General features: G+C 40.7%; 1 protein-coding gene across 1 annotated transcript; it reads right to left on the bottom strand.

Annotated features, from left to right (window-relative positions):
- Positions 1–14,878: 14,878 nt before the first annotated feature.
- Positions 14,879–50,311, bottom strand: LOC124055670 (E3 ubiquitin-protein ligase Midline-1-like). Its single transcript, XM_046382702.1, has 10 exons — positions 50,051–50,311; positions 37,759–38,552; positions 28,710–28,805; positions 24,917–25,024; positions 23,005–23,153; positions 22,350–22,477; positions 21,085–21,228; positions 17,792–17,953; positions 17,379–17,586; positions 14,879–17,184 (listed from the first exon to the last, which is right to left on the bottom strand). Exons 2-10 carry the CDS (start codon positions 38,482–38,484, stop codon positions 16,836–16,838), a joined length of 2,070 nt encoding a protein of 689 aa, XP_046238658.1. The 5' UTR covers positions 38,485–38,552; positions 50,051–50,311; the 3' UTR covers positions 14,879–16,835.
- Positions 50,312–60,948: the final 10,637 nt, after the last annotated feature.

A 60,948-nucleotide genomic window follows, 5' to 3' on the forward strand; every position in this document is an offset into this window, starting at 1 on the left:
GTTGCTTTTATGTTTTTATCTCTTCTTTTTTTAATGCTGCAACCCTAAGAGTGATGACTCACTGGCATTATTATGAATATTATTCATAAGTTAAGGCTTTGTGTTGCTACAAAAGAAAATCCTTGAATTGTATTCCATATTTTTTTTTCTCCAGCCAACATTTCTAGTATTTTTTAAGTCCTGTCTGTTCCCTGTTCCAGTAGTCTTCAGGAGGAAAAAAAAACAACAAAACTTCATTTTCTTGCACTTTTCCACATTCTTCTGAGTCAAGTTTTAGAGGTAGAAAAGCAAATATATCAGGGGAGATATAAAAAGCAGGATGGATGATCTACACCAACAAGAAATGGATTCCATAACATCACTTCTAAGGCTTTCAAACTCATAGGAGTCTGTGTTTGGAGAATAACCAAGACTAGAGGCTACCTGCCTCTCTTCAAAGGCATTAAAGCAAAGGGGGGAGACGGTGAATAAACTCACAGTTAAGCCAAGTTTTTGGGCATGAAGTTTTTTTCTGCGATCATTTCCTTAAATTATTACCTTCTGTGCTTATCATGCTTCATAGGTATTCTGAAGGTAGCTAACTGTGGCAGGTTTTACAAGCTGCAAGGTATCCATGAGGGGCTGAAATCCCTTTATTTTTTTGGCTCAGTCGAGTGGAATATAGCAGGGCTCACGAGCTGTGTCTTCCCATCCACCAGGTTGATTGGTGTAGAGAAGTTGACCCCCCCCCCCCCCCCCCCCCCCCATTTCACTCTCAGCCTGACTAGTTCTCATATCGCTTTGAAGTACTTCACCCAGAGCTCTGGCAGTCTGCAGGAGGCAGATCTCCAGACATGCAGAGGTGGAGTCGCAAAACTGAGACGCACGTTTGGCACGCGTTCACACTCATATGCAGCTGTGAGCACATGCAAACATACTTTGCCATGCGTTATTATATGAACTGATCGACATGTGAACACACTTTCACACCTTTTTACACGCGAATCCTTCTTTGAACCTGAATCCTGAATGGACATCTTTAACACTAGTAGGGATGTACAGAGACCCCAGTATTTGTATTTTTACTCATCAAGGGCACAAAATTAATTGTATTGGTATTCAAACATAATATATGTATGTATGTGTGTGTGTGTGATGTGGAAGAGCGACTTGCAATGATAGGATATTTGTGTTGTTGATGTGGTAGTTATGGGGAGTATGGTGGATACAAGGGCAGGAAGATTGAGAACTGACTGTGCATTGCAGATGTTGACAGATGTTTAGCATGTTTGCCTCAGTTGGATCTGCAATGACTGTGAAACGCTGCCAGAAAACCTTTTTTTTTACGGCTGTGGGGAGCACGGAAGTACACTCAGCAGCTCGCACCTTTTCCTCTAGAGCTTAGTGAACAGCAAGTGAGTGATCAAAAACTCAACGCTAACAAGGAAGGTAACTAGTCGATATTGACAAAGCAATCATGCAAAAGACCTGCTTTTACACTGCCAGTTATCAAGGCTAAGTCTCAGGGCTAACAGGTGAAAGCTACGCAAATCTTGTCAAACAAGCTCCACTGCGTCTTCTAATTTGAAATAGTGGCACCCTAACTTTGCCAGAATAGATCTTAATAGCTTTACAGTTTCTCCAGTGTGATATCTGTATCCGTGTGACACAGACTGACTGAGCAGTGAGCAGAGCATGCTGGTCAACTAGTTATTGACCACTCTGCCACAGCTAATGAAGGCTAATCTCCTCCTCTTGGTCAAACAAATTCTGCTTCACATATTGCAGGTCCAACAGGAAAAAAAAAAAGAGGAACAAAGGAATCATAATAATTAAACCATTAAAGCATAGCACAAATACCCACTGTGCTCATAGTTACGAGGTACGCCAGCTAATTGACCAGATAATGTGTTTTTTGGTTTTTTTTTCCTTCCTGAAAACAAATCATTCTTAAAAGATTTTTTCAAAATTAATATTTGTTTGAAAACTCATTACATGTGCACTTGCACCCTCAAGTACAAATTTGGGTGGAGCTCACAGTTCATTATGATTATAGTCATTGTAATAATTCACTGTTGCACAGTTCAACTTATTCAGAATTTTAAAAGTTCCTGAATTGCCTGAAATGACTTTAAATTGACTCCAATATCCTGCTGCACTACAAAATCTACCCTGATACTCTGGGTTGAGTTTCACTTTAAGTCGGCCTGGCTGCAATTTAGCTTCGTTCCCCACAGTAATAATATTACCATCATTACACAGATGACTATTCCTTCCACTTCTCAGCCTCAAATGCTCCTAAAATCCCCAAATCTCTACCTTGAAATGCACTTGCACAGTGCTGTGAGCTGTATGCCCCGAGCTACAATCCATCGAGGCAATAATTCCATTACTATACAGAGCATGGCATATAAGGGCATTGCTTCTGCCTCAAAACACACTGACTCACCGGATTGAAATGTGCCTTCGGTCCACATTTCTTCCACAGAATTCATCTCCATAGCAGCATCTCGAAGGATAGGCACACATGCACACCTTGAGGAAACTTCTGAGATTAGCGTTTCAATTTTTCAGGGCAAAAATAATAAATAAATGAGAAAATGTATTAAGGGAGGGAGCTGAACTTCAGCAAGAGGTTTATGGTAGAATCATGTGCATGTTAGATGGCTTTCCCCTGTTTATGAATTGGGACACTTAACGTTCTTCCTAGTTGGAACTGCAGCAATGCACAATACACGTGTTGTTTCTTCATGGTGTTGTTCTCAACATGTTGTTCTTAATATAGTAATTTTGTATTACATAGTATTACATTAAGCTTAGACATTTTATTTAATAGTATATTAATATACTCATTTACACTCATGATTCATCCATGTTAGTGGACAGATATGTGTATGTGACCGCTGGGTGGTTTCAGGCTATAATGTAGCCAAGAACATTTAATTAATTAACTGAGAACGTATAGACTGCAAAATTAATTGTGATTGTAAGTTGTTGAACTCAAAGCATTTCAATGAAGAAAAACAAAGCTCTTTGGGGTAAAAATGGAGTACACTTCTGCAAATGTGGTAGTGCGTGAACAATGTTAATAAACCATTATAGCAGAAATGCTGTTATAACAGTTTACCACAGCTATTTCTAGATGTGTAAGTACTGCGTAGGTGTTCTTTGTTGAAAGAACATTTTTATCACTGGTTTGTTTAAACTGTTGGAGATTACAATTCCTCACTGTGGGTGTATTGGGCAGCAGCACTGCCTTAAAGCCATACAGTTTAAATGCTGAAATTTGAATACCACCAGGGATTGTGTTGGGGGGGGGTGAAATAAGGCCCTGGTTGAAAACTACTAGAATTCTGCTTTATCATGCTCAGTGACACAGCAAATCTAATTAGAGTTGGAAGCAATTATTCAAACTCACCAGTCAACCGTTGTACTGTCAGCACAGATTTGCTCACAGCTTTGTGGAAATGAACTGGAAGACTTCTAACCTTGAGTATACCACTGTCTGTCTCACTTTGAGCAGCAATTCCACCTCAAAATTACACTATCACCACAAATAAGCATCCGCCTTGCTCTTTTGCCTCCAAATATATTGTGACTCACCCAAGTGAAACTCCAACGCGTGTTTTCCGGAACAGCTTTAAATCTCGTGTGGCAGTATATCAAAAGTTTCGTGGACAGATTGTTTGCCGATACAAATACGCTCACACATAAACACACACGCACCCACATGAATACATACATGAACACCAACTGTTAGAGGGATGCTGAGGGAGCATTACTATTCAAGGTGTTGCCAGAGTATTTATGCCCTTCCTCTGGTGTGCAGTTGACCCATAAAATTACTGAGCCAAATGGATGTTTGACTCCAGCAACACCCTCAGGATGTTTATGCTACACTGCAAAATGCAGTCAGCTTGGAATTGCCCTGGAGTAATTGCAGGGCTTTCCAAAAAAGCCCTGATTGCTCTTACAAGCTCCAGCGTTAACATGTCTGATCTGGAGCTGAGATATAAAGGTGTTTTGAGTGTGTGATGATTTGGTTAAATGGTGGCTGGAAAGAGATCTGCGTGGTTCCATAAATCTACACCTAGGGCAATGTCTTGTGTTGGAGCTGGCAGAGGGGGTGGGTGGAGGAAGCAAAAAGCTTTGCAAACTGTTGCGCACAGAAACAGGGAAATGATCCCAGGCATCTTGTTTGCATTGTTTTGCTCGGCCATTGTTTGTGAATGTCAGAGATCTTCCAGGTCTCTGGAGAGGGTTGAAGCTGAGTACTGTGACAGATACACACATGTATGAGCATACACACACACACACACACACACACACACACACGCTCACACAATTTGAACTCCTCTCCATTGCAGATGGTTGGAGGGTAGCTTACAGCTTTCCCCCAAAGCCGCAGTCTGGAAGAGCTCCATTAGAGTGTGTGTATCGCTCCCTGCTGGCCGACTATATGAACTGCACTAACACAGCTTCACTAACTGATCCCTGTTGGGTCATTCCAAATCTACATTGCACATTTTTCTCATAATTGCCTGTTGGAATCATCAACAGTTCTTCTTTCTTTTTTTTGATCCTAAATTAGTCTGTTTGGGGTCCTAGGGAGCTCACATGTCCTATTTAGATACATAAAAAGCCCCTGATACTTCAAGACTTCATGTGACATTGGGATGTAAATGACCCCAAGAAGAAATAACATCACTATGTAAGATAATGGCACATTCATTTGTCTATTAAAAACAAATGTGTATTTGTATAGTCCACAAGTCATGATAAATGATGTATTTCTTCATTTGGTGTTATATATTTTGTCACTTTCACCAAATGTGCAGGATAAGCTTGTGGCAGAAGAAAGGGTCACTAATTGTTGAGTTCTATTGGGTTTAAATGAGTCACAATAAAGGGACAAATATATTCAACTTGAAAGAAATTGTCTCTGCAATCATTAACATTATTGTTGCACCTCAAACAACGTGGCCAGTAATAATTCTCCTAAAAAGTGACTGGAGGGTAGGGTGGCACGGTGGTGCAGTGGTTAGCACTGAGCAAGAGGGTTCCAGGTTTGAATCCCAGTCTGGCCTCTTCTGTGTGCAGTTTGCATGTTCTCCCTGGGTCCGTGGGTTTTCTGCGGGTTCTCCGGCTTCCACTCACAATCCAGAAACGTGCACATTAGGTTAATCGGCTACTCTACATTGTCTAGGTATGTGAGTGTGTAGTTGTCTGTCTTTGTGTGTCGGCCTTGCGATTAACTGACGACCAGTCCAGGGTGAACCCCGCCTCTCACCTTTAGTCAGCTGGGATAGGCTCCAGCCACCCTGCGACCCTGACGGATAAGCGGTATAGAAAATGAATGAATGACTGAAGGGTATGGAGTTCCTGCAAGATACTGAAGATGAGAGTCTTTCTCTTTAATCAGTAATTCAGGGAGCATCTGTGTAGTGGTAATCCTGGATCAGCTCTCCTGCTGTGCACTGGAAAATCGTTGATTCTCTGAGGGTCAGTCAAGATGTTTCAGGGGTCCTAAGCAAAATAAGGCATTTAAGGAATCATTGAGAAATTCAGCATTATCTCTTCTCCCTTATAAAGAGAGACATTTACAAACCTGAATCTCACATTTGAATCCTCTAAAGACGGATACAATACAGAGAGTTCTGCAGTCTCAGGCCTTGTTTCCGTAACATTAGCCCACACTGTTGGCACAGACCGCTGCATCAATCACACAACCATAGGGTGGTTCTGTCCTAGTAAAAGTACAAGGACCACTAAGTTTTGAGCTTATCCCTGTCACCCCTCATCTACTTCCAGGCCCACCACAGTTCAATACACACTGTGTGTACAGAAGTATGTAATTGAATGTTACCTATACCTTTCACTGCTCACAGGATCCCAGTGAGACTGAAACTCTATCAAATGCCCTATACTCACAAACAGCCTCTTTGAGTCTCGAGGCATCCAGCAATGTTGCTTCATTTATATCAGCTGTGGTTTCTTGATTTTATCTTTGATAGCTGGCAGCATAAAATATGAGCAGATAATACAGCTTGCATTGGAGATGATAGCTGAGTTACTTCCTTTTTCCCCTAAGAAACGCAACTTATTTTCTGAAACTGCATCCTGCATCTTCTATCCTCCGTCGTTCAAAGCTCAAAGCTCATTTGGCTGCAAATTAGATCAACAAAGCTACTGTTATAGTTGATAAAAATGACGATAGGTTTGAAATAATTCTGGAGTTTTAGACATGTGGCCTTAATGTGATTGCTTAAAGTTCACTGAGTGATGTTTCTGTGTTGGAAAGTATTTTAAGATTATTTTCTTCCTGTCAGATGGCCCTTAGGAGAGTATTTCTGCCAGTGTGCTTTGGCTTTTAGGTGCCAGTAAAACATTTCTTGCAGAATTTCTTCTTTCTTTAATGGTTACAATGAGCCAAGAATGCCCTGCAATTATATTCAAGCAAAATTAAAGGTGGTTTTTAATTCAATGTGTGAACTCCAGGACAACCTCACTAACAATTACGCATTGTCATTCACGTCCCTGTCTCACCTTGCAGTTGAGGAGCATTTGTTTAAGTCCAGTCAATTATAAGGAAGGTACTTGCAAGAGGACATAGTTCACTGTCAAATCAATAAATGTTCCAAGAAAAAGACCTCCACTGTTGGCTTATATATATTTGTCATTATTGCAAAAAAAAGGTGTTATAACAAAGAAAACTAACAGTTTGAGTAACCAGCTCCAGACCGATGGATCTCTGGATACCTGTGGATCCATGAGGAGACACAGGATGGATTAGCATCTTAACAAACCCAACAACATTTTATTTCTGCAAAACATCACTCTTAATCTTACTTTGCCAAATAACAGCAAAATGAAAGTGAATTTTGTGCCAACTAAAATATAAATAATTTGAATAAACTGAGTTTGTTCCATTACTGAAATATAAATCCACAGCAGACACAACACATCTGGCCATTACAGTGTCAAGATCCTTAGGCACACAATGGATTTGAGTCTTTATGTAAGCATTTCTGTCTGCAGGTCCACAATACCACAGGACATGCCTAATGCGTGACACACCCTCCAAGCGGCTGCAGTTTAGTTAGATTTAGGCACTAAGGTTCAGGAAAAGTTTTGCAAGTTTTGTAAGCAAGAAGACAATCTAACTGATCATGTGAAACGTGTTCGTGATCACTCTGAATAGTTCCTGTGACCGACTGTGTCACCCAACACATGCAATCACCACTGTCTGTGAATTTTAAAGGCAGGCCACATATATGAGCTCTGTTGTGTGTATTTGTCAGGCAGAGAAACACTGATCCTCAAGCTTAGATTCTGTGACATGCGGACTCTGTTGGAAAAGATCTTTGGCCAAGAAAATGTGTCAGTGAGTGGAGTGGCAGTGAAGTAGTTCTCATTTTAATGGAGGGCACAAACCACCTGGATCTACTGTCTGTCAAAACAATTAGCACCAGAATGTTCTTGTAATAAATCTGTCAACTGTTACCACATGAAATTGAACTGAGTCAATAGATTTGGAGGAAGTATGTGTTTCATGTGTCTGTGTATGCATCCTCAACGCGTACATGCATCTGTGTGTGTGTGTGTGTGTGTGTGTGTGTGTGTGTGTGTGTGTGTGTGTGTGTGTGCACTAAACAGCTGTGACATCTTAGGATTTTACTTGTGTGCCAGTCAGTAAGATGGAGGAGGCAACATATCTGCTTGGATCTACAAACACTCACACACAAGCACAAGCTCAGACACACACACTCACACAGGGACGAATACAAGGGTACGCACACCATCAGGCACAACAAAATCAAACTCTCTCGCTCAGACCGGATATGAACATGATTCAAGGAGTCACCTGGGAGTGTCATTTCTAAGTATCTCCAGTGGGACTCGCCTCAGGTAATCCATAAGCAATTATTCTGGGGAGACAACAGACAGGTCTGTCATATCCGTTCTCCTCTGTGCAAATGCACTCAGGCAAGAGCAAATGCTGCCACGACTGTGCACACACACACACACATACACACACGCTTGCACACATTTGCACATCCATACACAAATGTGCACTCACCTTTTCTTCCTCTTCCTCTCTCCTTCACACACAACTGCACCTAATCTCACACATATACTATCTTTGCTCTTCTTCTTGCTCACACAAACACAACAGACTCATGCTCATTTCTTGTTTTTCATTCTGTTTCCTTCACATCCTCACCTTCCTTCAAACACCTGCAGACACACACACACACACACACAATCAATCAGGACTTAGATTTCAGTCCTAGCGAGAGCTGTCCAGGGACCAAACTAATTCTTTCTTGATAAAAACTCAACTGACTTCACATACAAGGTTCAGTTTTCTTTACTCAACAGACAGCACATAGACAGTTACAGATTTGAAGCACAGAGCTACGTGGGCTTTTGCATTACCACCTGATATTAATAAGCAAGATCTTGCGTTTGTCTGCACTGTAATGGACTTTGTGAAAGGATGCACTGCTGATGTACAGTATGTGCTGTACTTATTTTTCCTTTGTTGAAGAAGAAGAAGAAGAAAGAGTCATGTTAAGCTCTAACAGGAGACTACACTGGAAGATAGAGTGAGTGAAGGGGAGACATTCTCTTGTGAAAGGCAGTCACAGTGTAGCACCTGGTTGTAAACATGAAAAGTGACAGAAATGGAACATAAATCCTTTCTCACCTCCGCACACCTGGCCAATCACAGTGTGGTATGGGTGTAAATGTCCTATTGTTGGTTTTTGGAAAGTTGCAGAAACAGTTCCAGTCATTTGAACCTTGGAACTGACAACACAGACCAGACCAGATCAGTGAATATTGTTGAATGTAGCTGTTCATACTGAAGTTGATGTCCTTATTGCATTACTGGTTGGTGTGCTCCACTTTTCATAATTAATTTTACTTCTGGGGTCTGGCTGATCCTCATCCAGATAAGATATACTGATAACAGATCATGCGATAATAGCATCTATAAATTTCTTATTTTTAAGGAATTTGGTTGCACTAATTCTGGATGATTAACAATAACATGTCAAAGGGTGGAATTTTCTCTGAATCCTATACTCTAAAAGTGAACCAACCCCCTTCTTCAAGCTAATTAATTGAATGATCCTACACCGAGGACCAAACAAATTCAGGTCACATCTCAGAATTGTTGTCACTGCAAAGATCTAAAACTCAATTTGTTTCTTGAACAAAAGTACAAGAATACACAAAGACACGCACAGCCTTGTTTGTTCTTCCACCTTGACAGGTTAGAGACCCTCTCTAGTACTTTCTTTTAAAAAGGAAAGAAAGGCAATGTGTTGCTGATGTGTTGTCCTCCCCTGAATTTTAAGAGCAGATATGAAAGGACACCGAAGTCCTGAGACAACCTGCATTACATGCTGCCCCGCTGGGAAAAACATCTGACTCTTAGTTTGGACTTAGCAAAGAGAGAAATGAGCACAAAACACCTAGCTAACACCCTGCCTGCTTCTTCTACCTTTTAATTCTCGTCTTTATCGTTTCTAGTCACTTGGTTGCTCCCCTCTCTTGTCTCCCTTATATATTTTTTTCCAATTACTTGAGCGCACAAAAGCTATTGCCCATTTGGAGTGCAATAAATTACTGTCTCTTAATTAGCCAGTGAGGCGGTAAAAGTATGTCTGTCCAAGTTTGTTTCAACCTGACTGAAGATTTTATGATTGAGAGGTGCAGACTAATTGGATTCTTGACTGGCTGTCTGGATAAAATTGCTACACTATCAAAGAGGGATTTGAGTGAGTGATTGAGAAGGTGGAAGAGAAATGCAGTGTGTGAGTGAGTTTTAAGAAAAGGAACCTAAGCAAGGCAGAAATGTTTAGAGATACAGACTGTCAAAAGAAAGAAGGAGATGGCAAAAGATGAAGGGCATTGGGAAGCAAGAAAGGCAAAGACACAAACGGCGAAATACAGTATTTAGACACAGACATAAAGCATAGCTAGAGGACACGACTCACAATCAAAAATTCAGTTAACAGAAGTAATCTCTAATATGTAAAACCACTGTTACAGAGAGTATACTTGTATTTTTTTGGATGATTAATTTTATAGCTCTTGAACTGAGATCAACTTTCTATTTCCTAGCTAAACTTTCCGAAACCCTCTCATTAGTAAAATGATCATTCCTTCCTTTGGCCTTAATTGCAGCACAGGCCTTCTCTGATCAATAGACTAAATTGTTCATCACTGGTGCACCTTATCTAATGCAACAGATTAGAATGTGAGGCTGGCACATACAAGGCTGTGATTAAGATTACACGCTGTAAGGTAGAAATGAAAATCAGAAATGATACAAAATAGGTCAAGAATGGGTATGATTGAATGTTATTTAGGATGTAGTGAAAAGCAAAGGCAGAGTCCTGATAAGAAGCTGTGCAGGACCTGATTCTCAATAACCACCCTATATATCTGTCTGCTCTCTTTTCAGGGTATTGGTAAGTTTGAGAACGAGTTGTTCCAGGAGCTGGTGTTGCTATTAAATCACAAGCTCCAGATCTGAAGGGAATACGAATTTGTTGTTAGAAGCATTGCACTGAGCAGTAACAAGACTTAATGGTACTGAAAGCCAGGATGAACAGGCAACAAATTAAAATACCTACTACTGTCTCCAAATCCCCCAACAGCTGGCACAGACTATGCAAAGGCTAATTGCAAGCTAAAAAAGTGGGCTACCCTCTTTTTTTAGCTTTCTAACCCCATCCTTTTTAGAGTTAAACCAGGCAAGGAGCTCTGGGCTGTCCTGGAGTGTGACCGGCCAAACAGGCCTGGGGCTCTTGTGGCTACTCCACCTCCTCAGTGGTGTGGCCCAGCCACCAGCCAAACCTTATAGGCTCCATCCTAAAGGTAATTAAAAGCCAAGTTGTGGTGGTCATCAGACTGACTGAGCAGAAGTTGGAAACAGCATATCAAAGGAGATAGTTGACTGCCTTCAGAGGCAAATCTCTGCCACTGAGCGAACAGAAGACCACAGAACTTTCCACGTTCACTATCAGAGTGATTATCAGAACCCACAGAGAGGCCTGCAGCTGCTCTCTTCACCTCTTGGTAAATGACTGACCTGAAACCTGTTAGCAACAATAGCTAATAAGTTCCCCATAATCATGGTAATTTTATCTTCACACTAGCAATTATTTTGTCAGAGTGGGTGTGAGATTTCTCAAATAGTGGCTATGAGCACGTAATGTTTAATAATACTATGACAGTGAAATGATCCCCCTTAGAATAAAAGGCACAAACCACAAAACAGCATCCCTGCAGGTGGTTGGGATTCAGTGTCTTGCTCAAGGACACCTCAGTAGGGCAGGATCCCTGCTGGCACGAGACACAGCATTGTTTGTTTCTGGCTAAAGGATGGTCTTTCAGACATCTCAAATCCTTGAGAAAATGCTGCTGCTCCAGGAATCTGCTCTCCTATAGCTTAAAAATACAGAAAAGCTCAGTTGTGCTCAATTTTATTTTCTAATGTTGGAGCAAAGACTTTAGCAATATTAAAATAAATGAATTTAATACCCATGAATTGCTTCATACGTTATCATGGATGGCAATCAGTTTTGTCTCCTTGCAAATACTTGTTTCTTTGACTCATTCTTTGACACAAACACACACTCTCTTTCATACACACACAGACACATACCATATCTATGTATTTGAATGTTCAGACGTCTTTCTGTTGCCAATTATTGCCCATAATCCAGTGGCATACTGTGGCGTGCCTCGTTGCTAATTTTCCAAAATCATAACAGTGACATCTGCTGGACATTATGAGGATTGATTTTCCATATTCTTCAAGGCAGAAAACACATGAAGAATTGGTAAGAAACAAAAAACGTTTTTCCAATTACAAATATGTTTAGTAAGAAATAAGCCTTATTTTTACCACCACATAGTTTATTTCACATTAGTTCTTTGCCATATGAATTATTCAGATGTGGTATAGCTGAACAGAATTTCATATTCTCAGAACTGCTGTTTTGAAAGAACATTTCCATCAAGGACAGATGAGTAAGACTCAGTAATGCAATAGTTTGTTGTTACTGTGCTTCTGTGCCATCTGTCCCATTTTATAGATGTACTCCTGAGGGATTCACAATTATTGCCCCTGTGCTCTTATCTCAAAATGCTGTCTTTGTCTGTTTGCTCGAAATGCCAAATTGTCAGCAAGTAGTTACTGATACATTCCTGAGTCCTCTAAACACATACACACACAAACAAATTAACACACATTTGTCAGAATAGCAAGACCCACAGAATACATGCACAGCTCCCCCAGGAGCACAAAGGCTGTGTCTTGTCTCTATCTCTGTGCTGTTTCTTGGCTGTAAAATCCTCTAGGGAATGGAGATGCTCCAGAGTGGCCATACAAGTGTGATTGCAGTGGTAGCAGCACAAACAGCAACACACTGAACTAGCTCTGGCTTGATGTTATGCATAAAAGTGGGACAGTGTTTGCCTAAAGGAAAGTGAAGTAGTCTTGTGAAGGAAGGTCAGTGGTTCAAATTTCAAGACCCATGGGAAAAATTGAATGAGTAACAGTTTTTGCTTCTTGCTAAAGTATATTTGGGGTGCCCTTGAGGCACAAAAAAAAAAAAAGGTCTGAGCTCTTAAAGCTGCTGGACCTTCACACTAGTTCTCAAGGGTGACTATAGCGGCGCACCACCGTATGTGAACCAAGGTTACGTAGCAAAAAACAACACAAAAGATCTGCAAAGCCTTCCCTTGATAGAGGTTAATAAAATAGTTGGTCCCCAACCTTTGTGGTACATTTCAGCCAAACAGCAAAATCCCAAAACACGTTAAGTTACAATATCGATTGTTTGAAATGTCACGCAAAGTCTTGAGTGGGAGCACAAGCAGGTCAGTAAGCACATTTATCTGCTGAAGGTGACTCAGATTGTATTACCTTGGAGGAAAATGTCAGTATTTTGAGGCCGGCAAATTATGTATATGTAAATGAAATTGTTTGACAGTGACTTCAGAAAATCTATCTATTGGAGTCAGCCAACAAAAAATCTTTCATGTCATGTGTTTCAAGTAGACATGTCACCAAAGAACAGCACCGTGGTGTATGATATACTGTATATGGAATGCAGAATCAGAGGCAAGTCTTCGGAAGATAATTGCTCTCTGTGGACACTGCACATCAAGAAATGACACAATTTTTGCTTGCTTTACTCCTTTTGAAAGAGGCACAGATGGCCTCATATTGTGACTGACGATTTTATATGTGTAATTATTTATCACTGTGATTTAACACTGAAATTGGTAGTGATGACTCATTCTACTAATTATAGAGTCAGTAAATAAATTTCTGAGGCAAGTTGACATGTTTAATAATTTTTTATCTCTGGAGTTCTGTGTTAAGATATTTACAGGCATGCTTTACATGCCAATAACAGTGTGTATTTACACTGTGTATCTCATATAGGAGCAGCTGTGGAAAGTAGCCCTATTAAGGGGTATCAGTCCTTTTGACAACAACAGAGAGAAATATAGCCATGCTATCTTCAACATATCCTCTGTATTACAGGTTAAATTACAGACAAACAAGCCCACACCTCCATTATTTGTGGATGGCAACCTATAAATTGCCTTTGTGCCCTTTCATTGTTTGCTCAGTGGAGCACTAGGTAAACTCATTTTTCCCACTCATGCTGCTGAACCGTGTGAACAGCACACTCAAAGCTTCAGCTAATACTAGCCGTTCAACGGTAAAACCCCACTGCCACAAGTCTGCTGTCTTAAGAACAATTGCTACTGGAAAATCAGGAAGAGCCCCTGATGTCCACGGGAAATTCACATGATAAACTCAATAACTTCCTCTTCCACGGGAAATTCATAAACTCGAGTTAACTTGGTAAGATGGGGTCTGGCATCTACTCGGATGAAACAAGTGGAAGAAAAAGTACAGGTGTTGAGCTCTTTGATGTGTTGTGTAGCATCTGTTTCCATAGCAGCTGAATAATAATATTACATTACATTGTTTAGCCAAGTTGATTAGACCCCATGTTGCTAGATATAGCTGTATAGATCTAGCCACTGCAACTGGCCACTGATTCAATTTTAACTCATGGGCAAAGTGGTTTTGTGACCAAGCCAACAGGAGAGAGATAAGATGGAACAACTCATTTCTGCACACAGAATTAGGCTTACTGGTTTGTAATTATAATCACACAGGTCTGCCTGTGTACAATAAATTAAGGCAAAGCACTCGACGAAGGAAGATTCACTGTTAAATTAAATTGGTCATTGTAGAGTGGGCTGGTTTTTAACCCACCAGAAAACCTTGGGAGCCAACAGTTCTCAGGATGACTGAGAGGCTTATCATGTCTGTCTGGGAAAAACATGGTGGATTTGGCTCAAATTTGAATTAGGAAAAAGTAAACAAAATATGACATAATTAAAGGGACTGCATCACAAGCACAGCTTCTTATGCTCCAGATGTGTTTCCTTTTCTAAACACATAAAATCAATGCTGAGCTGATTGAATCTGCAGAGTTAGGTGATGATTATCTGTGGGTAGTCATGTATCCACATTGTCAGATGTGAGAATAGTGACGTCATGTCTGACCTGAACTGGGTTTCTTAACCACGCAACTAAGACGTAAAACATATTCATGATTATAGCAATGACTGCAGTGGCTTCCTGAAGGGCACCAGTAACTCTACCCAGACCAAAATGCCACAGTCTAAACTTATTGAATTTGGAATTGGAAACAAAGAAATGGCTCCTGGCATTTCAACCCATACCACTTTATGAGACTTGCTCTTGACATTCTCTTCTTCTTATTCTCACTTCTGTTCTTCAACTGACTAAAAAAAAAAACAAAACAAAACAAAGCACCCTTTAATGTGAAAAGGAACAGCGTTTATTTTTGACCTTCTCATAGACTCATATCTCACATGACAGTGAATGCAAGCACTCATATCCAGTTTTCCATAAAAATGTCCACACAGTGAGAACATATAACACCCTGGCCATAAAGTTCAAATGGAAACATTAAATTAAGCAGTACGTATTTGTATCAGATACAATGAAAACATACAGTTTGTTTAATCGCCAAGGAAACACAGAATTAAAGACAGATCATCATTCGTCATCATACTTTAAAGGTACTGAAACGAAGCAACATTGAGAAATGCAACCCAATCACTGTATTTACACTAAGGAGTGCCATTTTTGTTACTGATTAATACCGTTACATACAGAACGAAACTGAAATATTGGAAATAAGTATTTCCCAGTTGAAGTTTTTGTTTCAGTTTCTTGATCTTTAAGATTCAAATGTTTAAATCATATTTAGGCTGTTTGGGCCATTTTTGAAAAAGCAAGCAATGGGTAAAATTCAAATCAATTCAGCCAATGAGTGACGAGTGCTGTGCACCTTATGTGCAATAAGTGTGAGGACAGCTCCCTGTGCATGGCTCTGTTGTCTCAGTAAAGTGTAGGTGTTATTGTTGTTTTTGTAAACAAAATGTTGCCTGTAGATTTGATTAAATGAGACCTTGGAAACTGTAATGCTACAGAAAAGGATAAAATGGGAAGACACTCTTTGCTGACAGCAAATGAATAGCTCTGGAGTATTGTTACACCAGCACAAATCGGTTTCTCTGAACACCCTTATTTTCTTTTTTATAAAAATGAGAAAAAAAATACACCCATTTACCCCTCAGCTCCGATAATAACTTGGGGCTACAACTGTAACACAACTCACACATTATGCATCACATAAAATCCTAATGGCACTGCTTATCGGGCTGCCAAAAGACAAAATCAAACAGAACCAATATGAATGCTTGTTAATTTCACCAAAATGAATTAGACTTTTAGGTTACAAAACTATGAATAAAGTATGAACAATGTGCAAAAACAAGATCTACCTTTAAGTGAATCCTGCATTTAACAGTGGCATCTATCTCCCCTCTGTCACTTTTCAAAAATAATTCAGCATTTGTCAACGTACGTAAAATTTATGTAAAGTCATCTGAACAGACAATAAATGACTACTTTGGTTCATTTTGAATGAGTAAGGGAAAGGGAGGGCGGTGAGGTGAATTTACAAAATATACATTATTCTGCTCTTCTCAGCAATTATGATAGATTAAAGTTTGTATGTAAGTATTCACTCTTGTTTTTGTATAGAGTGTAGAGGCAGCATATGTGTGTTTACTTTCAGGGATTTTCAAAGTGCTATATCCAATAAGGTGAAAATTTATTTGTGGCTTATTTCCTAGATGCAATGGTAAAAAAATACCCCCAAAGTGCCTTTAGAGAAGGAAATTATAGCTCCACTCTTTGTCCATTTGTCCGGTTCTATTCTGGATCCACCCCAGTATCCTGACTCCAGAATAGATTTTCACTAGCTTTTAACAGTCAAAGACGACAAGAATCTGCATTATATTGCCTCTTATGAATCATGGTAAACAACCAAAAATCGCATTTGGAGTAAAATAAAATAACACCATGGGACATCTCTTCTATTTTCTTTGCATGTTAAAGCTGCAACAGGTAATTCAGCACAAATGGCAGCAATCATGCACCGTGAAGTCCAGATTTTTTAGGACAGGCTGTGTGCTGGCGGCTGTTTAAGAGCATTATATTTTACTCATTGTTTTTAAACTGCCTTTAGATGAAATAGTGCACAGGACCAAAATTTAATTTGGTTAAATGAAGCAGATCTGTGTGAATTAAAAAGGATGAAACAATTTTAAATTATCTATCCAAAGATGATTATTTTCACAAATCTTGCCCAGTGCAGCTTTAAGAAATTTTAGAGCAGTTCATGCTGTTGTATTCTTGCTTTTAGTTTTCAGCCTTGGGGTTCCATTCCCTCCAGATGATCAGGGATGGGTAGACCGGTGAGAATTGTCAGACACTTGTTCCACACGTTGAACACAGGACACACAGGTTGGACAAAGGAGACGTGAAATGTGTGCAGGTGCTGGGAGCCCACAGCATCGTAGAAGGTCAGGTACCCGGCGTCGTAGTCTAACAGGACCCCAACACGTCGCAGGTGGGGCGAGGGCTCAATGGCCAGCTCTTTGCTGTTGTGACGAACCACCCAGGAGTTGTTGCAGCGGCAGAGCACCCAGGACGCTGAGTTCTTGCCGATCCACTCGTGCTTGGGGGCTGATTTGTAGGCAATGCCCACAGCGTACCTGAGGAGCAGTGGGATATTCTCAAATCACATGTGAAATCAGCAAACTCAAACAGCTGACCAATTCTATCTAAAATGGGAAAAATCTCTGTCTGTCTGTTATGCGCCCTGCAGCAGTTGAATGCAATCACTCTGTTCCAAACAGACACATTTTGAGCACTAGTGACTTTGAAATCTGTATGCCAATAAACTCACCATGTGCTCCCGCCTATTAATGCCTCCCAGTAGTGACGGCCGCTGTCGATGAAAACATTTCCCACCACGCCATAGCTGCTCTGGCTGGAGAAACGTTCCTGGCTGTGGCCTTTCTTGGACGTGGTCTCGTCCCGCTCAACTGTCAGATTATCGTGGGACACCTTCAGTTTCTTGTGGGCAGATTTGGGATCCAGCTTGAACGGCTGGCCTGGCAGAGGAGAAGGAGGAGGAAAATGGAAAAACAAATTGATTCTGAAATGTTCTTTAAAGAACAGCTAATTTATTTTCAGTTAATTGAATTTCATATTTGCCAAAGGGGGAAGAAAAAGCAAAAATCCAATAAGCAACTTCTGCGTGGGTGGTTTCAGTAAAGGTTGATAGGACATGTTCATTTTCAGTCATCTTGTGCTTACTGTTGGTCTTCAGAGTCCCTGGTTCGCTGCTCCTGCTTCCCGCTTGGTTAATGGCCTTGACAACAAAGATATACTTGGTGCCGCTCTGCAGACCGTGCACTGTGTAGTGGTTCTGCTTGATGTTGGGAACAATCATCCAGCTCTCCAGTGAGTTACACAGACCTGAGGGTGAAATGCGGATGCACAGATGAGAGGGAGGGATGGTACAATGTGCAGTCAGTTAATCCAGTTAGAATTCATGTTTTCACTTGATTGTGATGATAAAAACAAAATGGATTTCAGCAGTTGTAACAAACAGTTTGGGTTTTATTGAAAGGACAAAGTATGAGATGAATAAGAAATCTGCAGAAAACATTCAGTTACATTCAGTTATAACTGCAGGCACGAGGAAAACAACACCCACAGGAGGAGAACTATTTACCGTAAAGTTTCCTGAAGAGGAGTGATGTGCAGCTGTGTGAAAGGACAGTGCATTAAATGATTGGTTGTGTGTGAGCTTGTGGCTGTGAGAACAGGTGAGAGGGTGTGAAAAGGCACAAGAGGAAACCATTCACACCTCGCTGGCTTCATAGCTGCACTATGCTCTCTCTCTCTCTCTCTCTCTCTCTACTGTGTGTGTGTGTGTGTGTGTGTGTTTTACTCAATGGCACTTGACCACTGCAGCACCACCTCCTAAGGCGAGAGTGTGTGTATTTTTTTCTTCCATGCCATGGCTTTGTTCGCCTGAGGAATTTACACAGGAAGTTACCACTGTGCTGCTGCTCTTTGTTGGCCTCGCAGGGGTGAAAACAATTTTACACAATCAGCATCCCAAGTTCTCCTTTTAATGCCACATTAAGATGTGTTATCACCATGTTCACTTCCTTCTTCTGAAGGCCCTCCTTTGTAACCAAAAACCAATTAAAGGAAAAATAAATAAATAAATAAATAGGAAATTCCTTGGCTTGACTAATCCTACGTAGATCATCTCTTAACGTGTATTTCTTATCATGTATCACATCACTTCCTGAGATCCTTGCCACATTGAGAGGCATAACTCATGCCAACAAGGATATATATAAAATATATCGCATCTGGAAGTGAAATCGTACACTTGCCCTTATTGAATTGTTAGGCATACTTTATAAAACATCTCATTTTAGTATGGGATTTTGGACATGGCACCTGTCTGATAAGAACTCATGTATTGAAATGTAAAGTGAATTACTCCTTAATTTATTGCATGAACAGTAATGTACTGTAAATGTATAAGCAAACAACTGGTAAAACAGAAATTTCTGATCAAAATAATTGTTTTTAAACAAACTAATTAAGAGACCGAGAAGCAAGAAAAGTAGAATAATGCATGTTGTTAGTAAAAACTGCATTTCATCCTTCCTATTCCTCTGTGAAGGCTGAGCAGTACTCCTTTTTTATGGCATTTTTTGGGGAAATCAGAAAGCAAATTTCATTATTGTTATGAAAATCTCCTAAATTCTAACTTTAGAAAATATAAAAATCTGCTAAATGCTATTTTTTTTAATGTTCTAACCAGCCAAAACACGAACCAAAAGTGAGATTAAGACAAATGAGGACATTATGATTAAGGTGTTGCTCTGTACATGTAATGGTAAATGGTCGTGCCTGCTATTCTTCCTGCGGGCGTACGCTTTCAGACTCAAAGTAAATTGCCCACATTCATTAAAATCAAACACAATGCAAATTTATTTGATGAAGCTTGTAGCTCCTTGCATATCAAACAAAAATGGCCCATAAGTCTGACACTATCATGTTAACACAAATTTCCCACAGGAAATTTAACTCAGAGGGCTGTACTGAGCAATTATGCACAGGAGTTAAGGATGTTGTTTTTATATTTTTATTACTTTAACATTAGAGGGCTTCCACTTCTTGAGCAGTGATTCATCTGAATTGCTCCAGGGGGAATTTTCTGGCTTAGACGTGACTTAGATGCCAACAGCAACACCCTTTTTGACGTTATTGAATGTGAAAGCAGGAGGTGAGAAAGCTCGCAGCATCTTAGTGAACAGAAGGAGACAGCAATGTGAGGGGAGGGGAAAAAAGAGAAAAGAAATCTCACGTTAGTTGAATGGCGGCTGGTTCTAAACACGCTTTAAACCGTCAGGTAATGAGGAAGCAATGACAAAAGCGTAACATCGAGAAGATGGGAAAAGATATAAAAGAAGGAAGGAATCCCTTAACATGCACAGAATGAAACGGAAAAGAAAAAGGAGGCAGAAAGGGAAGCAGGAAAAGGAGCAAAGGATTTTTTGCTGTGAGGTAAATCTGAGAGATAAGGCAGTTTGATGGAAAGGGAGCAGGGGAGCTCGTCTTCAGATGTCCTGACCCCTTTTTCTTCCTTGTAGCTGTTGCTCACTCGGGTGTGCTCTTGATTTTTTTTCTTGGTCTTAAGTGTCTGGGAGTGCGTGTGTGTGTGTATGTGAGCATATACAGTATGTCTTTTGTTGTTCTACAAGACATTATGTCACTGTGTGTGTGTGTGTCAGGGATACTGATTCATTTTACAGCTGTCATCTCTGTACAACATCCCGAACCTAAACGTCTAGCAGTGTACAGACCTATGAACTCGGTACATCCACTGAAGTCTCGTCTTTTTACTAAGTGCTCTATGCGCGGTGTGAATTCTCCGCTGCGTCAAATCATATTCCCCTTTCATCCTTAACAAGCTCCAGTTGTTTGATGGGAGGCTGATAGTAACATGAATGCTGGAGGCTTCACTTCAGGAGGTCCTATTTCCACTACTATCTTCAGTCTTTAGGAAAAACACTTTAACTCCCAGCTGCCTTTGGGGAGGTAGTGGCCACAGTAGAGCACCATGACTGTGCTGTGCAGAGCTTTAAAAAAAACCTCAGAAAGCCACTGCAAATCCCAACGTGCAGGATGTTAAAATGTATTTGATAAAATTTTATAAACATCAAGTCATGATCCACGTCACCTCTTCCATCAGATGGACTTATTTTTACATTTTTAGTATTTTCATAAGTTATTTATTAGGTCAGCTGTGACCATATTCATTTTGTTTGCCATGATCTAAATGCTGTTTACTTCTTCAGCTGCCCGACATTCATTTTCATCATTTAGCCACTTTCATCTGGGAGGGTTGGTGATTCTGTCAGTAGTATTATCAGTCATTAACATCTGCAGCAGAGCTTTCTGGATGTAGTTAACATGTTTTGCACTGATCAAAGGAATATGCAGATTGAAGACTTGTTATTTTCTGACGCTGACTTCCAATGTGATCCGAATGTTCCATTTCAACCACGCACACTTACTGGCAATGTTGGACTGTCCGGTGAAGATGGCGTACTGGAGCTCATATGACACCACTGTGAACTCGTCATCAGACGTCCAGTGGACAGCGATGGTGTCATAGGAAGCCGTGCACAACTCTTCCCTTATGCATGGAGAGTTTGGAGCTGCAGAGGGTGAAAGGAGGAAAGTCAACCAACAAGATCTCAGTTTCTAACACTTTCTTCCAAGTGATTGTAGTTGCATATCACAACAGTAATAGTCCAAAAATGATAAGACGCTCAAAGGCTGTCAGTTGTTATCACAGACAGTTCCCCAATTAGCTTTGTACATATTCATTTGGTTCAATTTAAGAGTGTAAAAGCTTCATCACACACAGGATTGAAGATGTTCTTTCCAGTAGAGTGGTAGGTTGAGCATTAAAAACAATGTGGAAGAGAAATAATAAAATATTCAGAAAAACACATTAACACAGAGTAAATAACCCAGTCCTTTTAGTTGTCGGATCGTTACGTAACCACCAGAGATACTAAATTGGCTTTCTTACACTCGTGTTTTGAGTCCCATGCACTTTATTACATTAGTTTTATTTATGTTCTATAGGAAATAACTCAGATGAATCATTTTTGTATTCAAATCACGAGGCCTCCAGTTGAAAGAGAGTGGACTGAGGTAGGAAACAAAGACACGAAGGCACAGCTTAAATTGATTGTAAAGCCACTTCCTATCTCTTTCTGTGTCTGTCATTCTCTCCCTCTCCCGAGCCTTCTGTCATGAGAGGCTGCACATAGTGGAGTGATTCAGACTGATTCACTTAGCCCTCCAGCGAAGCCGTCATGCATCACAGAGAATAAATACGAGCCAGCCATGTTCACAGGCCTTCAAATCCTCCAAACATGATGCCTTGTTTTCGTCCCCAGCATGTTCATAATTCATGCGGTGACATTTTGATGGGTCCTTGCAAATGGGACATCAGAAATTAATGTTGAAAATTAATTTTGGAGTTAATCAACTGCGGCCCATCCCTTCAAACACAGCGCTTGAAGACAGAAGAGACTTCAAAAGAATAAAAAAAAACTAACTTAAAACTTTAATAGAATCATAATTCGAGGCCATTTTAGGTTTCATGGTCAGCGAGGAGCAGAACTGAAGGACTAGACTATAGATCTGACAAAACACAGTCGTTTTGACTAACCACAGAGAAAATAGAACATTAAGTGATTATGGTGCATATGATGTTCCAGATGTATCATAAACAAAAATAAAACAATAAAACATGAATGTTTACCTGTAAGGTAATCAAGATTTTCCAGCATCTTCTTCTCTCTGGCAAAGTCCAGAGCAAAATTGTCGAAGGTGTCTGTTAGGTGTATCTCAGGGATCAGCACTTGGGTTGAGGCAGTTGCCATGGAAACCCTACATCAACAGCAGTCAGAATGGAACAGGTTTTCATATTTTATTTGTGCAAGTGTTTATTATAGCAACTCCAAGAGGAAAGAACTTTTAGCATTATTTAGGTGATGGAATAAAGCAGATAAACTGTATTAACTACTCAACAGTTTCTTAACTAAAAATACTGAACCTGAATAAAATCAGTCCCTTAATTATTGTGACTGTGTGGATTAGAATCTGATTGAAACACTACTTTTGTTTGAAGGACTAAAGGATAATGACTTCTTTTTATATCACTCAGCTTTGTTTCTCTTGAGGATGCCCATAATGGACATGAAGCTCTTACTCTCAATTGCCAAATCAATTAGTCAGAAAGTTTAAACAGGGAGTGGAATAAGATTAAGACACATAAAACATTAATTCCCACTCCACTTGTCTTTGCTGGTGGGGAAGTCAAGTGTTCAAAGTTCTCATAATTGTTTCTCGGTCACCCAGAGGTAGTCCTTAGCACGCTAAGGTGAATAATTCCAACAAGTGTGGGTCTGTCTGACCTCTCATTGATGCTCTTGGCAGTCTGCAGGAAGCGAGCGTGGTCGGTCTCTTTCAGCGTCTGATCTGCCTGTGTGATGAGGGCCGAGGACCTCTCGATGCACTGCTTGCAGTTGGCGATCTGCTGAGCCAGCTTCCGAAGCCTTTGCGCCTGGAAGGAATGGCAAATGCATAGAGAAATGTGAGAACAGCGAATGAAATAATCAAACCAAGGATGCGTGAAAATGTCCTCATCCAGGTTAAGATGATACAGATCATTAGGGATGGGAACATTGGAGCTGACAAGATGATGAAAAGGTCAAATCCAGAGTTGACTGAATCACATAGTCATCTATTTCTTAATGTTTTTTCAGCATCAAAGACAGTGAATTATAGCAAAAGGAATAAACACATCCATCTTGCTAAGCTGAAGTTACAGCAGGCTGATTTGTTTTGACTTCCCTACTTGCTTGCTCTATGAGGTTTTATTTACAAGCCCTGGTTCTCTTGTAACTGTGAAGATAAAGGAACCAAACACTTGAAGGTTAACATACTGTGAGTCACAGACCGAATGAAGCAAAACGTGGGATTGTAAGTAATTAAGTTCAACACAATAACTGATTACTATTGGAAAAGAGAGAAACCAAGGAACTGATAAAAAAAATGGCTTGACAGAAATGTCTGAAGTCCACGAGTTGACCTTCTCTGTCTCTATTAATGCTAAATTTGTTCAGAATGTCAATGGTTCTGTTGCACGCAAACCTGGGATTTCATTTTCCCTCATTTGCCCCTCAGCTTCATTTCCTCTTCTTAGAGTATCAGCAGAGATTTTAAGAGACAGATTGAGGTCAGCGGCTGAATTGAGGTCAAAGGACATTTTATCAGCAGTTTGGCTGGTAAAGGACACAGTACTCTGTAATCTCAGCCCAAATCCATTGAAATTTGGAAAATCATTATTATCTTAAAAAAAAAGAGAACATAAGGCAGATGAACAACAGAAACCTGGTCTCAGAAAAGAGCATTTTCAGTTGTTATCATTATTATCATTATCTAACACTCCATCCAGAAAAGCAATTCGGAGAAATCTGTTGGCCTAAAAACAAATAACTCATCTCTGTATCTTCCCTGGTGCAATCCTAAAAGCTAAAAACCTACGTTACACAGTGAAAAAGAATTCCATTGTGGGCTCCAAGTCTCATTAGATAACTGGGAGAAAAAAAAAACTCATCTGGGTTTAGAGTACAAATAAATGCAACCTTCATCCCATATGCTCTGGGATCTTCTCTTGGCCAGTCAAACTGCTTTCACCGTCTGTTCAGAACATGTTGAAGGGTTTGCATTTTAGGCAGCTGAACAGTTTGCCGTCTGTTAGCCATGAAAGGATCAGGTCAAAGTGTTGTCAGTGCATGCATGTGTTTCAGAAGTGATGAATAAAGGGGGTGACATCAGTAGCAAAATCAATTTTTGCAATCCAAACCTTTGGATTTTAAATGCTTGTCATCCATTTACTGAATTGGACCACATTTGCACGTTACATTTTGCAGATGGAAAAAGGGAGCTGTTTATTTTTATGCATATGACTGTGGAATATCACATCTACAGGCAGCCTCTTGATGATTATTATACCTGCTGGAATGGTTCACTGATGGAAGAAAATATCATTTTTAGTGATTAAAAAATGATGCAAACTTGCAGCTAGAACAACATGACTTGTTCAACTAAGCATCAGTACACAGGTGGAAAAACAGAATGAAAAGCAGCTCCATGAGTAGCATTAAAATGGGCAACAAATTATAGTTTATTCAGTCTTTGAGAGACAGTTTATTTTTCTAGAGCAGAGATAAGAAAAAGTCGGAGGGTATGAAGTGTAGTATGAAAAAGTATAAAAAACAGAAAATAAACGGTATCTGCTGTCAAACTGAGCGTTCACCTCACCTTCCCCTCCTTGATCTTGTTGCCTATGATCTCCCTCCTCTGCTGAATTATGTCAATCAGGACATCACACTCCTCCAAGAGCTTGCCCTCCTGACGGGATGCGTTCACCTAAGAACCAGTTCACAAAGAGTATTAGATAAAAGAAAGAGAGTGATGGATCCTGGGGGTGGGGGATATAGAGGGATATGTTTAGTGGCTCCACATCACGTCAATGGAGGGACAGGATGTCATTTTCATCCATCATCTGGCCCTCCTGTCTGGAAGCGAGCACTTGAGGAAGATGAAGGATATTCAGCCATTTTGCCTCCCACTGGCTTGAGTGCTGAGTGACAAGTAAAATAAGCAGGAAGCCCAGTGGATGTTGGAGTGCAAACATGATACTCAGCAATATGGTGAAGAATCAGACACAAGGGCTGTGTCCAAAGTTATCCCTGTTATACATTACAGACTATTACACCACATATAGTGCTCTTAAAAATTTTTCAAAATAGAATTCATTGCACTGAAGTTTAAAAATGTTAAAATTACTGTTGAGAGACTAATGGTTCATGTCCTGTTATCGGCCTGCAGGTCCTAACATAATGTGTAATTGCTCATTGTGGTCATTTCCTAGCGGCCCCTTTCAACACCTTGTGAAGTGTTTTCTTGCTGCTGCAAAGCGATAGCATAGGGAGCAATGAAAGGGAAGTGCTGCCAAGCCAACGAGAGATTGCACAGTTCTCCACACCCACACACACACACATTGACAGGTGTTTTAATAATGACATCATGGGGAGTCATTTGCTTTTCCTCCACCAGAGCCAAACAATGCTGGAAAGGACCTTCTCATCTCCAGCGTGTCCTCTAAAACAGCATTTATGTGATTTTCTGGGATCGTGGTGCCAACAGAAACAATTTGCCACCTGGATTACATCTCAGTGCTTACGCTATGTGAAACTGTCTTAGCTCTGCTGCACGGAGTACAGGCAATGCCAGTGCGTTTCAACACTGCTAATTGGTTTCTTAGACATCACTGTGACAGCTCTAGGGAAGCTTGAGATTTCAAAGTGCTTGGTCTGTGAAAAGCTTGTATATATGTTATCTCTTTGTGGAATTTTGTCCACCAATTAGCAGACATATAGATCTAAAAACAGGGCTTTGGGGGGTAGAAGTTTCTCTGAATATACACTGCAGAAACTGAAGTTCATCTGTTTTTGAGAAGTCAGCACTTTTGGTCTCCTGCCGATTCTGTTTATTTTGCCGGGGGATTCTTTTTTTATGCTCCGCTGGGTCAGGAATAATTTCCAGCAACTAATAAATAACAATTAAAGTAAAACTGAAGTGTAATGGAAGTTTGGGTTTTTCCTCTTGGCTGAGGTTGTTGTTTAGTTTCCACTGGAGCTTTGATTCACTCTGTCTAACATACACATACACTGCAGTCATTTCGCCTCTAAATTTAAGCATCATTTAAGGATCCTGTAAGAAAGTTTGAAAATTCAAAGGAAGAAACTTAATGGCTGAATTGTGATCAAGCAGACAGTGTGTGACCAGATTAAGTCATGTGCTATATAAAAATGTGGAGCATTTAATGGCTGTGGGCAGAACCCTCTGGAGCAAATGATCAGTCTGACAGATTGTATCCTGGCAGCGACATTAAAGTGATTCATTTAACCACACATGCAAAAATGACTCATTCCTCGAGGGGATCTAAACTTTTGTCAAGAACCAAACTCTCTGCAAGGGGAGGATGACGTTGAGCTTTCAGTGCCCAACGCATTAATTGACACTGTGTGGCATTACTTCTGTGGTTTTTTTGCTCCAATAATCTGTATTCATTTTCCAAGCAAAATCAATAAACCTATTATCTCCATCAAGTGGTATGGAATAATTTTCTTTACTGAACATTGAGGACAAATTAACTGCCTAAAATTACCCCTCTTTGGGCAAAATTATACTTGGATACAAACATGATACCTCACCTCCCTATTTTCCAGCAAGCATGAGGCAGCAAAGAATGGCGTAAATAATGTGGCAGCATCTTGATCGTATTAGTCAACATGGTGGCAGCTGAAAAAAAGAAAGCTGGGATTTGATAATGTGACGCAGGAGCATGAAATTGTGGGTGAAGCCACAGCAAAGACAGAGACTCTGGGAGCAAGTCATTTTTTGAGACCAGTTGCCTCCTTTTTAACACCTCCCATCACCCCTGGTACTGGAGGAAGGACATAAATCATAAATCATATGTGAAGGGAGGTTACCATTCATGCAATTTTGAATTCTTCTCAAAGACGCCAGAGAATCTCAGCAGCAATCTCCAAATGCGATGTGAAATATTCAAAAAGCTGCCCGTGCAGTGCTTTACCCGCCGTTACATTCACACCTTTCACATTTTCTTTTTTCATGAAGTTCCATGTCCTACTTGTGCAGTCTTCTCACCTAAAAACAATGAACCATCACTGTACACTCCACAAGCTATTTTAGGATTTTAGAGTGTGTTACTGTGTGTGACTGTCATGCAACCGAGGAGAAAAAAATACAACAAAAAAAAAAAGAAAAACAGGTCAAGCACTTTTTGCCTCTTCATGTATGCATCATTTATTTATTTCTCATTCTTAAAGTGGAGTGATTTCTTTTCTGGTACTTCTGTGAAAGGAAAGTAACACCCTCTCTGATCCTTTGCTATTTAAAATTCCTACATCATCAAAACTTGTCCTCAGGCTTTGCTCACAGAAAACATCTTTGCGTGATGGTGACACAAAAACATACTCACCAAATATGCACACAGCACTTTAGGGGGAAAAAAAATTAAATCTCCTTAATAAATCACAATCCTCTTTCCTTGCTGTTTGTAAAGGCCTTGCCAGGCAGAAAGGCTGTTCTCCATTATTTTCAAACTGAGATGTTACTGCCTTTTAACCCTGTGGCATTGCTTTATTTAAAGCTTCTTAGTGGGCCAGCGTAACATGAACGGGCAGGCTTAGCACACAATTGCCCTCAGTAGAGCTAAATACACACAGACATTCGCACACGTTGCTATTATCCTAAAAATAAATATATGAGAGGAAACCAGATGTTAAGTAATTGCAAAGAACAAAGTAATGTCAGAAATGCAGCTGTTGGTGAAAAGACTGTTTTAAAGTTGGAATACATGATGCTAAAGCTGCTAAAGTCCATCCAAATACTACTTTCTTTATCTGTGTAGTATATGAATTTTCAGAAAGTGCAAGGACAAGTTCCAAAAGCCAGAGAGAATTTCTTAACGTGAAATAAAATTGCTTTTTTGTCCGACAAACACTCCAAAACCAACAAATATTCCATTTCAGTATTGAAAACAAACAAACAAAAAAAGCAGCAAAACCTTAAATTTGAGAAGCAGGAACTCAGAGGATTTTTGGCTTTTTTTCCTTGTTAAAGGATAGTAGATAATAGATCAAAATGTTGCCATTTAATTAACTGATTAATTTACAAATCCTTTCAGCTCTAAAACAATACTTTTTTGAAATTTTAGAATCATTTCATACATTCTCTCTATTGTTAGATTAACTACTAACATGCTACATGCTAAGCTAAAGGATACAAGTCACAGTCTTAAGATGTGATACTCATAAGAGATTAAATGAAACTTTTTCTCAGTAAATGAAAATATCAAATAAGTTGCACAATCGTCACAACATGAGGAAACCTTCTATATCTATTCAGTATCATTAAACATACGCAGATATGCCGATAGGCATCAGCGGTGTAGATTCTGAACAGAAATGGCATATCGTCTAGTAACAAACAATACAGGTCAGTGGTGACCACTGGGACTGACCTCGACATGTTGACAAGTCTGGATCAGTTTCCCCATGAGCGACTCCAGCTCGTTGTTCCTCTTGATCAAATTGCTCAGGTTGGAGTCCAGGGCTTGCTGCAGAAAACATAAGATAAAAGACAACACAGAGATTGAGAAATGGAAAAAGAAAAAAGAAGTGGCTGGTCCCACGATGTGAAGAAACAGATGTGAATTGCAGAGCCGTAAATCAAAAGGAGGACACAAATGGCAACTGCAAGCAATACCTCACAAAGCAAAATGAAGTTGTAAAACAAGTGGAAAAACGGCTACATTCTTGAGAATACAACACACGAGCAAAAACATTTGATTCCGCAGTGTTAAGATTCAGCAAAGAACAGCAATGAGAAGCAATGTCTTTCCAACTCTTTACAAGCTCCCCTAGAAGTTAGACTTTTCTTCTTTTTAAACAGGTTAATTTAGTGTCCACATACCTCCTTGCGCGGGTGATACCCCTCGTCCCTGTATTGCCTCCTCATCCTGCCCCGACTGAGCCTCTGACAGAGGATCCTACTCTAGCAGGGGATGTGACTGGGACAGCCACTCCACTGAGCACCAAGCCATGCGCAAACTCGGCCAAGCAGCAAATTAGGCATCAAAAGCTTTCCCTGCAAGAGCACGCAGCAGCGCTCTCGGTTAACGAACCGGCAAACAGGTGACGGCACGTCAGCTTTCTGTCCCTTAATGCTCCTCCCCACATTTTTTCTTCCCGCCCCCCTTTTTTCCCCTCTCTTTTGCTGCTTTTCATCCGCTCTGGAACAAGCTGTCTCCTTTACATCCAAAGCCATCATATTATTGCCAAACGGAGCGTGCTTAAGCCGCTCTGATGCCTCGACTCCACTGTCCCGTTCAAAACTGCTTTTCCAGATGAGTTTAAGCTCAGGCCCTGCGAATTCTGAGATTTCCTGCATGTCTAAAACAATGGCGTGAAGGTGCATCGGAGCAGCAAGGCCCTAACTGCAACTGCCAAAGATAGATTTGCTGGGAAAGCACATGTGTGCCTCAAAACTGTAAATTGCTCGATTTCAAACTAGCTAAATCTGCTACATTTCAATTAACTAACCACTTTAACAGTGCTGTGTAAACACAGCCAGGTTGTGATGCTATGCTGAGGATTAAAAAGGAGTTAACCCTGAGGGAATATTGAATAAACAGTAAACACAGATAGAGATGGTGGGATTTGTGTGTTTTTCTACGTGTGCACTGTAGCGAAACTAGGGGCTTAATGGATGTCCTTAATACGGCAATGACACACAAAAGCAGCATAAAGGTCTCCTCTGAGAGGAATATGACGCTATCATCATCCGCAGAGATAAAAATAAACTAAACCTCTTGAAGGGTGATGAGGAGGATGTGAATCTCAGCAATAAATCAGTGGCTACGTCACGTGCAGGTCGGCGTATGCAGCAAAATTCATGCATGCATATTTAAAGGCAAACAGGGAAACACATTTGTAATTATGTCGACATGGCAGCGTACTGTTCTAATGTAAACTGTCGAAACTGTCTGCATGCACAAACACAGCCTTCAGTACATGAAATGCACTGTGACATGGACATAAGGTAGCAACATACACAGCTTCTGAGGGATTTAAAAAGATGAAACCTGCTAGTCAGTCTTCCTGTGTCTGTGTGTGGTTGCATGCCTGTTTGTTGAATGTGTAGATACAAAGTAAAAGGCAAATGCACTTTCACTCTTGTGTGTGTGTTTGTTCACGGTAAGAATTGGGCGTGAGGGGGTTGTTGCCAAATGCTATTAATCTCTTGGAACTGAATTTCTCGCCTGCCCTTCAGGTTGATCACCTGTCAATCATCCTGCTTGTTTATCCACAGTATCTCTCTTTCTCTCTCTCTCTCTCTCTCTCTCTCTCTCTCTTTCTCTGTGTCTGTCTGTTCATCCTTCTTTTTCCCTGCCAGTCCTAGTTGGATTTTCACTCCCCCCTCCCCCCCAAACCAGCATCTATGGAAAGTTAATCTGTGCTCTGTACCAACTGGGCTAAGCCGTGTTGATTTGATGAGTTTTTAGATATACAGCAAGCCAATGCATTCAGATTAACTCAGCATTGAGCAGCATGGATGCAAAATCATGTCACAAACTAAAACCAGTGGCAGAAAGTAGTTAAGTAAATGTAAATATAGTACTTTTAATTATAATTGTGAAGTTTGCTTGAGTACTTTCATTTTATCCTTCACTATATGCTTTACTCCATACTGTGTTTATGCAAGATTTTATATGCATATATGCAAGCATCATTTAAGCGTTAAAACAAAAATCAAAGTACAATGAGGTTTTGTTAAGACAGAAAAGACAAGCAAACCAGACTTAAGAGTCCACAGCCTGCTAGCAGCTCTGTGAGGTATAGTATATTAGTATAACATCTGAATTGTAGTGAAGGGGAAGTATAAAGAAAGTAAATTAGGTTGCCTGAAAAACCCTAGGATAATCTTTCTCAATACCAATTTAATACTGGCGGTGCATACCTGATCAAGCAGCTCTTCTCTGAGCTTTGAACTTTTGCATATCCTTACTCGTATTTTTACCTTCTTGGTGTTGCAACAATAGTCAGAAGAGTGGTGTTTTACTGAGAACATCTTTGATGCATTCATTGCACATGTAACCACAATCCACAGTACTGCCACATAGCGCTGACACACCCTTTGGTAAGCTTGTATATTACTGTAACAAGGTGACAAGACCACTGGAGGTCACCAAAAACAACAAGTTTTGTTGGTGTCAAGTTGCTGCTGAAGTGTTGGATCTGAATAATTCTTCCACTCTTAACCTTGAGTGAAACATGTACCAAATATATTTCTCATATGTCGGTTGTCCGTTCCTTATCTTAAAAAAAAAAAAAAAAATCCTAATAATGGTCAGTCTCTAACCTTCATGGAGGTTCAATCACTTAGCAGTAGATAAAAAAAAAAGCTTGGGTAATTCAATTGTGGAGGATGAGATGAGCAGTGAAATCCAAATCCTTTAAAAGTAAATACACATCTTAAAAAAAAGATTTACTTTTGGCCTGCTGACAGACTAAGGAAAGCCGATTCCTTCCAGACTCAGATCCTCTCACAGTAATAAGAATCCACACTCTGACACCGAGACAAACTTTTCATATGTTTCATCACCTAAAGACTCCCTGTTGGCTTAAAAATAAAAGTTGTTCAGCTTTTTATTCTACTCTGCATCACTTTTTCATTTCTATCTAAACGTGTAAACCCCATTGTCATTGCCGTATGTGCTGTTCCATGCAAGAGTGGCTGTGGGTGTTAGCTTTGAGCGAGCTAAGTCACCCTGAAGCAGTACTGATAAGCTAAGAGTGTATGCAGGGGGATCACACACACAGCCTCAACCATGGATAGCGACAGGTAGGCAACCGAACTGAAAACTTAAGAGGAGCTACATCTTTTCAAGATTTACTGTGACACTGAGCAGGATTGTGTTCTCAGGAATCCTCACCGAACTGCCAGAATTTCCCTTCTTTTCCTTGTTGCTTGTGTGTGTGTGTGTGTGTGTGTGTGTGTGTGTGTGTGTGTGTGAGGGAAAGAGAGAGATCACAGAGCCCTTAGTCACAGATGAAAACAGAGACACAGAGGCAAGTAAAGAGAGAACAAAGGCAAATGTTTGAACAGTAAGACAGAAATTAAAGAGGAAGTAGGCAGAGGACACGCAGCGACAGTGAGACAGGAGCTGAACGCTCTAATCATAGGATTCATTCGTGTACTGTTGTGTGTTACCACCTTTACAGAAATCCAAACTGTATTTATCTCCAGTTGCTAAGTCATCACCAAACTGACTTCTCTTTGTGTGACGGAGGGCCCCATTGTGTTTGCTCGACACCCAGTTTTCTAGCAGCGAGCTCCTCCGTAAACTGGAAACAATATGTTTGTGCATCAGTCTGAGAGAAACAGAGATGACTCAAAGCACAAAGCCCAACAGAGAATAAAGAAAACTCAGCAAGCAAGGAACACGGAGAGCATGTTGCTGTGAGTGTGCGTCAGACTGGGAGATGAGAAGGCCTCGAGCAGGAACACTGAGTACAGAAGGACAGAAAGCAGACCGTGCTGCAGAATGAGAAGAGAACATCAGGTCTTTCTTTAAGACAGGCTTCTATTATAGACAGACGGCTGAAGCTGATGAGTCTTTCTGGGAAATGGATACATTTCATGATCATAGAAAATGTACCAGGATTGATTGCTAATAAGAGCAAACATTTGATTTTTTTGCAACATTGAGGGAAAAGCTTCAAGTCTGTCAGAGAAATTTAGTTCAATTTATTCATATGGAGCCAAGTCACAACAAAAATTTAGAATTTTTAAATTAAAGCGGGTCTAGACCAAACTCTTTTTAACTCCAATCAGAAATGTTGACTTACCTCCTAAGATGTGAACATACAACTAAAACTACAATCCACTGAAACATCACCTTTCACTGCCAGCACTTCTGAAAATGTCAGAAAACTTACAAATATATTGAATTCTGATCTGCCAGTCTAAGAAATTATCCCATCCAGCAGACAACAGAAACACTAGAAAAGCAAGAGTTCTTTTGCTTCTTGTGAATTCAAAGTGAGTGTAGTGACACACCCGAAAGTACACTTCAGCGCCGCTGCAGCTGACTGTGACGTTAAACCACTGGAGGTCAGACAATCAAGAATTTTAGCAGATTTTCCTCTTTCACGTTTTACTTTAAGGTGAATTTATCAAAGACAAGGTGAAAATTTAAGGTGGAAATTCTGAGCATCATACAGCAAGGACTATATTAAGGGAGTAAGTAAGGGTGTTTTCATGATATAAACATGCATGAGACAGCTGGAGGGCATAAAGGTAAATATTGTGCTTATCAACAAGTCTAAATCAAATGCGTGTCTGTTCTGATTTTGCATTTGGCACTTGACACCCCTAAGTCTGCTGTTTCAGCACTAAAGGGCAGCTGATTAAACCAAATGGATTACTTCGTAAACACAACAAACCTATGATTTGAGACTAAAGCTGCTTGCAGACGCACACTCAGTGGCACCTATCCTTTATCCTCAAGGTTCTCTCTCCTCAGACCCAGAGCCAAGGACTTTATAAGCTATTTCCAGCTGCCTTCTCAGTCAATTTCCTGTGACGGGGGTAATTTTATCTCTGAAAAAGGATGGGTGTTCCCACAGTAACCTCCACAGCTCTTATCAGACACACTACCACTGCCACTGTAAAAAGGAAACTATTCCAATCATCTGATACTCGTCTTTTTCCTGTGCCGAGTGGGGGATATCTCCAGTTCCAGCAGATCAGGGCAAAAACTGATATGCATGAAATGGTCCGGAAAATATGACCAAAATAGTTTCAACTTGTCAGACTCCAAAATGAAAAGAAAAAAAACATATCTGGGTGAAAGGGAGGGAGACTGAATGTAACATCTTAAGCATTTCAAGTTTCAACTATGTGGGTTACCTGACAAACAGAGGCTTTTGTGCATGTGCTGCGCCGTCACTTTTAAGAAGTTCTCGCAGTCTATTCTAACTTTATAAATTGAAAATCAAATGTGTTGTTCAGCGTGAATATTGCGTGGCAGCCGGATTGTTTCTCGTGGCGTTTAGCTTTGTTTCCTGCCCTTTCTGTGTCACTATAGTTTAAAACTCTAACTCTTTGCCACAAAACCTTTTCAGCTTCAGCTCGGTTCAGTATAGCTAGCAGAAAATCGGAAGTAGCACATGCTGTTAAATGAATATAGTTGAGGAATTATGTTAATTAACTGTTAATATTTGCTTGAGTTACATAATCATAATTGAAGATGAGATCACTGCTTCTGTCGAGATTTGTTTGCTTGTGTGGGTTTACTACATGGTGTTACTGTGTGTGTGTGCCACGAAATGCTGCCACGCACAGATTAAAGACATCAAGAAGAAAAAAAAAACTGTTTACTAAAATGAATAAAGTTTAAGTGACCTGACATGTACAGAAGTCGGCTTTCTGCTTTCAAACAGAATTTAGCCCGAGGCTGAGGTATATTCAAAGCCTCGCTGTTATTGAAGAAGCAGCAAAAACAAGTCAGACAGTGATAAGGGAAAAAAGGTGGAGATATTAATTTTGTTTACGTCTATTTTGCTTTATCTAAACTGTTAGTGTATATTTTGTCCTCTGTTAAATACAGCTGTTGCAATAAAATTGAACTCTTGTGTGTCTTTAAAATCAGTAGCTCCAAGGTAATTTGTGACTTTGACAAAGGTTCTAAAACTCTGCAGTGCAGATAAAACTCAACTACAAATAAAAGGAAAAAAACTGACTGAAAGGAGGATTAAAATAGTGTCAGATGATCACATCCCGAATGCATCATGATGCCCTAATTTCCATTTAAGAGAGACAATTATAAATGCTATGCCTGGATTCTGTGAAGGTGAGCTCAGGGCTAACAGGCTTTGTATCAAACTCACATCGTGTGCCAGCTGGCTGTCGTGAGGGTTTCCAGGGCTTAACAGGTGGTCAGATCCCCTCTAACTTCTGGCAGATAGGTCACATTTGTTTGCCATGTGTGCGAGAGAAGAGGGGGCTGCCTGCGTCTGTCTTTACATTAGTGTAGGCCTGATAGGAGTGGGCGGACAGTGGGTCTCTAGTGTATGTGTGGGCAGACGTGCATGCCTGAATGTGCATTTGTTTGTTTGTGAGAGATGGCGAGCAACAGCTCGAGGGCTATGAGGCGGCCATACGTGCTTTGCTTTCCCCTCTGTCCTCTCAAGCTCGAATACGTTTGGTCAAAGTGATTTATTTATTTGAGCATAGTTGATAAAGCAGAGGGCTGTACCAACAATTTCACCTATTCAGTAAGTCCTTCAAAGCACAAATTAGTGGCAGTAACTACAAGTTGAGAAGTTTTAGTGCTGGTTAACACCTAAAAGATGAAGATACATTTGACTGAAAGTGTTTCAATTACTACAGCATTGATTGTAAAAGCACTGGATGACTGTTAGAGCATGGGTTCACATTACCTACATAAAAACTGTATCCAAATAGTCAAGGAGTTTTGGAATAAAGACACCAAGACCAAAAACTGTTACGATTGTTAACTCCCCAAAAAAACTGCGACCTGTAAAGGGGACCACCAGGGACCATCATGTCCTCAGGCAGTTCATTTAAATGCAAACTTGCAGAGTTAAACAAAGGGTGAATGACATGCTACTTGCACCTGTGCTTCGCATGTGTTCCTCACCATGCTTCAGGGGGACTAATACACTTGTACTGCACATGTAGTCCATCAGAGATCCCTCGGTATGTCACATGATGCTTGTTGTAATAAGCGTAGTCTTCTTTCGCTAACTGGGGTTCTATTTGAAACTTGTGAGTACATCAGAGCAAGGAGAAATCTGCTATTGCTTTGTTTGTGTGTGTGTGTGTGTGTGTGTGTGTGTGTGTGTGTGTGTGTGTGTGTGTGTGTGTGTGTGTGTGTTATAGCAGATAATTAGCCTGCATGATAACTGCTGGGTGCGCTGACCTGTGATGTGCTACATCCTCTCTCCGGATGAATTGTGGGAGAAAGAGAAGGATGATTATTAGATGATGCACTGACCTGTAGCTTTCCCACTAATTATTCTTCTCTGCTTAAATTTGCTGAAACATGCAAGATGAGAAGGTGCAGGAAAATGCAGCAGCTGTGATGACTAAGGGCATCAAGCCCATCATTGGAGGCAGAATGGCTTGTACAGGGCCCATAATAATAGACAAGCCAGTGCATTAGCGGCTTCATGCAGGGAAATAATGATCAATGTGAGAATTTTATTGCAGAGCTGGTATTTTTTTTATTGAGCTCTAATGTTTCAGTAATTATTGAGAATCAGTACCTTTTCTTTTATGGGTACCTCAGCTTGGAATCAGTTGTCGTTATTCAGTTTGTTCCATTATATCACAAAAGGCATGCCTCCTCTCTGAGGACATATTACAAACCACTTCACACTCGAACAAGGAAAAACCTGTTCCTCACAGGAGCAACACCACAGCATTTCGTTTAAAGACGCTTAGAAAGTCTGAATAAACACTTTCAGAGTGAGCATGCAATACCTAAGGTGTTGTAGAATATGTTCCCTGGGTAAATGACACATTGCAAAAGTTGAGATGTATTTTCTAACTCATTGTTCAGTGAGAAAATCTGTAAAGTGGGAATAAATGGCACAGTTCGAGAAATGTTTTTGTTGGATTAGTTAATCGACGTTGTGTGTGAGCCCAAAGAAAACTTTTGACTTTGTTTTCATCCAAATGCTAATGATTGACCCTAATTAAACTGCATCTGATGTTAGGGGTTACGTAACTCATAAGAGATGTCCTCTGAGTGTATTCTGTGCCAGGAAACTTACAACAAGTCACACTCATGGGTGAATAAAGCAGCTCTCATTGAGGGTGCAGGGTAGTTATAAGCTTCAGGACGGCCTTCCCTCTCTCGTTTTTAGAAGAAGAAGAGCATCCAGTGGATAATCTAATTGACGTTACCTTCTGCATGAGCTCTGGTGTAACACACACAACTCAACTATGCACACACACACACACACACACACACACACTGGATCTATGGCCATTACCAGCCCACTCTAATAGCCATGCTCAATTAAGCACACCTACACCCAGCAGGCATTTGGCTCTTGTTAACCTGCAACCTCATGAAGACACCGTGCCTCGTCACTAATGGCACATACTCACTCCATGCGCATGCTTCTGAATACCCTCCTGGCACACAGGCATGGTGTAGTGATTATGCTAATTGTATAATTATTCAACAGAGATAATAAGTCAGCAGGAGATGATACCATCTCTCTTGATAATTGAGTTAGATACCTGGGTAAGGATAATAGGGAATTTCATACTGCAGTATAGCATAAAAAATGAATGTTTAAAAGTCATTATGTGTTAAGATGCGTAATAGAGGGACTCTGTAACCTCGACCTGTCGTTTAGGGCTGCAGGTTAATTAGTGCTCTCTTCTGGAAAAATGTGGCATATTCCACGAAACATATAATATTGAGATAGAGGAAATTGCAAATAAAATTAACCAGATTCTGTGCTTACCCTAAGTTTTTCGTAGCGGTCACTAAGTGCTGCCACCTGGTGGTCTCTGTGCCTTCCGACAAGTTTGCACAGCGAGCAGATCAGCTGATCATCAGTGACACAGTACATGTTCACCTTCTCCTCTTCGTGCTCCAGGCACTGTAGCCCTCTAAGGTGGGAGTCTGGCATGGGCTCAATGAGCCGGTGACCAGTGAACGGCTTCTTGTTTGGGTGAGTTGCTCGGAGGCACTCCTCGCAGTACGACACCTCGCACGTCACGCAAGTTTTGACAGCATCCTGTGGCGGGTCCTGCTCACAGAACTGGCACTGGACCGGTTCAGGAGGCGTACCTGGGCTGGACATGGCGGCGCTTACGGGGACCAGTGCCAATCGGTTGCTCCCTTCCTCGCTGGGAGAGTTGGGCCCGCTGTGTGGTGCCGGCAGTGGCAGAGGTAGAGGCAGCCCAGCTGAAGATGAAGCTCGCTGAACTCTATCGATAATGTTTTGCAAGGTCACGTTTCTCTTGAGTCCCTCTAGTCCACGCTCTGGACTCAGGGAAATGACATATCTACAGGTGGGGCACTGGAAGGCACCGATGCTCTGAACAGATTCGTTGGTAGCACAGTGGGAGATGAGTATGCGGTGGGCGCAGCCGAAGCACAGGCTGTGGGCGCAGGGGAGCAGTAGTGGGTCTTCAAAGAGCTCCAGGCAGATTGGGCAGGTCAGCTCTGACTCCAGACTGTCCATGCTGCTCAGAAGAGGCCAGGCGGGACCAGGCGCAGTGTCAGCGAAATCCTGAAGAGCCGCTCAGCTGTCTGCAGGCCAGAGACAGAGAGATAGATGGAGGAAAGCACAAAAAGAGGGAAAGAAAAGGAAGGAGAAAGCACAGGGATTTGTGATTAAATGGTGTGAAATGGCTTACTTCGTCCTGCTTTCTTGGGAGGGCTTATATCTCAGTGGAGCAGACCACTGTGTGGACTTAAAGAATGGCAGAGTGTTAAGTGCTGGATTTTCTAAGTCTGTGTGGAAACTGAAAATGATGGAAAATTGAAATCTTCAAGGACTAGACTAATGGAATGCTTTTAAAAGCTCAATATGTTTCATCATCAGATATTTGATCTTTAAAACCAACAATAATTATGTATAGATTCCAGAGACTTACAAAGAAAGACAGACAGAAACACACCACAAATAACCACTGGTGAGTGGACTACTTAAGCTGGTACCATGGCAATAAATCTCTTAAAGAAGAAAGATTCAAGATCTTCTTCATTATGGTATGACATTTTCTGTGGAGTACACAGAAACACAAACTCAGCTGCACACTGAAAATACACACACTATCATCATTCTCTTTGTTTGCCGAATCAGATAAAGAATACGTATTTGGAAAATCAGAAGTGGTGCAGAAAAAAACAACTGAACTGAACAACTGAAAGAAGAGGGGAAAAGTACTGACTACAAAGAGAAAATGGAACATGAGCCATGCTGACAGCCAAACATACAGTTACACTGCAATTATCATGTGGCTGTTGTTTCAGCCGCATGTTACACATGTGCTGTTGACCCACTTAAGTCTCTTAAGCTTAGACTGAGCTTGGACTGACGAGATCGGTGCTTCCGAGCAGATCTTAAAATGTCAAACGCCATGTTTCTTATTCATGGAGGATGAATAAAGTACGTGTGTCATGGAAATGGTGAAACGCATGTTGACCAGTGGCCACTGGCAAGGAGCTTCTTCTTTTAATGGTGCATCCCCTGTGTCACTGACTGTTTCTGCTTATTGTGCATTGTTGACTGCCTGTGTTTGTATCATTACAGTTGTTAATTAGCAAGGTAACTGTGTAGTACGTCACTAAATGAGCACTCAGCATAGGTGTGGGTTTTTTCACATTTGGTGCAGCAGTGGCAGCTACTGGCACAGCTGCACTCAGTTGTTAATTAGTGCGCATGTCTACCTGTGGAAGAAATAAGTGTGTGTACTTGTAACTCATGACAGTTCAACTGCACTGGATATTCTAAACTCAAAAAATAGTTCTATAGCTTGTCAGTGGCAATACTTTTCATAGGTTTTACACTGAAATCATACCTACCTTAATCCTCATATTGACAGAGGTATACCTTTCGTTTATCTAAAAGAACACCAAGTAGTCAGTATCTCACAGAGTTTCCTGCTTATCAGATATGGTCAGGTTAGAAGGGGCAGCTGTGTCCAGATGTTAATCGTTTCTTTAATTAAAAACTGTCTCGAAATATTAACATTTAGTGCGACAAGTACATCAGTAAGCTGATAAATAAGTGTGGCTGAGATCTTGATTACTTCATTTCCTTAAAAGTCATCGGTTTTATCAGTCTGTCCAAAACTTTAAGCCTCTGTCCGTTTTTGTTCCGCTTTCTTTGTTTCTTCTTCATTTATGAACTTAGCCAGAGGGCTGTTAATAAAAAAAAAGTCAGTCAGTTTGTGGCAGCAAATTGTGATTTCACAGCAGACACACACACACACACACAAAACTTTTCAAGATTAGATGAAACCCCGCACAAGCCCTTTGGGGACAAGGATCTATGTAAGCTGAAGAAAATGGATCACTGCAAAGAAAACAATATAGATAAGACAAGCTCAAACAGAATCTATTCAACCTATAATTAAAATAAAACAATGCACTGAAGTCTTCTGTGTGAATGCACTGCAGAAAAACAGTAGATTAAAATCTTAATCATAGTGGACTTGCAAATGAATGCTCTAATTAATGCTAAATCTGGTAAAAACCTCTACAAATAATAATAATAATGACAATGGCAAAAAGATACAGTGCTTCTTGAATCGCATGCATGCATTTCCAAAGCAGGAAAAGCATCCACTGTATACCCTACAGTGTGGTATTTTCAGCAGATGTCACTGTTCACTGAGCTTAAGGCTTGTGTGCGTCTGAGGGGACTACGAGGCTCACAAAATCCCTCCTGTTCGTTCTATAGCTATCTTTATGCATGGTTTCATTTTGTCCTCAAACAAGTGCTGCAGATAAGTCGCCTGTGATGTCTGAGAGCAGATAACATCCATTTAGAGCACAGATGAGCTGCGGGACCAAAGGAAAACTATTGTGCACAAAGGGCATTTTTTTTAGATTTGTTATATACAAAAATAAACTGATACAAGTCAAGCAACTCTTTTCTTATATCTCCAAATAAGAGAGGCAGATCCCAAGTTTGAAATGGAAGAAAATAAAGGGAGAAGAGGACAGTGGAGAAAGTGATTGAGCAGTCACATGAAATAAAATGGGAATGTGTTTCAGACTGGAAGCAAGAGTGTGTGTTGAGTTCAGTATATTGCAATGTTCTCATCCTTTTGGACAATTTCCTTGTTAAATCTTCTACAGCAGCTCTAAATCAAAACTACAAACCGACCAGCTTTCTTTGACATGACAGTGACTGAATGTCATGTAGGACACTGCATATAAAATGTTATTATATTGCCGATTAATTTCCAATCAAGATTATTATTTACAAGCATAATTGTTAAAAACACACACAGCAAACCGAACACTGGGACCTTCTCCTGTGGGATGACAACAACAAAAAAAGCCCTCATTCAGCCCGAATTACTCACTGCCCAGGAACAAATCAGGAACAAATCTGTCTCACTAATTTTTCTACCCAGGCTCTCAGGAAATGCAAACACAGGAGCAAACAACACACATCCACAAAAAAAGTTTCCACTGCAAAGATGATAAATGGGATAAAACCGTTTCTGCACTAATTTCTGCACTAACTTCTGCTGCACTAATCAATACTTCTATATAAACAACTGATCATAGTGCAATGTATGATGTCAAATGAGTTGCAGCTTGGTACAAACACAGAGAATTATTACCCAACTATGCACGTTCCCTCAAGTTAATCAGCTAAAAAGCTTCATAATTCATTCAGGAGAAGGTCCAGACAAACACAGCTGAAGGAGAGGGAGTATTGGACTTTATATAAAGGTGAACGCTACTTTGCGCCTGCTGTAAATAGTCACTGTTTGCAAACACATTTTACAAAATTGTCAGTCTTGTGTTTTCAAGCTGTTGCCAAAGCAGCCAAAAAAAACCCCCAAAAAGATGGTGAAGCTGATATGAATATACTGGAGGCCAGCTCTATAAACTGCAATAGCATTGGTTCATTAAATCACACCAGTAATAAAATTCATGTTGCTCAGTGAACCTGGGTGTAATATGGCTCACATCATTATCTCACATCTGCAAAGATTCAGCTCCAAACTCAGTGTTTCCAGGTAAAATCTCCTTTTTTAGGCCATGTCTATCACCTGAACATCAAAATGAGAACATTTAAGGACATGTGTTTGAAGCCCTTACTAAAACCAGAAAAGGGCTGTGCGGGATAGTGAGCGAAAGGTGGCAAATTTGACTCAAGGCATTTCATTTGGTCCCACTCTGTGTACAGTTTTCAGCCAAGTAAACAGCAGACAGAATTTTACAGAAGCAGAAAGTAAAATAATAATAATAATAACAATAATAATAAAAAAATTCCTGACAAATCCAGTAAAGTTCGACATTGATAGAGCTCTGACAAGTAACTGCTTGACTGGAGGGAAACCTGGAGGCAGTAGAGGATAAAGAGAATATTAAATTCCTCTCATTCTGACAAAGATACCCGCAAACCTAAATCTGTGTACAACATACATCATCAGACAAACTCAAATTGGCAGGTGAGACAGGGTGAAATGCCTCTCAGCACTCCATAGGTGACACTGTTGAACCGTGCGTCGCAGTGACACAGCACAAAACAAGGAGGAAAGAGGAGTGTGGACTCAGGGAGGAAATCATTAATCCGGGCCAAGCTGTTTAATTTCCCCCCCTCACCATTACTGCTTCGTGTTTCATGAGTGTCAGAGCTGTCAGCTGCCACTGTGTGTGTGTGAACAGCTCGACTTTTGTGCCGGCACCGCTGAAACGTCAATACCAATACTCTTCATTGGGGGGCAATACAAAGCCGACAGAGTGGTGAAAGAATCCTCCGCCCTCTTATTCCTCCTCCTTTCCCCTGCAGCATCAGATTAGTATGTTTTTCACTGAGCAGAAATGAGTTTCATTCACTTTCCATGTATTCATGTACTATATACATATGTTTTGTGCATGACAGTGTAGGAGGAGGTGCAAGCAGATTTTATGCTCCTTTTTATCCCTCCTTCTTTCCAATTCACACCTTTTATTCCAAGGAGATACGAACCCTCGAAGGCCGCGGTTTTTATATTAAAGCCACTTAACAAATTCAATATACTGATTCAAAAGCATGCCATAACATTTATAGCAGTCTTTATGCAACTCCAAAATAGGTAATGTCACAGTGCTTGATGGCGACATCATGTTTCTGTCATTTCAGAAACTGTCACTCTTCATCATTCAGACTATTTTCCACTTGTAAGAGGTCACAAAGGTCACCATTCACAACTAGTGTGTGTAGTATGCCTGTGTGGGTGCACAGGGTTTAGACTAGACCTGCTCTTTAATTGATTTAAGTCAGCAGCCTGAGCCGGTGTTACCTGAGATAGTGCTTGCCCTCATCCTTTAAAGCTTTCTCTTTTTATAAGGTTAAAAGTGGAAAAACATACTGTTTTTTGGACGAGCTGCCTTAGTTTTAGTCTTTTAGCATGATTATAGAGCCGTAAAGTGCATATCTCAGATGCCTTCTACAGGGGTCTTGCTTGGAAAAGAGCTGGCTGGAAAGATAAAAGACAATTTGAGAAAAGTATATGGCTGCTCCTGTGTTTGACCATCCAGTGGGGTAACTTCATCGCTCACTGAGTAAGTGAGAGACACTTACTCCACTTTGCTGAGGTTCAGCCAGAGAGACAAATTATCGAAAGCCTGTTTGGGTCATTTCTTAAGTTGAGTCTCACGGTGTACTGGCATGAAGTGTAACTAGTAGAAAAATCCCACTTTTAGTTTCTTTCCAAATTATTTTTCACATTTCTGTAGACTAATTGTGAATATGAGGGAGCACTATTGCTTCCCATATTCAAAAGAAAATGCTTCAAAGATGCTTGAGTCTGTATCATCATCTTCTTTCTGTTCCTGACATTTTCTTTTCTCTCCCTCTCTTCCGTCACAGGACTGTGTAACAAAAGTCCAAAATGCTATTTTGAGAAGAACAAAGGTCACTGCCCTGATGCTACTCTCAAATGTTATTTTTTTATTTTGTCTTAAAACAAAACCGGCCTCCGATCCATAAACGTCAGCAAGTAACCTTTAGTGTGCAGTCAGTTTAAAATGAAACTTATATTATAATATTTTGGTGTCCACCGGCTCCTTGGAAGACAAATAAGCATCTATGAGAACATGTAATGAAGCATTTCACAAATTAAACCAATTCTGCTCTTTCTTCCTGTTTATATTTGGGCAGACCCACCCATTAGTCCGCGCTCGACTTCTAAATCTTTCATCAACTTCGGTTCCAAGGAGGTTGTGGCTTTCTCTTCCACTCATAGTTTAAGCTGTTAAAATTTTCATAGGAGCTCTTTCTGTCCATTTTCTAAAAACTGATGCGACAACAGCACAATGCCGACAGAGAGAGAGTGAGTGTTTTTCAAATGGGAAAAGAATGTGAGTGGTTAATAATTGTGGTCTTCCTCTCCCAGTCTTTTAACAATACAAGCTTCTGATTTTATATATTCTCATCTTTATAAAATCTGCCTGTGAGGAGGGGATTTTATTTCACTTTCGTTTAAGCTTTTCAGCAAAATGAATATTTTAAATTCACTATCACTTGACAAATTGAGCTGAAAAAGTTGGACTCCTCCTCAAAAAATTTCAACAAACAGCCAAAAGCTCTCTAAACCCTCATCCACACCCCCACCCCAAAAAGACAAATTTGGGTGGATGGATGGGTCCGTTTGGTGACGTGAGCGGCTGTGGCAGTCCACGGAGCAGAACTGAGAAGTAGGTCATACCCATTGACCTGACTCACACAATCAGAGTGTGCGTGTGTCCCTGTATGATTTTGCTGTTCTAATTCTCTCTTAACTCACAGGAGGCAGAAAATAACGAACACACAAAATGTTGGAGCCAAGCGAAAGAGATCAAACCATTCGAAGCCCAGTGTAAACATGATGATGATCTCTGCCAGTTAACCTTTTTATAATGCCACATTTTCGGACAAAATAACCCTGCCTGGTCAACATTTGGCAATTCTTTGTGTTCCTGCTGGACCTAAAACTAAATGTCACCATGAAAATCTGCAGAATTTAGCAATAAAATTTAAGGTCATTACAGCTTCTTGAGTACCAGATTTAAGCTTGCCTGCCCACACACACACACACACACAGAAGAGTTGTTCAGTTATTCAAATTTGAAACTAGAATATGAAACTAAATTATTGCACATTTTGTGAATTATAAAGCACAACTTTTGTGCCTTTAATAGGTTTTTTCCCCTTTAAAACCTTCCCTCCTCTCCACATTTAACAACATTTAAACCTTTTGACACTTTGTTCGCCTCAATCTGTCGAAGAATTTTAAAAGATCTCCCAACTGCTTATGGGATTTACGATTCAGAAGGAGAATAATCTGCTTTCATAGCATCAGTGCATAGCGCGCAATGAGAGCTTAACCCTCGACCTCACGGAGTTTTCGAGAACAGGTTGTCTTTTCAGGGTCATGCGATCAGTGCCAAGGTCGAAGCAAATAGATTTTACTTTAATGAAAGTCATCCATGCGTTTTAGGAAAGAGTGCTGATAGGCCCCACCATGTAGAGTAAAGTCAAAATATTTTTCTACAGTGTTTCCTTGTTAAATATTTGTCTTTGGCACTGGTTATAGGAAGCACGTGACAAATATTACAGTGCAAGTGCTGGGAGAAATTCATTCTCTGCGGCCCACAGCATATTGGCTTGCAGGTGTGGGTACTGAGAGTCTAATTAGGACAGAGGAAGAAAAAGTACACTTAGGGGATGAACATGCCAAGATCTAAAGCTACAGAAGTGTAAACTCCACTTTTCATCTAGTGATGAAATGCTTTTTAGAAGTTTAATTCAAAGAGAAGATGTTTCTTTTTCATCTCTTCACAACTCTAGTCGCATCTCCCCTCCTGGACTTCTCAACTTCCCCTGCTCTCCTCTGTATAGTATGAGGCTGCATTGTCTGGGTTGTTAACAAGTTAACAACGTTGACTGTTGCCACACATGCACACACCAACGCACAGTCTTTGTCTGATTCCAGACACCATGCCGTGTTGATCCCTAATCCGCTTCCTACCACAATAGCCTTGACCAATCACGGCCTTTCATGTTCCAACGCAGTCAGTCACACCTAATAGGATTGGCTGATCGTAGTCTGGGATGCCAGGGTTATTAGTGATTATAAAAGGGTGATGTGTGTGTGTTTGTGTGTGGCAGGGTCCGTCTGCTTCTGTGACCCAGATTGGGTACAGTGCCGCATGGGAAATTAGATGTGATGCCAGAGATTATAAGGGACAAAAACAAGTATGATGTTGTCAAGGACAAATTTCATCAGGGTGGATGATTTTCATCCCTGTGACACACACACATTTGCATCTCTTCCTCCACTTTACAGTAAACTCCCACTCAAGTATTTCACCTCCCACTTACTCTCATGTCTTCATTTAATCTTCCATTAGCAGACTAGGAAAACAGGTACGCTGTTACCTGGGGATTCCCAATTAGGATGAGGGAGTGTTAACTGATGAGCACACATGCACTACATTTCCATCTAAGACACCCGCAAATTTACTTAATACCTCCATCTGTGATCACAATTGCTCTATAACGCAACAGTGTTGCCTCAAAATATGTGCTTAGAATTCCCTAGCGGATATGAAAGTGATTAAGTAGTGGTTATTCCCCAGAGTACTAAGTTATCATTGCAACTCTGATTGGATAATGGAGTGTTTTCAACATGAAAGCGGCCCCAGAGAGCTGGCAAAGAGGAGGTAAGCTAGTTTATGCATGTATGAACAGAGCACTAGTGGGATAATTTTAACGCGTACAGCATCTGTGAGGCTCATACAGTACAGCTGCAAGGGAGTCATATGGCCGCGACAGGTTTGTTCATTTCAAGTGAACTCTTCAGATGTAGAAGATAAGCATACGTCAAATTGTTTTTTGTACGGTATTTGGATCTTTTAAGTCTTGCTATAATAAACTAGTCAAGTCTACCAGTGCAGTTAGAATATTTCAACTTGTTTCCATTATTTCCAACATCAGGTTTCACTTTTGTTCTCAGTGTAGCTTCTGGATTGCACTTGTTTTGAGGCTGCCCACTTATGTTAACAAAGTTTCTACTTCGCTGTCACATTCTTTCATGTGTTTGAAGAAAATAAAGATGTTAGATATCATCATAGACCCAAATAACTTGGTAAGATGAGAATGTTTATACAATGTGGGCAAGGAGCTGTAGCTTGGAGTTCAGTTCCCTCATGAAACCCGTTTCTTTGCACATGTGACCTCAGTTTAACCCGAGCATGCCTAACATGACCCTGCTCCATAGAGCGCAGTGTTTGTCATAAACGTCTAACATATGGGCAGCTTTGGTATATGCTTACAATGACACATTTCTGAACTGTCCTACATTTTGAGTAGGAACGATGAGAGCGAATTGGGACTTGACATGATCTGAAGGGAAGGAATGTCAGAAAACATCACGGTATTGAAATGGGGAGGCCGTTGAAATAGCAAATATTCCAGAATGATGTATTGTGACTTTTTAACATCTGCCCGTCTGCAGCAGATTAACCAAAACAGTTGATATACGTCAAATGGCGGCAATATTTTCAGACTCTGGAGAGAACTAAAACCAAGGCATGTCTGATTTCTGTTCTTTGGCTTTATTTTACTTCTGATAGAAAAATTATTCATCAAAAATAACATCATAAAGAAAAACCAGTATTGGAGCCCTCCCAGCATGCACTAAGTGAGGCAAAATCTTCTAAAGTAATTACTAAAATTACTTGGACAGAAAAGCAGAGGGAGCCTGTGGTGCAAAATGGGCAACGATGGTATAGTTATAGTTCAAATGTTAGGATCTGGGTGAATACCACGCTTGAAATTTGCAAAGGGGTCTACTGTAAAGACTCCTGACAAATGTGAAAAGTTTGAGGACCCACTTATCCTCTCCACAGGACTGCGCAATCTGCCAAGTCTCACTGAACTGACTGTGCTCATTGTCACAAGTTTCCATGGCAACGTTGCACTCATCTTATTCGGTTGGTGATTAAAGAACGCACTGGTGTGAATAAAATGAACTGAACTGGAGTGGAAATAGGGAGGAGGATGGGTGTGTGGGGGGGGAGTACTCCAGTCTGCCTTTGTCCTTTTTGTAGGATGTTTAGATAGCAATTAGTGGTTTGCCCCTTCAGCGTCTGAAGTAGGAGAATGCTGAAGCTTTGAAGATCAAATTAACCAATTAGGGAGTCTCATGAGTTATACCTCCCCACTCTATCACATAAGCTACACGCGGGTGAGATAACAGGATATTCTGGGGGCAAAGTAGGTGGTTAATGCTGTCACCAGCCAGCAATGAAGTTTTTCTGGAAATGTTTCCCCCCCACACACACACTCAAGCCACTCCAAAAAAAAAAAAAGAAAAAGAAAAATGCACCTTTCTCTCCTACCAACTTAAAACAAGGAAAAGAAATGCAAAAACTTTATTTGTCCACATGGTTCCCACAGTCAGTCTTGCAGGCTGAAAGAAAATGACAGATCTGAGAGCCAAGATGCTTTTCTCAAGAATCCCGACCAGGCTGACAATGCCACTGAAATGTGTCAAGGGAAACAGGAAAAGAAATGGCAACAATGCTATTGTTGCTATATTGGTCGGTAAACAAACTGCAGACAAAGACTTCCTCGCCACTGTTTGTCAAGGTAAATATGTCAAACTACAAACTTATATGTATATAAAGTAAACTTTTTGGGGGTGAATTTTAGAACAAAGAACTACATGATTCCCAGTCACTTAAAATAAATAAATAAAGCCTTTTCAAAAACTTAGTTAAGTATTAAAATGCAGTCACAGTACAGAGGCATCCCTTCTTTGAGTTTCCCTTTGCCTCACTGATCAAACACTGAACCTGGATTTCCTTGATCCCCTGTGACCTGCAGCAGGTGAGAAGGATCAGTAGTAGTACTGAGCTTGTGGCGGCCAGCTGTCGCACACACGCTTACACTCACACACACATGCGCTGATATGAACTAGGCACACACCTCAGCACACAGGAGATGCTGTGGAATCCGAATGTCCTGACCCCTGGGAGGCTCATAAGAAGCGTTTTGCAAACATGAGTAGATGAGGAATAACGTGCAGAGTGCATAGCACACACTCATGTGGATGTATAAGTGTGTTGCGTTCACATACACACACAAAAGCATGGGAAAAAAGTACCACCCAGTTAAATGTGTCCCCTCTCCTCTAGCTGTTAAATTACAACATCCTCCCTTTTCAGAAAGGACAAAATGTTTGGGACTTTTAAATCCACTCACACTGACAAACACTTAAAGCACTCAAGTATACACACTAACATGCACGCACACATTTTTTATGCATCCCTCAAGGCACTGTCTCCCGTCTTTATGTGTCTTGGGCTTCAAGCAACCACCAAAACACACACAGTGGCTCTTTGAAATTGGGTCATACAAAACAGACTCTCACATGCGACTTAACACCCCAACCCCACCCCCTCCCCACTCACACATAAAATTTAAAATGCTCTTTTTGGTCAACATTCAAAAGTGTCACATTCAATACCTCATTATCAGATCCAAAATTTCACACACACACACACATACAAAACATTCTGCAAAATTCACGACAACCAAATCAATGCAGTCTTATGCAAACAAACATTTGAGGGGATAAGCATTGAGAATAAATCACTAAATTAAAAGTTTCTGTGAAGTCAAAGTTGAACATAGTGACACATTTAAAGCAATCAGGAATAAATGACTCATTCAGAGTCACACAGACCATATGGACTCCTTGTTATATATGGAAATTCAGCAACTCTTTCTACTGCAACTTTCTCCCAGACCATGATACAGATGGCTCCACAGCACTCATTGGCTGAATCCTGAAGCCACTGCTCTATCATTATCATTCCAGTAATGCTGGCACTCAATGCATCCACTCCTTGTTTCCACTGAGAACGCAGTCTGAGCTGAGATGGGTGAAAGTGTGCGGGAATCCTCCAGGGGGACTCGCAGACTTAAGTAAACTTAGAGGAACACAAACTCCCACTGACACAGGCCCCATAAGAAGCAAGCGTAAGAAATCAAAACAAACTCGTCATGCCTCCTCTTCCTCTCTTACCTTCCACATGATTAAAATCCCATCATCCACAGACAAAGTGAAAAAAGAGAGGAAGAGAGGGAGAGAGAGGTGTGGAGAGGGAACGGAGGCTATCTTTGGCTCTCTCTCTTCTCTCTCCTCTGTGGGACGCAGCAACAGCAGCGACAGTGGCGGCAGGAACAGCGACGAGCGGCGAACTTGGGAGTCACTGAGGATGTGGATGTGTCTCCTTGGCTGTGTCATCACCTCTCATGACATGCTTCCTCCCCTGTCTGTGTAAGCCTTTCCATTCTTACTCGGGAGAGTAGGAAAGAGAGAGACAGAGAGAGAGAGAGAGAGAGCAGGGACAAACTAGTGCACCGCCCCTTTCTATATCCCCTCCCCTACTCCTCCTCCTCCTTCTCCTCCTACCTCCTCTCTGTCCATCCCTCCCTCATCTGTTTCCCTGTATTCAAATCTGCCAGTGGGCTGCCCTGCCTCTAAGTAGGCCAATCACTGAACCCATGGGGGTGGAGTCTAGGCCAGCTGTGTGCAAGTATGAATTCACAGTCAGATGTGTCATACAGATATTCTGAGAAAGTGTGTGCATGTCTACTTGTTCAAGCTTATGTGCTCCCTTGCATGCAATATGTGATATGTACGCACGTCGGTAGTCCATAGTCGGTAGTCCTCTTAGTCAAGTTGACTAAGAGGACCTCACTGGGATCTCAGTTTCTTAAACCATTAAATCTTCAGTAAAATCTCATATTCAATTACAAGGTAGGCTCTTTGTTGTGTCCAGCACAAACAAAGTCCCACCATCCCTAATGAATACTGTTACATTGGCATCCTTCTTTTGTCTCTCATTCACTTCAATGAAAGACCAACAAACTGGACAATCTGGCCAATTGAAAAATTGCGGCGCTGCATTTAGAAGTCTAGAAGTCTTGCTGTGTGCAGCGAGACAGGGGAAGCAAGCTAATGAATAACTCAGATTTACATCACAATAGCTGTTGTCTTCTGTCCTGGTCTGTTAATTTTACATGGATAGCCGCATTAAATCTTTTGGTATTAAACTACAATTTGACCTCTAAGCTCGAACCAAAATGTTGGCAGCATGGTAATGTTTTGGCTTGATGTATGACACATCATACTGATCTGACTTGCGGTCACTAAGATCTTTATACAACTTTGCCGTACCTCGTGCGTACGTTGCGACAAAAGGTCAGCGTTTGACGAATTGGGATGAGAACATGTCGGAATACCAGTTGAGTGTGTTCCGGTAATGACTGTTGTATGATCCCATGTAGTGCTTGTTCCTTTGTATTCTTTCAACGCTGTGGTAAACAGGAGGCACAAATTTATTTTCTATCATCTTTAATATTTTTCCTCTTCCATCCTCAGCAGTAATTCACCCTCTATAATGTTTTGATGTCTCCCTGCTGTCTCTTTCCTCTACCTTGAAACTTCAGCTGTTTTGGCTGCTTCCCATAAACCTCCACCCCCCATCCCACCAACCCCAACCCTCCCTTTTTATGCAGCCCACAAGGAAAGCAGCTTAAATTAATCTCCAAGATGCAAGTCAGTGATTTACCCTCCCACACAAGGCACGCCGCTCTGCCATAACTGCAATCTTTGATCGGAAATATTCAGAATTCATCAGCTGCTCAATGGAAACCATGCCTCTCCATCATGTCTTGTAATAGTGCATAATGGAAACAAGCTTAAAGCCAAATTAAGGAAAATCATCAGCCTTAACCGTTAGTCAGAACTTTACAGTCCATGTGATGTAAAAGCTTTGAATGCCTGCTGCTCATTGGTGACTAGATCCTAAATAATCCCTAACAGTTTGCCCCCAGGCAGTGAGTCTTGTGGTTGGAAGTGTAGGACATGGTTCTGACTTCACAAAAGCTTGTGGGTTTAATTCTATTCCGTGTCCTGAACTGCAGGGTCATAGAGCCAGAGGTGGCCCAAAAATTACGTTTTATGCATCAGATGAAACTGTTTGTTTGGGTCTGATAACTTCCAGAAAGCATGTCTCAAACTGAATAAGCCACTGGAATGCCAAGAACTTTTAGTTAGATTTGAATTAGATTAGAAATGTTTTGGACCTCATGCAAGGTCAGTTAAAATGTGCTTTTAACCACCTTGGCTTTAAGATCACAAATGGAGGTTGTTCAGTGAATTCAGAGAAAACTTGTGATAACAAAACTTGTGATAACAAAAAATAAAAAAAATCTAGATGAGTGATGATACAACAAAAGAAAAGAGATAATATAATATATGGCCATTGTCAGGGGTGTTCATGGCACTGACCTTAAAAACACAGTTATTTCATGGCGGTCGTGAGTGCTGTTGTGCCTCCGATGTGTTCAAGTGAAGTATTTGGATGTGTGTGCTGCGGTGAGGTTTGTGGCTGTGTGTTTCTGGTGGTTGGAGTGGGATCAGTCGAAGCAAGGCTGCTTCCAAAGAATGTTCTTCTGGAAAAGGACAAGGAAAGAGTTTCCATGTCGGGTCACTTCTCAGCGAGAGCAAAAGCAAGACCACTAACTTTCCAAACACTCTACCAGTCCACTAAGACACTCCCTCAGCAGCAAGAAGGAAAACATAGGCAAACACATAATTGGTCACATAAACAAAAAAGATGAAAAAGATCTATGTCCTTGTTTTTACACTAAGAATAGATATGAGTCGAGTTGTGACACTGGTCTCATGTCTGAAGGTCATGTTATCAAGCAAAGTGACACAGATCATCACTGAATATATTACCCAAAACCCTTCATTTTCTCTCAAAGTAATTTATTTCGCTATGACTTTCAAAGCCAGCCGAAGTGTAATATTCTTCTAAAAGGTTATTATGATAGACAGCTGCGGGGCTGAATTTGTAACACAAATTTTAAGGTTGGTTATTAGATTTTTATTAGTTCTGGTTTCATACAGAAGTTTGATTTATAAATATTAGGAGAAAAACAACCCAAGAAAAAAATACACTTAAGTTTTCCAACAGAAGTTAAAACATCTGCTCCGTTTCTAAATCAGAAACTACACTTTGAAGGCTCAGACGTGCTCCAAAAGAACTTGATGAGCTTGAGAGAGAAGAGAGAGGTCGTATCAGGCACTATTCAAACATCCAACAAGCTCTGTTCTTGGTACCTAAATTCAGTGTTTTAATGCAACAAGTATGGTAGTAGTTCTTAAAACACACGCAAACAGGCAAAAAAGAAACTTCCCCAGTTTGACAGAAGTTAAGCAGCAGTTTCATACACAAAGTATACAGAAGATATCTGCAGTAAGATCTGAATCAAAACCAAGATTACTATCAATTTTTCAGCACCACAGTCAACTTCACTGCATTCTCTGTATGTTATTGTGCTGTATGTCACATGCTTAATTTGCCCATATTTTATTTCTGTACAGCATTTTCTCGAAAAATGCTGCAATTTTCTTCATTTGCTTTGGTTTTGTCTATTTGTAGTGCACTGAATTGGACCACCCTTTAAAAAGTCATTTTAGTTTAGTAATTCAGAGTCAGATTCTTTTATTGTCATTCAAACATAACATTAGAGATGCACTGCAGAACAAAATTACGATGTATTTGGCCACAACAAAAACAGTTGGATAAACATCAAAAATAAAATAAAAAAAAAGAATAAAAACTAGGTCAGAGAAGGATGCAGTATAAATATATAAATATATCAGTGCAAAATGTATGTGCAAAAGATCATGTGCAAAGAGAGTATGTACAAACAGTTATTAGTAAAATAGATAAACAGAGGTAGGTAAAAAAATAATAATAATCTTCAAGTCTGTCAAAATCAAAGTCGTAGTAGTGATAGTATTTTAGTTATGGTGAAAGTTTTAGCAGGAAGTCAGTTGTAGAATGCCATGTACTGCAGGATGCCACAGTGTAAATAGTGATTTTTATTCACAGTCCTTCAGTTAGTCATCTCCTTGGATGGTATCCAGCAACACTCTTCAGAATTAAAGCACACAGACATAAGGCCTCTTCTTTCATTCAATTTTCTCAGCGGAGGCAGTAGCTGAAGCTTTGTCAAGCATGCTCTATCTCAACGCTGCGAAGTCGAGTGACTGCTTTTCACCTTGAACTATATGAACACAGGCATATTCAAACAGGCTCATTGCCCCTGGTGATATTCTGACTGCGCTTCAAATGACATTGTGCAAATAGAGATCAAGGGTATTGAGCTCTGAATCATAATGATTTAATTTACTCTGCACAATAGACACAGACATTTTGTTAAATGTTCGATATTTTGCACGGAAATGTAAACATGCCGATTCACATTTAGTGCAAGGTGAAAAAATAAAAGAAACTTTAATCACCCCACTGTACAAAAGTGCTGGGGCACTTGAAACTTTAAATTGAAGGAAGGCATCATAACAAGTGCTATGATGGTAGATGAGGCTTTGTGTAAATTCTTGGTCTTCAAGGCTGTGGTTTTGTCCCCCGAATTGCATTTGAAATCTCACATAATCACTTGACGTTCTTTGTCATAGTTTTACAAAGAGAGGCTTTTTTTTTAAAGTTTGCTTCACATTGGCTGCTGCGTCTTTTGTGACACATCGGGAAAAACTTTTCATTCCACTCTTTGCCTTTTATTTTCCCGTGACAGCTCTCTGAATTTAGGAAAGTTGGCCTCTCCTGACGTTAGAGAGGTCTTATTTTTAACGACCAGGAATGAGCGGAATGTGACGGAGTCCGTCTACTCTCTCTGGGCAAGACCATAACAGGGATAAAGCACGAAAAGGTTAGGACCAAGACCTTTCAGAGGGCACAGACGCTGTGGGTAGCCTGGGATTTGTTGGATTTATACCACACATATGTGCGGATGGACACGTGACCACAAACTCCTTTTAAATGGTTCTTTGTGAACCTCCCATGTAAAATAAATGCAAATACACACATACTGCAGACTATCCAACAATGCAAGCCAGCATCCTTTGATCTGAACACCCACATATTTCAAACACATGCATTCAAACACCCATACACACTGAATTCCATCAGCATATTTTCCAGAGGCATCTTTATGACTTAGATTTACAGCGTCTTAAAACCTTCCCAGTCACTGATCACTATCTTTTTCAGTATATTAGATATGCATTCAGGCTGCATGAGTCATGGGAGGCTGGGAGATATTCTGCAGAGACCTTCTTACATACATTTATGTCTGGTTGCAAACATGTCCCTCCTCAGCAATCCCAGAATAAAAAAAAAATGTGTTTTTGACCTTTTTGGTTGTCACAGTTAAGGTCCTTTTGGAAAATGCCAAACACATTTCCCCTCAAACTGACCTCTGGCCTTCTAAGTGAGTTCACATGCAGGCAATAAAGCACTGGTTTCAAGCAGGGAGGGGAAGATGTACAGCTGGTACCGTCTGAGCAGAGACACAGCAGCTGGAGGTAAGAAGTTGTACTCGGTATTTCAAAGCATTTCACGTTTTGCTATGGAGATTCAGTTGTAGCGACTGTGAGCTATCTGTCTCTGTCAAGTGACCTCAGTGAATAAACTGATCTAATCGAGGAATCTAATGCATAGAAAAGTCCTGAAAACAGAATTTTAGAGAGGAGGCGAGAGGGAGCAGGAAAGAGAGACCGATTAAGAGATATGGAGGGAGAGGGGCGGGGAGAGCAGAAGATAAAGAAGTCTAGCTGATAAGCATTAAGTGTAGCTGGACTGTTTCCTCTTCTAGAATATTTCTGGTATGCAGTGTGGTCAAGACGGAAAATGGAGACAGAAAATTGAAACGATCAGAATGGCTGTATTGTCTGGTAGTTTAAATGGACTGACCCTTTAAATATGCCCCCTAAGAGATGCATCCACAAACAAGACTCAAGTCGTGACAGGCAATCACATGTTTGCTAAGGCCATCAACTGACTCCCGATGTGGTGAGTGTGAGCAATCGCATTGATCTGTGTTTGTGAGCTGACAGTTGAACCTGACAACGATTCCCTCAGGTGGTTCAGAGGGCCTGAGATTCTCTAATAAAGGACACGAGACACTGTGCGCATTATCCTCAAACTTCACAGTGAGTCAGCAAGTCAAATAAAGGTCACCCGATCAACGGAAATGTTTTGATTCACTGCTGTTGGTGAATAACTCAAGGAACACGAGGGAGCTGAGGTCAGAGTGAGTAATAACAAACTCTGAATAAACAGTGGCTGTTGAACATCTTCGCCCTGCTGGCTCTTTTCAAGCATAGCATTGAAGCGAACGTGTTAGAAAACAACATCATCCAGCACGACAAAGAAAGTTTATCTCTTTTCAGATTCCACATGAAGCTGAGAGCATCCAGTAGCGCTTTTGTACATTATGCATTCACACAAGCAAACATTAAGATCCATTGTCTGAATCTGACAACATTCACCAGAAGCTCAGCAGCTCAAGGTCATTCTCTGTCACGCCAGAGAAATTCACTGCAGCTTCATCCAGGCTAATGCAAATATGTCCATGTGCACAGTCAGGCACACAGATGCATAAATGCCTAAATGTGCACACACACACACACACACACATAGATACTGATAACATAGACACAAACACACACGGACACGTGCATAAACACATATACACGGGTGTCAGGCAGCATCATCATTAGCTGTCAGTGGCCCCAGCGTGTCCTCAAACTGTCACAAAAGGAGTCGCGTCCTCGCTGCTCGCCCTCCACCCAAACCAACACCAGCTGGCACACCATGACAACAGCACGTAATCATAAAGAAAACCGTCTCTAAATCAAGAAAAATCTATCAGAAAACACGCGCCCGCGTGAGTGTAAAAGTCAAGGTGCTGCAGTGAACCTAAAACTTTTTAGGTCACTTCACTTGTGTGAAGATAAATATGCTTTTTAGGCCTGCTGAAAATTTCATTTGAGGTGTCTAGTATATGTACAACAAATCTTTAAAGAGACAGTTCAGTCCAAAATCCAAAATGCTGGAGTGATATCTATCCATATCTGCTGCAGAGATGTCCCTGCTGCAGAGATGTGTCCTGCTGCAGAGATGTCTCTGCAGCAGGACACATCACTGTGGTTCTCAGACCACCAGAATCCAGAAAACTCAATAGTAACTTCTCAATATCGAAATCATGACCAGGCTACTCAAGATAATATGAAAGCTGCTGGCTTTTTTCCAACTGCATCTCATCTTCATGTCATCATTCAGGGCAGGGAAGTCACTCAGGTGTCATCTGCTATATATATATATATATATATATATATATATATATATATATATATATATATATATGTATATATATATATATATATATACACAGACATGTTTTATTCATCAAAGTAGAATTTCATATTGTAATTTGGGTGCTGTTGCCATTATCATACCAACCAGACAGCATACTGAAGCATCAATCATTTATGTGATGTGCTCAATCATAAAATTAAACTTTGTAATTAAGCATTTTTAAAAAAAAAACAAAACGGTAAGCTTATTTAACCTACACCATATAGACAGAAGTATTAGGACACACCTCTTCATTAGTGAGACACTGGGCTCGGCCTCTTACTTCCAGTGAAGGGAAATCTTAATGCTTCAGCATACCAAGACATTTTGGACAATGCTATGCTTCCAGCTTTGTGACAACAGTTTGTTGAAAGCCCTTTTCTATTCCAGCATGACTGTGCCCCAGTGCACAAAGCAAAGCTCCATAAAGACATGGCTGGATGAGTTTGGTGTGGAAGAACTTGACTGGCCCACACAGAGCCCTGACCTCAACCCCTTAAAGTGGGGATGAACTGTAAAGGAGATTGTGAACCAGGCCTTTTGGTCCCACAGTCTCGGACCTCACAAATGCTCTACTGCATGAATGGACAAAATTTCCCACAGACACACTCATGTATTTAGAACACAATGTAATTCAAGTCTCTGTTGGTGTAATGTCAGGTGTCCAAATACTTTTGTCTATCTGGTGTATATACCAATCACCAATCCCAATCAGTCAAGATCAAAAGTCTCAAAGGTTTAACAAAAGCATATCGACTGCATAAAATAAGTCACCAGATATCATGCACCACTTCACTAGAACATCAGCCAGGTCTCAGGCAGTTACTGTCACACACAGCTGAGTTTGTCTTCAAGCTAATGTGCTATTTCAGGCATCACTACATTATCTATTAAAATTCTCACACAGACTTAAGTGTGGTATAGCTGCCATCTTGCATTGAGTGAAATAAGGGTGTGATGAGGTGTAGAAAATTCTCTTCACTTCCCCTTCTTTGAGCCCAGGGTAGGGGCTAATCTAATTTAAAATATATTTGGAGTTGCAGAAAGAAAGATCATTATGCTGTCCTCATATTCTCCTGAGAAGTGCAATTCAAACTAAAATCCTAATTATGTCCAATGTGTAACCCTCCAATTAGTGCATCGACACACCTCTCCGCAATGCCCTGCTTGTATTTTACACCCCTTCACCTTAACGTTTGTCCCTGGAAGCTGATTAACTCAATAACTCCTGAATTTCGCAGTAAACTGAAATCTGCTCAAACAGTTCATGAAGGACAGTGAACATTATGGTGAAGAAGTCCTAATATATTAAACCTGAAATGCTTCACCCTCAACTGGAATGAAATCCAGCTCAAGTTCAATTAATGTCATAATTTCTAATGCCATGAGATAACAGGCCTACTGGAAGTTACATCACATATCACACACTGGTGACCTTTCAGGGTGAGGTTCTCCAATCAAGTTACAATAATTCAATCAGCTGAGTCTAAAACTGCTCCAGTCGGGACACAGATTCCTATTGCGGGTGCGAAAATGCAATGATAACACCTTACTACAGTTTGGCTGTCATTTAGAGTCCATAAGGAAGTCATGGCAAATACTACATGAAGATATTTGAGGAGCAAGTTGTTATTTTAAAGTCATATACTGCTGCTATAGATGAGCCTCCCCGCCGTGAAAAAAATTGACTTTTTCCCAGGTGGGCCAAATGACAGCATGAAGCATGAATAAGTTATAAGTAAAAGCCATGCTCTCCCACCCCCACGGCTCTTGTCCCTGTAGTAAGAGCACTGCTGTGTACGCGTGTGTGTGTGTGTGTGTGTGCGCTTAATGTAATGCAATGCTTAATGTACTTTAGTCTCACCTGGCAGTGAGAAAATATTCTGATTTATGGGCCTGCCATCACCTGTGACAGGGCAAGTGCACTCACTCATGCACACACAAAAAGTAGCAAGTGGTGCTCACAGTGAATATAAAATCTATGTATGTATCCTCTAAGGCCATGAAGAGTCACAGATGCCAACAGGGTATGCAGATGAGCATGAAATCCAGTACGAATTCAGTGAGAGAAATAGGAAGCTGGAACATTAATCAAACGACATGCATTTTGCATGAAGGTGGGGAGGGGGCTTTGTACAGTGTGGTGGTAGTGTGACTACAGCAATGAATTATAAATTGAATAAATGATGGTCCCAGCAGGATCATTCATGTTTTCAATTATTAATCAGGATATTTTTCAGGTGTCCAATGGCATCATTTTTAGTAGGTTTAAGGTTTCTGCAATCCAGTGTGTCACACCAAAGACCAATGAATAAGAAGCGCACTAAATGACTGTAAGCTTCTATGATTTAAACTCCATGATTTAACTCTAAAAATGAGCTTCATGGTTAGTATTATTATTTTACTGATACCAATTTAGCTGAGCCTTTGAGCTGTTTGATGGACGGTGATTGACGCAACAGAAACGCAATGAAAAAGAACCTTGATAGCTGATACTTAAATAAAATCAGTTTCTTGCAGCTAAAAATAAAAATGATGGTTCAAGAGGCAGATAGAAATATCCAAGTCACTTGTAATGCAGTACTTAGACAGACAGACAGTCAGACACACAGACAGGTAGTTTTGCTGGCTCATGGAGTTGCATGCCAGGGGACAAAGCTTCTTAAAGCGAGTGACATTTGCTTCCAACATGGTTGCTTGCCCTCTCTGCATGTCTTGTTTCTCTATTGAGCTTGAGCTGTCCCCTCAGGCGGAGCCAACACCTCGTCTCCACTCTTCTAACACCAGCACAGATAAATACTGCCAGCCACAGACGCACAGGGCCAGCCTCACTCATACAAACACGCACACACACTGACCTCAGAGGTCCAATCAATAACCCACCCACAGCACTTTTGCAAAGCCTAGAGAGACAATGCTGTGTGTATGTCTGTGTGTGTTTTTGTGTGTGTATCTGTGTTTTGTTACCGCTCTCCAAAACAAACAAGATGATCTATAAGACCATTAGTGATGTTGCATTGCTTTCCTTGGAATGCGCAGCTTCATGCATCTCAGCACGTGTTGTCTGTTTGCACAAAGGAATCCATTCTTAACAACGTGGCTAAATGAAAGAATCTGTGTTTTGTTGTGTTTGACCCTTGCTTGGAAGGAGCACTGCCTACCATTTGGCTCAAATCAAGCTGTAGACGCAGTAGCTCATGAAAATGCCAGCACTGAAGGGATCAGACAAACTGAGCTCATGGTGAGAGATAAGCATTGCTTGAACTTCAAGTTAAACTGTTTTCTGATGCACAGATGCACAATACTTCACTTTACACGTGCACAGGCAGAAATGAACCAATAGCAGGCATTCATTCTGGTCTTAACAGAGTCTCCCACTTGTGCTGGTCCACATGTTTTGGGTGTGACAGCTGTGAAGAAATCTGAGTTTTTGTGTGATTAATTTTAAAATATTATAATATGATTTGACAAAAAACAGGTTGGAAAAGAGGTTGTCGAAATGCGATCCAGGAACCCCCAAGGGTCTTTGAAGAGGTTCCGGGGGGAGACATTTATGTATCAAATGCATTTTTCTGTATTGTGTTTTTTTTTTTTTTTTGTCAAAGTGGAAAAAATTGCAATAAGTTGAAAGTAGCATAGAAAACCTGTGACAACTTGAAAAATTACCAATCTCATATGTGTT

This window comes from Scatophagus argus, chromosome 24 (assembly GCF_020382885.2).
Source record: "Scatophagus argus isolate fScaArg1 chromosome 24, fScaArg1.pri, whole genome shotgun sequence".
In the NCBI taxonomy this organism is placed as follows: domain Eukaryota; kingdom Metazoa; phylum Chordata; class Actinopteri; family Scatophagidae; genus Scatophagus; species Scatophagus argus.

Coding starts and splice junctions, on each gene's coding strand:
- LOC124055670 (XM_046382702.1), bottom strand. CDS start 38,484: ATGGACAGTCTGGAGTCAGAGCTGACCTGCCCAATCTGCCTGGAGCTC. Junction 25,025..28,709: donor AGACTTGTCAACATGTCGAG/GTCAGTCCCAGT, acceptor ACTGGTTCTTAG/GTGAACGCATCCCGTCAGGA. Junction 17,185..17,378: donor TTAATAGGCGGGAGCACATG/GTGAGTTTATTG, acceptor ACTGCTCCTCAG/GTACGCTGTGGGCATTGCCT.